The 72,089-nt window shown below is 36.0% G+C and overlaps 1 protein-coding gene and 1 pseudogene across 1 annotated transcript; both read right to left on the reverse strand.

The window, feature by feature from the left end:
* Positions 1-38,880: 38,880 nt before the first annotated feature.
* Positions 38,881-39,816, reverse strand: LOC100511681 (olfactory receptor 2L3-like). The gene has a single exon (XM_003123604.1). The coding sequence runs from the start codon at positions 39,814-39,816 to the stop codon at positions 38,881-38,883; it is 936 nt and encodes a 311-aa protein (XP_003123652.1).
* A 7,316-nt stretch (positions 39,817-47,132) lies between these two features.
* Positions 47,133-48,422, reverse strand: LOC110259576 (olfactory receptor 2T27-like; annotated as a pseudogene).
* Between the last annotated feature and the right edge of the window lie 23,667 nt (positions 48,423-72,089).

Genomic DNA, 72,089 nt, shown 5'->3' on the forward strand with positions numbered 1-72,089 from the left:
TAAGAATAATGAGGAGTTCCCGTCGTGGCGCAGTGGTTGACGAATCCGACTAGGAACCATGAGGTTGCGGGTTTGGTCCCTGCCCTTGCTCGGTGGGTTAACGATCCGGCGTTGCCGTGAGCTGTGGTGTAGGTTGCAGACGTGGCTCGGATCCCGCATTGCTGTGGCTCTGGCGTAGGCTGGTGGCTGCAGCTCCAATTCAACCCCTAGCCTGGGAACCTCCATATGCCGCGGGAGCGGCCCAAGAAATAGCAACAACAACAACAAAAGACAAAAGACAAAAAAAAAAAAAAAAAAAAAAGAATAATGAGAGTTCCCATTGTGGTGCAGTGGAAATGAATCCAACTTGTAACCATGAGGTTGTGGATTTGATCCCTGACCTTGCTCAGTGGATTAATAATCTGGTGTTTCTGTGAGCTGTGGTGTAGTTTTCAGATGCAGTTTGAATCTTGGGTTGCTGTGGCTGAGGCATAGGACAGCAGCTCTAGCTCCAATTCAACCTTTAGCCTGGGAACCTCCATACGCCATGGGTGCAGTGCTAAAAAAAAAAAAAGCAAATAAATAAATAAATAAATAAATAAAAATAATAGGTGCCTACTTCCTAATTTTGCTGCAAGTTAAATGAGCTGATGTACATTAAGAGCCTAGAACAAATATGTGTCTTTTCTTATTAGCAAATAAGGCCTCTTTTCAAAACTAAAAAAAAAATCCATACCCCCAATTTCCTGGGTCTGGCATTTTTGGAACCAGAATAGGTTGATACATATATTAGTATTTGCCTCTATTATTTAGAATCTCTCAACAAATGGTTGAATCTAGAATTCATCTTAGAAGTGAAAAATGGTAATCAGTATAATCTCCTTGTTTATAATTTTGTATCTGATATATATGATCTGGTTATTAGAATCCAGAATAAAACCATTACTTAATAACACCTATTATTAACATATTTATTAAAAGAGTCTCTCAGTTACTGAATTCTTTTTGGCTTGAAATTCTTACATAAAATATTAAATAAGGAGCAGAGATCCAGATAACAGAATAGAAGGACATGGATCTCACTACAAATACATTTTTAAAAAATATACATTCTCAGAAAGTATATATTGAATCCTGATGGAAGACCTCATACAACCAAAGCTGCTGCAAAAAAGATCAACAAGTAGACAGGATCAAAGGGGAAAAAATGAATCAAGATGGATTCATGAGGGATTGGTAAAAAAAGTTACCTCACCCTTAGAAGTCCTTTTACTGGCTAGGAGGTCAGCTTAGACAGATAGGTGGCTTCAGGGGCTCAGAGGAGAATTCAGCAGCTGACTTGCAGCAAGCAGAATAGACAGAGACCAGCACAGAGGGCCCTTGCCACATAATTGTACTTCCAGCTCGAGCTTCAGCAGACAGATCCAGGGAGAGAACTCAGTTTGGATGTGCAGAGACTGCCCCAAAGCTTGTAGGGGGTATGAGCAGGGAGGACCCTGGATCAACCATAGGAGGCCCTTTGTTAACACGCATAAGAAGGGAAGTTCAAGGTCTTGTCATAGAAGTTTCATTCTCAGTGTGTTCCACTGCTATTATCTCTGGGAACACACAAGTGACAGGGGATTGCCCACACACAGAGGTGGGGCTGAAATCTGAGCCCATTACCAGTATCCTCACCCAAAGCCAAGGGCAGTGTCAACAACAGTGTGCTTTGTGAGCACACATACAATTACAAGTGATTTTGCAGAACTTATATCCCAGTGATAACTTCTGGGAAACAATATGAAGTGACTCCTTTCTCAACTGGAGCACTCTAGTCCCACCTTCCTCCCACCATGGCTTAGAACTGGATCTGGTGGCTCATACTCCAAAAGCTGGGGATATTGTCCCTGGCAAGGATGTGATAACCACAGAGTAGAGAGAAGTGTCTGTATAACATCCAGTTCAGGTTCTGGTCAGTGAAACACCAATCACAACCACTATCAAGGAAATAAGTAGGGGCCAGCGCATCCTGAGAAATGAATGGACTCAATGGACACACAAGGACTACACAGGACATTAGCACACAAAAATAGCCCTTCAAGGCCACAGTAATTAACTGTTTCCTCTAAATTCATAGAGTCAGAGGAAAATATGTAAAATGAAAAAGGAGAGGAATCACTCCTAATTGCAAGAGCAAGAGAAACACTCTGAAAGAACAAATAATAAAACAAATCTCTCCAGCCTATCAGAAACCAAGTTCAAAAGGAAATAATAAAAATGCTGAGGAAATTAAGAAAGGATGTCAATAGAAATGTATAACAGTATAACATGGAACCAGGAAGTATAATGAACAGCTGATCAAAATTAGAAAACTCAATTGCCAAGATGAAGACCAATCTTAAGGCAATAAATAGCAAACAATAATTCAGAGAGATAAGTAAGCGATATGGGAGATAGAATAATGGAAATAACCTAATCAGAACAGGAGACAGAAAAACAAAGAAAAAGAAGACAACATAGAAGACATATTGGATAACATTAAGAAGGCCAATATGTGCATAATCGGGATCCTAGAAGGAGAAGACAAAGAAATGAGATTGAAAATGTATATGAAGAGAGAAAGATGGCGGAGTAGAAGAACTCAAACTAATATCATCTCACAAAAAGACCAAAATCACAACTAACTGATGAATAACCATCAACAAAATGGCCTGGAATCTACCAAAAAAAGGCATCCTACTCCAAAAGACAAAGAAGCAGCCACATTGAGATGATAGGAAGGGAACTTTAACCTTATAAGAACACCCATACCCACTATGTAGGCTACCACACACTGGAAAATATGTAACAGTGCCTCCCCCACAAAAATGAGAGTGCCAAACCACCTGTCATGTTCCCAGACTAGGAGTCTGGCAATGAGAGGAGGAGTATTTTGGCATTGAAATTAGGCAGGGCTTGAGTGCAGGAGTGCCATAAGACTGTAGGAAACATAGAATTTTGGATGGTACACACAGGCTTTCATGTGCACTGGGTCCCAAGGGCAAAGCAGATACTCCATAAGAATATGGGTCAGACTTACCCATGGGTCTTAAGGGTCTCCAGAAAAATCAGGGGTTGGCTATGTCTCACTATGGGGACAGAATGTTGGAGGCAGTGATCCTAGGGAAAAATAATCTGCATGAGCTCTCCTGGAGGCCGCTATTTTGCAAAAATCTGGACTGAGAAGCTGCAGGCCAAACAACAAACAAGGTGAGAACACAGCCCCATCCATCAGCAAACAGGCTGCCTAAAGTCCTCCAAGGTACACTGCCATTTCTAATCACACCAAGAGACAAAACCTCACCCACCAGAGGGACAAGATTCAGCTCCAGCTATTAGTGGGCAGGCACTAGTCTCTCCTATCAGGAAGCTGTCCACAAGGCCCTGTATTAAACTTCACCCACAAGGGGCAGGCACTAGAAGCAAAAAAGGCTACAATCTTGTAGCCTGCAAAAAGAAGACCACACAGAAAACTAGACAAAATGAAACAAAAGAGAAATATGAGCCAGATGAAGGAACAGGACAAACAGCTAAGTGAACTGGAGATTAGCAGCATACATGAAAAAGACTTGGGTAATGATAGTAAGGATGATCCAAGATCTCAGAAAAAACCTGAAGGCAAAGGCCAATAAATTACAATAATATTTAAGAAAGAATTAGAAGAGTTAAAGAATAAAAAATCAGGAATGAATAACACAGTAATAGAAATGAAAGTTGTATTAGAAAGAACAAATAGCAGAATACAGGGGACAGAAGAATGAATAAGTGAGGTGGAAGACAGACTGGTGGAAATCACTGACATGGAACAGAATATAGAAAAAAAAGAATGAAAAGAAACAAGGACAATCTAAGAGAACACAAAGAAAGCTTTAAACATACCAGCATTCACATTATGGAGGCTCAAGAAGGAGGAGAGAGAAAAGGTTGAAGAAAATATTTTAAGACAAAATAGCCCAAAACTTCCCTAATATGGGAAAGGAATTACTCCCTTAAGGATGTACAATAGATTCCATACAGAATAAAAGCGGGGCTGGAGGAAGATGGCAGAGTAGTAGGACATGAGGCTCACCTTCTCCCATATATACATTGAGAATGCATCTACACATGGAACTATTCAAACAAAAAATTTGAGGACAAAAGAAAAAAGAAAGAAAGAGAAGATAAAAGAAATGAGATGGGACCTGTACCCCTAGGAGGAAGCTGAAAAGAGGAAAAGCCCTGAAAATATCCCCAGGACATCAGAGAAACTTTAGAGTATTGAAGAACACAATATTTATGATCTTTATGTTATCTGCCTCAACATTTAAGGTCTACTTTGATTACTGGGAATTCTGAGGAACAAAAGTATCACATAAATTTTACTGTATGACATTAATGTTCATAAAATTTAGTCATAATTTATTTTCTAAAATTAGTATCCCACTGTTTTTGTTTTCCCTACTTCTAATAAGGCTTTCAATAATGAATGACAAAGTTTTGGGGTGCAGATGTAATGTTTTCTCTTACATTGTGTCTTTCTTGGAATTTACATTAGACCTAGGCATGTAAAAATTTCTTCACAAAACAGTAATAATCTTAATTACCTTGTGAATTAAGATCCAAAGATATATCATTTCAGTAGATAATTTTAATTTCAGCAGTGTTTATAGGAGTCAAATTTAAAAGAAATTTAAAAATCACCTAGTTTGATATATTAAATAAATATTATTTAGGCACATAGAATAATGCATACACTATTATGTTAAACAAAATATGTAGCTTAGACCACTAATTTCAATGAACAACAATTTGTGTTCAGATATCCTGTGTTAGGGATGACTATTCACTGTTCATTTATTTTTTGTGTGTAGGAACTCATTATTCCTCTGACCCATATGGTTTCCCAGAGTCCTCTTCTTTGGAGGATATTCCCTTTCCAAATCTGTATGGTTCAATATTTGTCATCCAATACAGAGAGTGAGCCTATCAGTTTCCCTGGAATTATTTCAACTGACTAAGAATGGTGGGTCTTTCCTTTTCACCTTTGATCATACATCATGAAGACGTTAGTTCAGAATTTTCAGCAGATATATTCCACCTCAAATGGGAAAGTTCTAACTGTAGTAGAATGTATTAAGATTAGGACACAAATAGAATCCAAGATGAGAGGAAAAATATGTGTGAGCAAAATAAAGATGTTGATGCACAGTTAGAATTAAAGCATTTCTATATCTGGAATTGCTAGGCCCTGTTTTTCCCATGGTTACATTGAACTTGGATTACTGATACAAAGCCAATCAGTTCTCTTCCATAGTAGCTGGTAATTTTCAAGATTGTGTTAACTCCATTTGTCATGGTCCTGTGGTGAAGATGGCTTGGAACACATTTGTTGGCTAATGTGTGATGAACATGTCACACAAGAAAACATAAACCTATTTATGCAGTGCTTTGGATGTTAAAAAATTGATACAACCTCTGTTGGTCACCATCAAGCACTTGGAAGGGAACCTAGGGCCACTTCTAGAGGAAAAGTCACCAATCAAGATGATCTGGGCATGGGTCAGGTAGAGAAGAGCATGTACATCTGGGAACCCACTAATATCACCCCATCTGGCAGCAGACTAGAGAGAGTAAAGACAAATGCTTTAATTCTACCTTCCATGTCCCATGTATATTCTCTGTGGCCATTTCTAAGCTGGACTCATAAGATGAAATTCTGATATCTGTGAAGATGCAAGACCTTGACCTGGGGCTATGGGAACACATTGCCCCAACTCTGTATCCATCGTCACATTTAGAGGAGACCATATTTCCCATGGGTTGCTCTAATACAATGAGGGAGTACAGCCAATTCTAAGACAGACCTGTTCTCAGGACTTTATCCTTGAGAAATAAGACCCACTCTGACATGTGAACTGGTTCCAAGGATTCTCAACTGCCTAGTCTTTCCCAGGACTTTGGCATGAGACTCTACCTTTCTTCTTTTTCTCAGTCACTGGTGTCAAAGATACATCATAGATGGAAGGCTTTCCCTGACACTTTTGGACCGCTCCTTCATTTTCCTTACATGAATTTCCCCTAGTAAATATCTTCTACTGCTAATATCCTCTTGATGTCTTCTTTTCAAAGAACCTGAATTGAAACAAGTGATATTAATAGAAAAATCCCCCCCCCCCCAAATGTGGTAAGCTTTGTGAGTCTGGAGCTGGCTGGGTAGGTGAAGAGCATGCCATGCTGATTGGCATGTGGGGCACAGATGGATCCTGGCACCAAGTAGTGGGAGAACTGCTAATGAATTTTACTGGTGATAACCTGAGAAAATGTCCTAGCAGAAGGAAAACATCATTTTGATGCAATAATTCAGACATTTGAATTATATGAGGAAATCAAAGAGAGACGGCAAAATTAGTTGGTTACTGCCAAGTTGGGTTGATGTTCTGTGAAGAAATAATGAGAGGATGAATATTGCTGATAAACAGTTGATGGGTAAAGGTGAGAGCCATATCTCTGATGGTTTACAAAGTCCTCTGTTTCTATAAGCAAGAAGAGATTAGAATAAATAGGAGACTGATGACATGACATTTAAAGTCATAGAGTTCTAGAAATGTTTAATGATCAGCCGAGGTAGTTCTGTTATTCTAAAGTAAGGACTTCACTGGGAAAAGACCCAAGATTATTTTAACTCCAATTATTTTAACTCTGTGGTCCTTTCAGACTCTCAGAACTTGCAGATGTAGTCCACCCTTTCCTAGTAAGAGCCAGCACATATTCCCTGGGGAGAAATCTCTTGCCTACAAGGCAATAGAAAACCTCCTGAAGTCATGCACTATGTTTTTTTTTTCTTGCTGCTGAGCCACATACTAGGAATGAATCCTAGCATAGCACAACTAGAAGCACACTGGCTTAATAAGAAAGAAAACATGTTTCAAGAATTAGCTTGTGTGTTCCAGAAGCCAGAGGATTATCCCCGGGCTTATAAATAGGTTCTGGATATAAGAGTGGATTAGAGAGAATTCTGATAAGCAGAACAAAGGGCTGATTAATTTCTAAAAGATATGAGATATAGTACCCATGCAAGAAATCTTGGTCAAATTCACTTCTAAGTGAGTCTTTGAAACCTGGGAAAAGGTATGGCCAATTCTCAGTGCAGTGGAAACAACTTGATTTTTCCTGGAAGCTATTAGAAAAAGGATTAAAGATGTTAAGAGAAGTTTGGTTGTAAATATGTAAGATGAGAATTACACTGAATGATTGTCTGGTGGAAGGGCCCAAAGGACACATCATTTCCTATATTCATTAGCAATGCATTACTGATAGAGGCTTCAGCATCACTAGGAAATTCAGAGGTGACCTGCTGCTCAAGAGAGATATTATATATACAGCTAGTATATATAATGTCTGTAAGGATGACAAATGCCAGAGGTAGCAGAGATCAAGTTGCAGAATTTAACTGTATAAGAAAGGAGCCTGTCTCTATCTTAACAGCCAATGAGGTCAAAAGCAGCACCAATGGGACTACCATAGGTAGTTTTGGAGGTTAACAGCATGCAATCTTTGGGGCAATGTAGACAGGAAGCCAACATGAATGCTACTTAATATTATATAAGCTCAAAAATGTACATGGAAGAAGTGGAGATCAGAGTCATTGCCCTGGACAAAAGGCATGACCCTCACTATGTTTCCAGATCTTAAACAACTTTTACATCCAGAATACAATGACAAAATAAGTATTCAGACGCTAGTATTGAGAATCCTGCAACACTACGACAAGTAGATTGTAATGAAATATGCCTTTCCTTAATGGCCCTACACCCCTTTACTAAGGGGACTAAACTCTATAAAATGAAGTACACAGACATTTTGAGAAATAGTGTGTGCAAGGTTTGAGATGACATTAATACCAAGACCCAAAACATTACCAAGTCATACCTTCGGAGTAGAGGTACATAGGTGGGGGGAACAAGTACCTAGATAAATGGAGTCCTGGTTAAAATACAACTTTGTGGGGCCCAGTATGTCCATGAGCCCATTCAATGGTCCTCTTCCAGGTCCCATAGTTTATAGGCATGTATAGTTGCATACACAGAGACACTCCTAATCATCTTTATCTATTCCTCTATTGATAGACATATAGGTTGCTTCTATATATTAGCTAATGTAAATAATGCTGCTATGAACATTAGGGGCATGCATCATTTCAAATTAGTGTTTATGTTTTCTTTGGATATGTATCCAAGAGCAGATCATATGGTACTTAATTTTTTTTGGGGGGTGGGGAACTTCCATACTTGATTCCACAGTGGCCACAACAATTTATATTCCCACCACCTGTGTAATAGGGTTCTCTTTTCTCCACATCCTTGCCAACAGTTGTTATTTGCAGAGTTTTGATGATAACCATTCTGACATGTGTGAGATGATATCTCATTGTCATTCCAATTTGCATTTCATTCATAATTAGTTATGTTGAGTAATTACATATGCCTGTTAACCATCTGGATGTCTTCTTTGGAAGCATGTGTATCCAGGTGTTTCATATGTGCTATTTACATGCATTGTCCATTGACCCATTGTAGATCATATCATTTGCAAACATTTTCACCTATTAAGTAAGTTGTCTTTTCATTTTTTTTTCAATGGTTAAATGATGTTTTAAATCTTTTAATTTTAATTAGGCCCCATTTGTTTATTTTTGCTTTTATTTATTTTGCTGTATGAGACAGATCCAAAAATATGTTGCTAAGATTCATGCCAAAGAATGTTCTGCCTTTTTTCTCTTCTCAGGCTTTTATGATTTTGAGTGTTAAATGTAGGTTTTTAATCAATTTTGAGTTTATTTTTGTGTATAGTGTGTGAAAATGTTCTAATGTAATTATTTTGCATGTATATTTTGCCAGCACCACCTAGAGAATCCAAATTGTACATTCTTGTCTTCCTTGTTGTAGATTAATTGATCATGCGTTTATTTCTGGGCTCTCTATCTGTTCCACTGATCTATGTCTGTTTTTGCAAGTGTCCTTATTTCTATTTATTCTTTTTTTTTCTGTTAAGTTTCACTGATTTTCACTACTTCATCTTCCAGCTTGCAGATACATTATATTGTATCATTTAATCTACTGTTGACTCTTTCTAGTGTTTTTCAGTTTAGCTATTGTATTCTTTGTCTTTGTTTTGTTCTTTGTATTTTTAACACTTTATTCAAAACTTCTTACTTCTCACTCTGTTCACTCATTTTCTTCTGAGTTCTTTGACCATCTTTAAAATCATTAGTTTGAACTCTTCTTGGGTACCTTACCTATCTCATCTTCATTTAGTTTTTTTGGTGTTTTGTCTTGATCCTCCATTTTGAACATATTCTTCTGTCACCTAACTTCCCTAATTTGCTCTTTTTAAATTCTCTGTATCTGGGCAGTTAGTTATGTCTTCTTACCTTGGAGAAGTAGCCAAGTAGATGATGTCCCTTATGTTCTAGCAGCACACTCCCTGCTGGTCACCAAACCTCTATGCTCTAGTTTTACCCTATATGTGGGTTTCCTGAGTACTTCTGTTGTGGCTGATCACTGTAGGTAGTCTGGCCACTGTGACTGACCCCCAGTCCTGCTGGTTTCCAAGCCCTGTCTTGGGTGGTGACTACCAGCCTCTGGTTGGTGAGTCTAGGTTATGAGGTAGTTGACTTTGGAACACAGCAAGGCACTGGGTCTAGTGCTGGCTCACTGGTGGGCACAACTTTATTCTGGCACGGGTAGTTGCAGGGTCAGGATGCCTAGGTCTATTGTTAAGTCTGATGTTGATTTGGTTTACTCCTGACATGGCTTGATGTGGTCCCAAATCTTGTGTTTACCCCCTGGTTAGTGGCACTAGATCCCAGGACAGTTGCCTGAAGAATTTGAAATTAGTATTGTCTTGCTGGTGTATTGGCTGCATCCTGACAAGAGAGATCTGGGGATTTGGTGTTCCTTGGGCTTATGCCTGCCTCCTTATTTTTGGAGTCAGGGCTCAGTGGATTCTCTGGCTGATGCCTGCTCAATGGTAGGTGAAACTGGGTCCTGGGACTAGTGCTTGCCTTACAGTGGCTAGAGCTAGGTCTTGGGGTCTCTGGCTGTAGGGACCTGGGGTCCTGGAGCTGTGTTGGTCTGCTGGTGGTGGGTCCTAGTTCCTGACACAGTTGGCTGCAGGATCCACAGTGTAACACAGCTTGTGCTGATTCATTGGTTGGTGGGACTAGATTCTGGGTCAGCAGGTTGAGGTGCCCAAGGTAACTCAGAGATGAGGTCACACTGTTGGTAGATCAGCTGTGTCCTGCAACAGAAGGCTGCCTGGCTGTGGTGGTCTTTGGGTTGGTATCTGTCCTTGGAAGGTGTGTCCAGGGCCCAGGGTATCCTAGGGCTGGCACTTGTCTACTGGTGTGTAAGGCTGGTCCCAGGGGAGAGGAAGGTCATCTGATCATGGTGCTAAGGCCTATATATTTCCAGGGTTAATGTTGGCTTGCTGGTTGGCAATACTGTATCTATAGGTCTCTGGGCTCTAGGGCCCAGGGTGTCTCAGATTTGTTGTGTCAGGCCACTGGTAGGGGAGGCTAGTCCCAGATCTAGAGTCAACTCACTGGTTGGAGGAGCTAAGGATAATTTGTTCCTGGACTTAATGTTTTCCAGTAGGTTGGTGGGGTTGGGTTCCATGATCTCTGAGGCAGGATAATCAGAATCCAGGGGCTAGGTGCCTATATATCTGGTATGTACAGCTGGGTCCTGGGTCTAGTATGTACACTGTCTGGTGGACAGTGCTAGCTCCATGGGTGGCTGTGGTCTCAGGAAGTCTTAAGACAAACTTCTGCTAGTGTGTGAGGCAGTGTCCCTTCCCTTTTAGTTTCTTGGCCTGAGATGTCTTAGTACTTGAACTAACAGGCTGATGAATGGGGTGGGGTCCCTATGTTAGTAGACAGATGGGGCCACAACCAGTGTTCATGTAGAAGAACAAGCTCCCCCAAACAGCTTCCTCTTGTCCCCCAATTGTTGATTTCTGCTGGACCACAGATATCCAAGACTTGGGAAAAACTAGTGGTCTCTTAACCCAGTGCCCTGCCATGCTACATGCCAGGGGCTTGGTTCTCACCACTCACCTTGTTGATCTGTTTTTAGAAGTGTTTTTGAATTATTAAAAGCTAAGAATCATCATCTTTTTCTATATAAATATTTGTTCAGATAAAGAAAACACAGTCTCAGTAGTTAGCCGTTCTCTACCATCTAGATGGAAAAAAAAAACCTGTTTCTCCAGCCTTGGCTTGTAGGATGGGCTGGTTCTGTTGTGTTTTCAGATCCTCCAATTGTGATAAGACAGATTAATGGAAAACAATTATGAATAGTTTCCTTTTTGTTTTCCTTCTTAGTTTACTATAGTAAAACATCTATTAGTATCTGGCTGAAGATTGCAAAATGATTCTGTATCAATGAAAATAATATTAACTACTTATTTATTACAAAAAATATATATAAACCTAAAAAAAGAAAAAAAATGGTTCTTAACTATCACACCATGGCTCAGTGAAGAGTAAGCAGAAAGAAAATTCCATCTCCCAGTGGTTCTCTGAAAGAGGTACATTTGCTTACTTTAAAAATTGCCACTTGAGGACCCGGATTCCATTCAGGATGAATCCAGGTACCGTCTTCAATCCTCATCTTTGGGACACTGACAGGTCTTGGCACACTCTCAACTACTGGGAGCCACTAAGTATAGAGCAATCTTCTTGGGCAATTAAAAAGGTTTTGAGAAAAAAATCAAGAATGAAAGAAAGGTTAAGTGATAACTTTTAACTCATACATTAGGCCACTATTTCAAGTCTGTAATAGATGCTGTTTCATCTATGCATATAAATCAACACAGAGAGTCAGATAAATTAGAGAAACAGAGTAATGTGTATCAAACAAAAGAACAAAATAAAACCTCAGAAAAACTTAATAAAATGGAGATTTGGGATTTAAGTGATAGGGTTCAAAATAATGGTCAAAGAGAGTCTTCCTGAGCTCAGCAGAACAATTCATGAATAAAGCAAGAATTTCAAAAAAGAGAAAGTATGAAAAAGTATGAAAAAGAAGTCACAGTAGACAAACACAATAATAGAATTGAAAAGCACAATAAAGAGATTAAACAGAAGCCTAGATGAACAGAAAGGATCAGCGAATTTGAAAATCAAGTAGTGGAGCATACCCAGAGTATACAAAACAAAAAAAGGATGAAAAGAGCTGAAGGAACTTATGGAACAACATCAAATGGATGAACTTTTGCCTTTTAGGGCTTTCAGAATTAGAAGAGAGAGGAAGTGGCAGAAGAAATAATGACAGAAAATTTTCATAACTTGGTGTTAATGAAAAATTACTCAGTCAACATAAAAAATAATTGGAAATTTTTATATAAGCCAAATTTGAGGATTATAACCAAGGAAGAGCTTCTCATAAAGCTCTGAGAACTGTTTCACCCATTAGAACTCAAGACAAGGTTTGTATAATTTTTTTTTGAGATAGAGGGCTATACATCAAATAATTTATTACTAACATTTTACATAATCCATATCTAAGCACCATTTTGGTGGGTCATGTGACCCCTTATGAGATTAAAAAAGAATGTTATCTTTTAAGGAGTTGATGCTAGGAGAATGTTGCTCTCTAAGGTTGAGTAGGTATTCCTGCTGATGGCAGAGGTTTGCTTGAAGCATTCTAGTGCAGATTTACAATGCAGTGGTAGAGAGAGGAGGCCAAAGGGCAGAGAATTTTTATGTTTAATTTTTTCTTGTCTTGCCATAAAATATGAATTGTATTTTACAATATCCCCTTTTGATCATTACACTTTTGATAGAAAGAATTAGGTGATCAAATATTTGATCCCTCAAAGATAGGGTGGCTGCTTTCTTACCCTAGTGTCCATCATGTACCACAATGCTTGATCCTAATAGTCTAGTTTTCTCTTTTGGGGAGTTGTGCCAATGGAATGTTCAGCAAGGACTGATGACGTATTTTAAGTTTCCAGTAAGAGACTTAAGCCAATATCCCTGCACATGCATTGCCATATGCCCATTATTTTACAGAGAAGTATAATGATCTATAACTTCAAGTAATTTAAAGATCATTTTCCTAGTTAAAGCAGAGGACACACAGAATGAAAGGTAAGAAACTATCACTTTATATATTCCACAAATTATAATTAAAATTGGCAGTAGGAGCAAGAATGTCCTTAGCGAAGATTTAGGCCAAAATTACTTGAATAAAAACATTTTTCCTAGTATTTTCCCTAAACTGGGAGGATGATTGTCCAGAGCAGAAATCTGAACTTCATGGATCATAAGGTGAGTTAGTAAATATAATTTCCAAATGGTCTTACAATTAGAAATATGATAGAAACCAGCATGCCCACATTACAGGCAGATTGATATACTGGCAGAGAGTATTTCCACTGCTACCTATTAGTGATATGAGCCCAAGGGAAACCAATTGTGCATCTTATCAAACAACCTAGGAAGAGCACAGGTCATAATAATGTTCCATAAATCCACTTGTTCCGTAAATGTGTCCTGTTAAAAGCTAGCCAGTATGCAACACCTAATATAAAGGATGATTCATGGTCAGAATAGACATCATTAACTGGGCAGGTAAAATGAGTCTCAGTTAGTGATATTAGTGGTAACATTATCTTACATTATTCTAGAGTTCTTTCCTTTAAAATAAAATTTCTAATAACCATTCAATTAGGGCTTTGAAGAGGTTAAATACACCAAGGCAACCTGAGTGTACTGGACATAAGTAATTGGCCAGAAACCCAAAAATTGGATTGATTTTTTTTTGTCTTTTCAGGGCCACACCCATGGCATATGGAAGTTCCCAGGCCAGGGGTCCAATTGGAGCTGCAGCTGCCAGCCTACACCACAGCCATAGCAATGCCAGATCTTGGTCATACCTGCAACCTACACCACAGCTCACAGCAACGCTGGATCCCCAACCCACTGAGTGAGTTCAGGAATTGAACCCACTACCTCATGGTTTCTAGTCGGATTTCTTTCTGCTGCACCACAATGGGAACTCAAGGATTTGTTTTTCAAACTTATATATGATCAAGCCCAGGAAATACATTTGGCTTACAAGTAAAAGTGTGGGCTATTGTCAAAATAATCTGTATACAGGCCTGGTCTGGGATCTTGGGGTAGCTGTCTACTTGAGATATTGTATTCTCATTATAGTCAAAGTCAAGTAAATAGGAGTTTCAGTTCATTCAGGAGAGGCCTGATATGGTGTGTTCCAATGTGGCTGACAGTCCTTGATCTGATGTCTTTGCCACTATGAATAAAATCCTGGTTGCTGGTCATGACAAGTCCATTCTTCATTGAAAGTCATATTACTGTAGTAAACTTTAGAAACAAACTTACATTGTCTTTTCAATAACTAAATTTTATAAGAAGCTATCTGAGATGTCTTAGCCAGGAAATACAAACATCAATTATCAAAACTGGAATTTAAGGAATTCCCTCTGTGACACAATGGGTTAAGAATCCAACTGTAGCAGATTGGGTTGCTACAGAAGTTCAAGTTAAATCCTTGGCCTTGTGCATTAAAGGATTTGGCATTGCTGGATTTCCCGTCGTGGCTCAGTGGTTAACAAATCCGACTAGGAATGATGAGGTTCCAGGTTCGATCCCTGGCCTTGCTCAGTGGATTAAGGATCCGGCATTGCCATGAGCTGTGGTGTAGGTTGCAGATGTGGCTCGGATCCCACATTGCTGTGGCTCTGGTGTAGGCCAGCAGCTAGAGCTCCGATTAGACCCCTAGCCTGGGAACCTCCATATGCTGCGGGAGCAGCCCAAGAAATGGCAAAAAGATAAAAAAAAAAAAAAAAGTATCTGGCATTGCTGTAGCTGCAGCCTGGCAACATCCGTATACCATCAGTGTGGCCATTAAAAAATAGAATTTAATATTCACTGAAGCAACACTTTTCTCTCTAAAATTACTATTTCTACTAAATATCTGGTTACTTGACCACATAGGCTCTTTGAAATTGGCTGTTTTTCTTTTTCTTTTCTTTTTTATTTTTTATTGTTAATCGCTGATTGAACTTTAAAAGGACAGAAAAGACAAAGGACATGTAATAGATTTTGATTATCTATACATTTGGGGGAATTCCTCTTTTCAAGGACCCCAAAATACCTTGAGATTTCTCCTCCTGTTAGGAGGTGTCCTGAGAAAACTGCTGGGAACATACGAGTTTTCAAATTCTGGAGGGATAAGGTAGAAAGAAGAGATAAATGTTTCAATTTTACTTACAAGTGTTATTTAAAGGTTTCCTTATATTTAGAAAACACAGATTAAAAACCAGTAATATTTCAGATGAAAACTATAAATATAACCATATTCACCAGTTCAAACAGTAACAAATACATTTGTTACCTTTTTGAAGCCATGGGCCAGTCCCATTACAATTTTTTCTTTTTAATTTCTCATATAGTTCAGCAGTATGATCTGCACGTGTCGAGTCCTTCCTATGAATCTTCTTGAAGATGAAGCTCTTTTGCAAAATATGAGAGTACAACAATCATTGTCTATAAATGACAAGACTTTGGTTTAAAAAGTCAAGGTACTGGATAAGCAATGACATCCTAGTGTACAGCAGAGGGAGCTATATCTAATCTCTTGGGACAGAACATGATGGAAGCTAGCATAAGGAAAATAATGTAATAATGATTGTATTATATATATACATATAATATCACAATTATATATACACAATGTATATATATATATATACACACATACATATACACACACACACAATGTGAATGTGTGTATATATATATAAATACATAATGTCACCGTGCTGTACAGCAGAAATGGACACAGAACTATAAATCAATATTTTAATACAAAAGTAAATATTAAAGACCTCATTAAATGTAACTGAAAAGAAACACAGTCACTACTGTGACTTACAATAATTTAAGAAAATTAGTAAAATTATTACTGATACTTATCTGGATATATCAGAATTTTAGGAGTGCCATATAATTTCTAGAATGTGTGTATTAATTATGTTACCCATATGATACAATCTGAAAAGTTTTATCACCGCTTAATTGACAATGCTTCCCACATAATTTAACATACCAAATAAACCTAATTAGTTTACTCTTCCTCTCTTTAAGATGGAGAGGAAACAATGTGACGTGTTCGAGGAGCCCTTTGGAAAATATCAAAGTTAGCTAGAGGTCAAATTAACTTTATTTAGAATTTGATATTTGGGAAGATTATTGGTCAAATAGAATCACAGGTTCCTGTGAAAAAAATACCTATTCTCTTAACCAGTGATAATAAAAGACCTCACTGGCAAATACAGGTCACTTAAATGCAAAGAAACTCACAATCTATTGCCAAAATCAATTCATTATTTTAAGACAATTTTGTCTTCTTAGAGAGGAAATTCGGTTCAGTTTTTTTAACCACTTTAATATTTAAACTTAATTTTCTTTTGAAATATTTGGCTCTTTCTATTTTTTAAGTTCTATTGTATCATTTCTATTTTTTAAGTTCTATTGTATCATTAGATTGCACATATTAGTAACCTCATGTGATATTTGTCTTTCTCTGTCTGACTTACTTTACTGAGTATGATAATTTCTATGTACATCCGTGTTGCAGCAAATAGTATTATGTCATGCTTTTTTATGGAGAGAGGGAGAAATAATGGGGTTGGGATTAATATATACACACTACTATATATAAAATTGAGGGGAGGAACAAAGATGGTAGAGGAGTAAGATGTGGCACTCACCTTCTACCACAAACACATAAAAAAAAATCTACGTGTAGAACAATTCTCACAGAACATCTACTAAATGCTATCAGAAGACTTTAACCCTCCAGAAAGTGCAAGAGACCCTCCACATAACTGCATAGAACAAAAGGGGGAAAAAAAGAGAGAGAGAGAGAGAAAAGAATCAGGACAGAACTAGAACTCCTGAGAGAGAGAGAGAGCTGTTAAAGAGGAAAGGAGCCCACACTCTGGGAAGACACCGAACTGACTGGGAGATCAGCCAGGACAGAGGGTCATCAAACTCATGGAGAAAATCACAGCAGCTGGACTGAGGAGGGAAAAGCAGAGTGAGGCCACATAGATCATCTATACCACTACCACCAGACACCAAAAAATGAGATGCTTGTCCAGAGAGAGGCTGGGAACTGAGACTCAGGTTCTAGAAGTCAGTTCCAGGGAGAGGATTAAGGTTGGCTGTGTGGAGACAGACTGAGGGGCAAGGGAGTAGTGTGCTACAGGCTGGGGAGCTGAGGGTCACAGCTGAGGAAACCTGGGAGGAATTCTGGACTCAAAGGAGAATCAAGGAGCCATTGCTGAGCAGGGCAAGAGGAGGAGAGGTGAACCACTATAGGAATATCTTTCCCTGTACAGGAGAAGACTCTCAGAGGGCTGGGTGCCTCTGGTGTAGGCTAGGTGGCTAGATGCCTTTGCATGGGCTATGGGTGACAGGGCACTTCTTGTGGAGGCTAAAGTTATCCAGGCACCTCTTGTGTGGGCTAAGGGCAGCAGGGGACTAAGCCTGATGTGGCACCTCCTGTGTGATCTACAGGCAGAGGGGACAAACCATAGCAGTCATATCAGACACTGGAGGTAGACACAGCCTGCTACAACTAGGGGTCTGGGAACTGGCACCTCCTGCACCCCCACCACTTCAGAGGTTGGTAAAGAAGAGGGCACTGCAACCAATTACCACATTGTTGCTCTCACTCGCCTGGGAAGGCACACGTCATGCTGCTACTGCCAAATGCTCTGGGTGCTATCTACACCTGCCTGATAGCTGTCACTTCCCAGGACCCTGCAACTAGGGGCACCTATCCACCTATTAGCCACAAGAGCAGCCTGTGTAACCTTCTCATGGGTCCTTGCCACCATAAAGGGGCCAGGAACGAGGCACTAGCTACTAGCCCTGCCCCTTTCCTCCATCTCCCTGAAAGCAGGCACAGCAAGAAAAAAGTAAGCTCTCACAAAATGCCCCAGGGTGCTCATACATATAAATAGCTCTACAAGACTACAGCAGTTTTTTTTTCTCTAAACTCACAGAAAAAGAAAAATATAAGCAAAATGAAGAAGCTCAGAGACCATTCCCAGTTAAAAGAACAGGACAATTCACTTGGAGGAGAAAACAATGAAACAGACCCCTGCATTCTAACAGACACAGAGTTCTAAAAGGATATAGTAAAAATACTGAAGGAATTAAGAGTGAATATAAAGGAATTAAGAGTGGATATAAAGAGTAATGATGATTAACATAGAAAGGAACTAGAAAATATAAGAAGAAGCCAAGAAAAATTACAAAATTTATTTGCAGAGACACAAGCTGAGTTAAAGGCACTGAAGAGCAGAAGAAATAATGCAGAGGAACAAACTGGTACTTGGAGGATAGAATAATGGAAATCAGCCAATAAGGACAGCAGACAGAAAAAACAAATGAAATAACATGAAATAAATATAAGGGATCTATGGAATAATGCAAAGTGAGCCAATCTATGCATGATAGGAATTCGAGGAGGAGAGGGAAAAAAAAAGAGGGGATTGAAAATATATTTGAATAAATTATGTCCGAAAACTTTCCAAATCTAAAGGAAAAAGATATCAAGACACAGGAAGCACAGAGGGACCCAAACATGCTGAACCCAAACAGGCCCACACCAAAACATATTGTGATAAAAATGGCAAAAGATAAAGATAAAGAGAAGATTCTAAAGGCAGCAAGAAAAAAAAGAGTTAATTTTAAAGGAACCCCCATAAGTCTATCAGCTGATTTCTCTACATAAATATAACAGGCCAGAAGAGACTGGCAACATATGTTCAAAATTCTAAAAGGGAAAAAAATCGCAGCCTAGAATACTCTACCCAGCAAGATTATCATTTAAAATAGAAGAAGAAATAAAGATTTTCTCCAACAAAAACAAAACTAAAAAGAGTACAGCAATACTAAACCCACTCTAAAAGAAATACTGTAAGGATCTTCTAAATAAAAAAGTGAGAAGAAATATGATGGAGGAAATCACAACTGGAAAGAAATCACTTAAGCCAGTAGAGAGATCTAAAAACCAAAAAAAAAAAAAAAAACTATTGTAAAAGTGATGATAAAAAAAAGAACAGCAAAAGAATAAACATAAAGATGTTAAAATGGATTTTGAAATCATAAAATATGAGGGATAAAAGTAAATAAATCTTGACTCTTTTCAAGAATATGTTTGAGACTATATGAATATTAGTCTAAAGCAAGTAGATAATGGAAGGGGTTAACATACTTTAAAAAAAGAGCAACCACAAATCAAAACCAAACACTACATTCACAAAAACTAAAAAGAAGAGAATACAAGCATGAAATAAAAGGAAATCATCCAACCAAATTAAAAAAAAAGAGAGAAAGGAACAAATGGAAACTAAGAATCAATAGAAAAAACAAGCTTTAAATGGAAGTAAATGCATATTTACCAATAATTACCTTAAATGACAATGGATTGAATGCTCTAATCAAAAGGCATAGAGTGGCAGATTGCATAAAAAAACAAGAGCCTACAATGTTCTGCCTACAAGAGATTCACTTTGGGGCAAAGACACATATATAAATTGAAAGTGAGGGGATGGAAAAAGATATTTCATGTTAATGGAAAAGAAAGAAAAGCAAGAGTTGCTATAATCCTCTCAGACAAAATAGACTTTAAGATGAAGCCCATAAAGAAAGACAAAGAAGGACACTATTTAATGATAAAAGGATCCATTCAAGAACAGGATATTACAATCATCAATACATATGCCCTTAATATAGGAGCACCCAGATACGTACAACAAATATTAACAGACATAAAAGGAGAAATTTATGGGAATATAAGAATAGTAGGAGAATTTAACACCAGACTCACATCAATGGACAGATCCTCTAGACAGAAACTCAGTAAAGCAACAGAGATCCTAAATGACACAATATAAAAGTTAGAGTTACTTGATATTTTCAGGACATTACAAACAAAAAAATCAGAATATACATTCTTTTCAAGTGCACACGGAACATTCCAAAGGATTGACCAAATACTGGAGCACAAAGCTAATCTCAACAAATTTAATAATATAGAAATTATTTCAAGTATCTTCTCTGACCACAATGGCATGAAAGTAGAAACCACAGGAGGTACTGGTATCAAAACAGACAGACAGACCAATGGAACAGAATAGAGAACCCAGAAATAAACCCTGACACCTATGGTCAATTAATCTTTGACAAGGGAGGCAAGAACATAAAATGGGAAAAAGAAAGTCTATTCAGCAAGCATTGCTGGGAAACCTGGACAGCTGCATGCAAAGCAATGAAACTAGAACACACCCTCACACCATGCACAAAAATAAACTCAAAATGGATAGACTTAAATATACGACAGGACACCATCAAACTCCTAGAAGAAGACATAGGCAAAACAGTCTCTGGCATCTACATCATGAATATTTTCTCAGGTCAGTCTCCCAAAGCAATAGAAATTAGAGCAAAAATAAACCCATGGGACCTCATCAAACTGAAAAGCTTTTGCACAGCAAAGGAAACCAAAAAGAAAACAAAACGACAACTTTCAGAATGGGAGAAAACCATTTCAAATGATGCAACCGACAAGGGCTTAATCTCTAGACTATATAAACAACTTATACAACCCGACAGCAAAAAAAGCCAATCACCTAATGGAAAAATGGGCAAATGGGCATTTCTCCAAAGAAAGATATACAGATGGCCAGCAAACACATGAAAAAATGCTCAACATCGCTGATTATAAGAGAAATGCAAATCAAAATTACCATGAGATACCACCTCACACCAGTCAGAATGACCATCATTAATAAGTCCATAAATAACAAGTGCTGGAGGAGCTGTGGAGAAAAGGGAACCCTCCTGCATGCTTGGTGGGAATGTAAACTGGTACAGCCACTATGGAGAACAGTTTGGAGATACCTTAGAAATATATACATAGAACTTCCATATGACCCCACAATCCCACTCTTGGGCATATATCCGGACAAAACTCTCCTTAAAAGACACATGCACCCGCATGTTCATTGCAGCACTATTCACAATAGCCAGGACATGGAAACAACCCAAATGTCCATCGACAGATGATTGGATTCAGAAGAAGTGGTATATATACACAATGGAATACTCCTCAGCCATAAAAAAGAATGACATAATGCCATTTGCAGCAACATGGATGGAACTAGAGAATCTCATACTGAGTGAAATGAGTGAGAAAGAGAAAGACAAATACCATATGATATCACTTATAACTGGAGTATAATATCCAGCACAAATGAACATCTCCACAGAAAAGAAAATCATGGACTTGGAAAATAGACTTGTGGCTGCCTGATGGGAGGGGGAGGGAGTGGGAGGGACGGGAGCTTGGGGTTATCAGACACAATTTAGAACAGATTTACAAGGAGATCCTGCTGAGTAGCATTGAGAACTTTGTCTAGATACTCATGTTGCAACAGAAGAAAAGGTGGGGAAAAAATGTAATTGTAATGTATACATGTAAGGATAACTTGGTCCCCTTGCTGTACAGTGGGAAAATAAAAAAAAATTTGAATAAGTTATTTCTGATCTTTGGGAAATTAAAATTACCTAATGAAATTATATCACTAATACACCCCCCCCAAAAAAAGAAAAAAGAAACCAATCACAGGAAAAGAAATGAGATAAAACTGACTCCATAGAGACTAAACAACATGTTACGAAAAAACCATTGGGTCAATGAAGAAACCAAAATGGAAATTAAAAATCACCTCAAGGAGTTCCCATCATGGCTCAGCAGTTAACGAATGTGACTAGCATCCATGAGGACACAGGTTCGATCCCAGGCCTTGCTCTGTGGGTTAAGGATCTGGCATTGCCATGAGCTGTGATATAGGTCACAGATGAGTCTCTGATCATGTGTTGCTCTGGCTGTGGCATAGACCAGCAGCTCCAGATCTGATTGAACACCTAGACTGGAAACCTTCATATGCCATGGGTGAGGACCTAAAAAGCAAAAAAAAAAAAAAAAAAAAAAAATTAAAAATAAAAAAATAAAAAAATAAAATAAAAAAATAAAACAATTTAAAAAATTACCTTTAGACAAATTATAATGAAAACACAACCATTCAAAATCTATTGGATGCCACAAAAGCCTTGTTTAGAAGGAAGTTCATAGCAATACATGTCTTCCTCAAAAAAGAAGAAAAATCTCAAACTGACAACTCAACCCACCACCTAAAATAATGAGAAAAATAAGAACAAAGCCTAAATCAGCATACTTTGCTGTATGCCTAAAATTAACATAACTTTGTAAGTCAACTATATTCCAACAAAAGTTTTTAAAAGGAAGAAATATGAAATAAAAAGTAAATTTCATTTTCTTAATTAAATTCAATCTTTTATAGCCAATTCTGACCATGCACAAAACTCTGTGTTCCTCATCCACAAAATTCCTGCAATTTTGTATATCCATACTAATCTGTCCACTTTCTTTTCTGTTCAGAAATAACCAGCTGTAGGATTAAAACCACATTTTTCTCCTGTTTTAACGAAAGTGTTTTCCCCCCACACCTTTTTTTGCCAAACACACCATTTTGCTTTGCATATTGAAATGTTTCTGTTATCACTAGTAGCTTTAAATCCCTATTGTCTAATGAAAATCAAGAAGCAAGTAGTTATAAACTATTATACTGAAAAATTTCCTGATTGACAAACTTATGCTTAATCTTCCTCTCCTAAGAAGGCAAAGGTAGGTAAACTTAAACCTGCTCAGCAATTGTTGCCCCAATATTTTATTCTATTTGAAATGTCCCAGATACTCAATGAATTATCTTCATTTAACTTAGTTTAGTTTCAAGTTACAAAATTCTGCAGACTATTTTATATAGATATTCCCAAAACATAATTATTCCTAGAGTTTATCTAAAATTCATCCCATTCGTATTTACTTAAAGTTACATCATAAAGTTGTTTTCTACATGTAAGGATAACCTGACCCCCTTGCTGTACAGTGGGAAAATAAAAAAATTATTTAAAAAAAAATAAAGTTGTTTTCTGTTCTGACATATTTACAACAGATATAATAAAGTCCTATTTTCTTTTCAAGAAAACCTAGGCGAAATAAAAGTGTTATACTTAATGTTTATGACTCTAAAGACATGTCTACATTAATCAAACCAACAAACTTAAGCTAATTTTAATTTCAGATATTAATTCAATACTGAATATTTTCCAGATCACGTAAATCCAAAATTAATTCTGGCCAGATTCTTTTATACTTCTTGGTATTTATGTAAGTGCTTAATTTCCTTTCAGCCATTTAGAACTACTTTATAAATTAATTTTGGCAATGCCACACAACTACAACAAATATATAGATATGTGCAAACACACAAATGCAGATTTCATATTTTCCATCCCAACATTTCAGGCATGAATCAGGTACAACAATATAAAACCCATTGGTTACCAAAGAGATTGGATGAAAATTATGTTTCTGACAGATAAGACAAAGTGAGGTCACCTGTCAGATGGCCAAACCCTTTTTACTAATATTTTTGCAAAAGATACTTCTATTTCTCTTTGTCCTTGACAAGTTCCAAATTACCTACCCTTTTCCTGAAATTTTCATCTTAAAAAATGGCAGAGGTAAGGTTGCTTGAGAAGACCAGATAGAACATTTGTATCCCATAAGGCATGAGAAGGGTAATTTCTTCCTAAGATGACTTTTATCCCTTAAGGTCAAAAAGTTTTTTCTTAATAATTAAAAGCCTCTTAAGATAAATAGGGGAGGTTTGGGAAGTGGTTAAAGGATTGGTGGGTTTTTGATTATTTCTGGAGCCATACCTCTGGTTCTGTATAGTCTGTATTTGTAAAAAAAGGAAGTTATTTTTTCCTCAAAGAATTGAGCGGCCACCTCAATGATATCAAAAGACTGATACACCCATTCAACTATGTTAGAATGGTTTACTTTCCTTCATTTATCTTGGGTGAGAAGATCCCCCATTCCCAAATTCCTATAAGGCTCCAAATACCAGCTATAGTTATACTTATGGCCTCTCATTTTGGTATTATTTACAAATAATTTCAAGAATCCTCCCCAGATTTAAAATATTCTCTAACTATGGCCCTCAGTTCCAGCTTTTGACCTGGAGTCTTGCCTATAGCCTACAGCCCCAAGTGATCTAATTTCTAAAGGTAAAAATTTAATATTGCCTTCTAACTGAAGGCAATTAAGATTACTAGAATAAGTACTCAAAAAAAATAGAGGTGGGGCAATAGTTAAAATGTTAGGTATATTTTATATCACTACTTTCATTAGCATTCTACAAAAAATCTTTTAAAGGAGCTGTTTTGGAATTTCTGAAAGCTTTGGGGGGTTTCTGCATACCAATTAAAAGAGTTGAAATAGTTTAAGATGAGAGCTCTCTGAAAGTTTAGCAAGTTTCTCCAATTTAAAAGATCTATGGAACTATCCCTACAAATATTTTTCCTGCTAATATAATTGTAGAAAACTCTTTTTTCCAGTAGACCCTGATGGCACAGACCCTGCTGTTTTTAACTGAATGCTCAAAATTGCTTTAGAGTGTCAAAAGGACCCCAAATTTGTCATTTAAGAGCCTGATTTCCTTTTGTTCCCAATTAAGTACTTGCAAGTATACATAAATCCATCTGGCATTCCAATAAATAGCTGTCTGAATGGCAGCTATTTGACCTTTGAGGCAGAGTTTCCCAGTATTAATTTGTACCCTAATCCAGATGTGAGGTATGATCTAAACAACTTTCTGAGGACAGTGTGGTAGATTACACATGCACTGCTTCTGAGCCTAGCTCCTCAAGGTGTTACTCTTGGGTCAGCTTGACTTCTTTTATGTGGTTTGATTTCACCCAATGACAGCCTAAAGTCATCATGGGTGCTCTGGGTGCTAGCCTCCTTCATGCCCTCCCCCCATGTACTTCTTCATGGTCACAGGGGATTCCCATGTTGGACCACTGCACATTGTGAGAATTGATCCACAGGTACTTTAACAAGATCCTCAGTTACCTGAGAAAAACATATTGCCAGAAAAATCAAATGTCCCTTTATTTTTTGGAGCTGAATAACTATGTCTCTCATTTTACTACTGAAGATTTTTTCAAAGAGTATATAAACTCTTTTTTTTTTTTCAAATTCAACATAAACCAGCCACCTATGTTTGCCAGGGCCTCTTGCTCAGACTCTCTAGGACCTGCCCTGCCTAGGAAATGCACTGGTGCCCCTTAAGATGCCAAATCTTTTTTTTTCTTTTTAGGGCTGCACACATGGCACATAGAAATTCTCAAGCTAGGGCACAAATCAGGGCTGCATCTTCTAGCCTACACCATAGCCACAGCAACACAGGATCCAAAATGTGCCTGCGACCTGCACCACAGCTCATGGCAGCACTGCATTCTTAACTCAATGAGCAAGGCCAGGGATCGAACCATATCCGCATGGATAGTAGTCAGGTTGGTAACATGCTGAGCCACAACAGAAACTCCAAGATGCCAAATCTTAAGTGAAAACTGGCTTTTTAGGATCATCACACAAACAATGAGATCCAAGAACTCACCAAAATACCTGAGGAGTAAGAAGAAGTCAATGGAGTTCAATGAACCCTTGCTTATACAATGCACCAGTTTCAGGTAGACTCCAGGTGTCCTCTGGCAAGTGCCTCTGATATCCTGCCTTGACTATGCCAAGTACATGTCTGTCAACAACAATCTAAGAAAGAAATGGAAATTTTACTTAAGCCAAATCTGAGGGTTATAAACTTGGAAGAACATCTGAAAACGCTCTGAGAATATTTTACATAATACAGATCTAGTGGGTCATTAATCCCTTATGAGATCAAGAAGGGATGTTAATCTTTTAAGTGGTTGTTTTGCTGATGATAGGAGAATGTTACTCTTTATTATTTAGCTGGTATTTCTGATGATAGAAGAGTTTTGGCTGATGGATAATGCAGATACTTAATATACAGTGGGGGGAGAGAGGAAGACAAAGGTCAAAGACAAATTTTTATGTTTAAATTTTTCTTATCTTGATATAAAACATGACTTTTATTTTACACAGACAAATAAAACACCTGATCACAAAATCTCAAATAGTTCCAAGTAAGATGAACAATTGAAAGTTATTTCCTCTAAGATCAGGAAAAATCAAGGATGCACACTCTTGGCCCTTTCATTCAATATAGTTTTGGAAGTCCTAGCCACAGCAATTAGAGAACAAAAAGAAATAAAAGCAATCCAAATTGGAAAGAAGAAGTAAAACTGTCACTGTTTGCAGATAACATGATGCTATACAAATAAAGCACTAAAAAATATAATCGGAAAACTCCTAGAGCTCAAAACTGAATTTGGTAAAGTTGCAGGATACAAAATTAATATCAGTAAATCAGTTCATATCTATATTAACAATAAACTATTAGAATAAAAAGTAAAGAAGCAATCCCATTTTCCATCACACCAAAAATAATAAAATATCTAGTAAAAATCCTACCTAAGGAGGCAAAATACCTGTATTTGGAAAACTAAAAGAGACAGATGAAAGAAATTTAAGACAAAAAAAAAGATGGAAATATACACCATGTTCTTGAATTGGAAAAATGAATATTGTTAAAATGACCATACTACCCAATGCTTTTTTCAGATTTGATGCAGCTCCTATCAAAATATCAAGAGTATTTCTCACAAAAATAGAACAAATAATTTTAAAATTTAAATGGAAACACAAAATAATCAAAATAGCCAAAACAATCTTGAGAAAAAGTAATAGAGCTGGAATATGCATTCCATGACTTGAGACTATACTATAAGCTACAGTAGTCAAAAGAGGATGGTACTGGCACAAAACAACACATAGATCAATGGAAGAGAATAGAAACACATGCACTTATGGTCAACTCATTTCCAGAAATAAAATTAACTATCCTAAAATTTGTGTGTTACTACAAAACACCCCAAATAACCAAAGCACTCTTGAGAAGGAACACAGCTGGAGGCATGACACTCCCTAATTTCAAACAGCATTAAAAAGGTAAGCCAAATCAACAGTATACTACTGTCATAAAAACAGAGACATGGATAAATGGAATGAAATAGAGATCTAGGAAATAAACCCACATGTATATGGTCAATGAATATACTAAATTGCAGCCACAAATACGAAATAGGGAAAGGACAGTGTCTTCAATGACTGGTGTTGGGAACACTGTGCAGCCACAAGCAAAGGAAATAAAGAAGCTGGACAAATATCTTACATAATACACCAAAATTAACTCAAAATAGATTAAAGATTGAACATCAAAATGAGAAAACATAAGAATCCTAGAAGAAAACACAGGCAGTAACACACCAAAGGCAAAGGCAACAAAAGCAAAAATAAACAAGTGAGACTACTTAAAATTTTAAAAACTTTCTGCACAACAAAGAAAACACTAACAAAACACAAAGGCAATCTACTACATGAAAGAAATAATTTGAAAATCATGTATTTGGTAATCAGTTAATATCTCAAATATTTTATTTAAAAAAACTCATATAACTCAATAGCAAAAACACAGACAACTCTATTTAAAATGGACAGAGGACCTGAATAGATATTTTCCAAGAAATACATACAGATAGCAAATAAGTGCATAAAAACATGCTCAACTTCACAATCATCAACCAAAAAATGCAAACCAAAACCACAAGACATCAACTCCTAACTGTTAGAATAACTGAACATTATGGAAAACAGTATGAGAAAAAGAATATATATATACTGTGCTGTACGAAAAAATTGACACAACACTGTAAATCAACTATACTCTAATAAAGAAAAATAAAATTTAGAAAAAAAGAAATAACAGGTATTAGGATATGGGGCAAGTGTGGATAAGGATTAGTGTGGACTGTTGGTGGGGATGTAAATTAATGTATTCACTATGGAAAACAGTATGGAGTTTCCTCAAAAAATTAAAAGTAGAACTACCATATGGCTTCCACTTCCCTTTTGGGGAATTGCTCAAAATATATCTGCACCTTAACTTTCACTGCAGTATTTTGTACCATTGCCAAGACCTAGAAACCACCTAAGTGATATATACACATATAGTGTTATACATTTGTATAACAATATAAATTTATAGATTTATATATCAAATATATATATTCAATGATAAAAAGAAAATAATATATATAAGAATAATATGTATACAGAATATATATATATATTATTGTATATATAATATATATGTATTTATAATATATATCATTCTGTACGATAGCCAGGATTTGGAAACAACCTAAGTGTTTGCTCAAATAAATATATAATATATATATATTTGTTCAAATATATATATTCAATGATAAAAAGAAGAAAATAATATATATCATTCAGTGATAAAAAGAAAACCTTGCCATTTGTAACAACATAGGTGGACAAAGATGGCATTATGGTATGTGAAACAAGACAGAGAAATACAAGGACAGAAGGACAGTATGAACTCACATTTATGTGAGGTCTAAAGAAGAAAAAAAGAAAACTAATACAGAAAACAGATAGTCATTACCAGAGGCAGGAGTCTGGTGTTGAGCAGAATGTGTGAAGGTGGTCAAGAGGTATAAACTTACAGTTATCAAAAAAATTCATAGTGATGTAATATACAGCATAATGAAAAATAGTTAATTATACTGTAACATATACTTGAAAGTTGCTAGGAGACTAAATCTTAAAAGTTATCATAATGAAAAATTTCTGATATGTGTTTAATGAGTGTTAACTAGATATATGGTAGAGATCATTTCATAATATATATGTATATTAAATAATTATCTGTATACTTGGAACTTGCATTATGCTATATGGCAATTACATGTGAATTTAAAATTTTTAAAAACAAAATAAAGAAAATTCCTGACATGTTACTGAGACCTAGTAGAGATGGGACACATGATTATGGAGCACCAAGTTACATTATTTCTGGAAGATTCTATTAAAACCAAGGTTCTGTCAGATTCACCAAGTCAAACAGGTCCAGCAGCAGTCCCTTATATGAAGGAAATTGTCATCTGGGATCAAGCCTAATCAGGACAAAAGAACCCAACTTGCTGACACAGATATGCCAGAAAAAGGAAAATAAAGGTGTTTTCTTTATGTTTATCATGAATCCCATTGTTTTAAAACTTCATCTTATCTTGAGGGAAGTGAGCTTCATGTGAATCTATATGTCTATCTATCATCTATCTATCTATCATCTATCTATCTATCTATCTATCTATCTATCTATCTATCTATCATCTATCTAAAATGTGAGACATAGAGGGCTTCTGGAAAGATGGGGCAGTGGATCTCTCTGAAGTCATAAAAGCTGGTGGCACAAATATCATAAATCATTCATCTATCTGAACTCTTGATAGAGGCAGACATTTTGCTTGGGTAATTAGCACCAAGACTTAGGCTACCCAATGGCCTATAGGCACCAATGCTGGGACACCTCAGACCAAACAACCAATGGGTTGAGAACAAATCCTCCACACAGCATCAGAAAAGCTATCTAAAGCTTTCCTAAATCAACGGCCACCTCTGGACAGACCCCTTGACATGGCTTTGCCCACCAGAGAACCAATACCAGTGAACAGGCAATGGCCCCTCCCAACAAGACACCTGCAAAATCCTCTATACCAGCCTCACCCGCAAAAGTGCAGACACCACAAATAAGAAAACTACTATGCAGTGGCTTGCAGAACTGAATCTGAAAATGCAGATCACAACCTACATTGGGACCAACAAATCTCTGTCCCTAGGGTTACAAGAAAAGGGTGTACTGTCAAACATAAGACATCCCCTGTAGAAGGCCACTTCTCCAAGGTCAAGAAACATAACTAATTTTCCACATGGGAAAAAAATACAAACAGAATTTTAGACAGAATAGGATGGCAGAGGAATATTTTCCAGATGAATGAACAAGATAAAACCCCCAGAGTTCCCATTGCAGCTCAGTGGAAATGAATCTAATAACCATAAGGACACAGGTTTAATCCTTGGCCTTGCTCAGTGATTAAGGATCAAGCTTTTCCATGAACTGTGGTGAAGGTCACAGATGTGGCTCAGATCTAGCATTGCTGTGGCTGTGGTTTAGGCTGGCATCTTGAGCTCCAATTCAACCCCCAGCCTAGGAATCTCCATATGCCATCAGTGCAGTCATAAGAAGACAAAAAATATATATGTATATATAAAAAACCCCAGAAGAACAACTAAGTGACATGGAGATAGGAACTAGCCCCAAAGAAGTGTTCAGCATAATATTGTAAAGGTAATTCAAGAACTCATGAAAAATATGAAAGCCCAGAGAAAGAAATTAAAAGAAGTTTTTAAAAACGGTTAGAATATATAAAGAAACAACCAGAGCTAAAGAACAAATAACTGAAATGGATAATACACTAGAAGGAATCAATCGCAGAATAAAAGAGACAGAAGAACAGAGAAGTGGGCTGGAAGTCAAAGCGGTGAAAATCACTTCCATGGAAATCAATAAATAAAAAAGAATGAAAAAAATGAGAACATTTTAAAAGACTTCTGAGACAAAGTCAAAAGCAACAACAGTAGCATTATAGGTCCAAGAAGAAGAAGAAGACAGAGAAAGGGCCTGAGAAGATATTTGAAGAGATAAGAGCTGAACATTTCCCTAACATGGGGAAATGAAACAGTCTCCCATGTCCAGGAATTACAATGAGTCCCATACAGGGTTAGCCAAAGAAGGAACATGGTGAGACACACACTAATCAAGCTGACAAAAAATTAAAGATAAAAATACAATATTAAAATCAACAAAAAAGCAACAAATACCATACAAGGGAACAGCCATAAGGTTATTATCTGATTTTTCAGCAGAAACTCTACTAACCAGAAGAGAGTGGTACCGTATATTTAAAGCAATGAAAGGGAAAAACCTACAACCCAAAATATTCCACCCAGAAAAGCTCTCATTCAGATTTGAGGGAAAAATCAAAAGCTCTAACGATGCTTCAGCAAAGAGAATTCAGTACTACCAAACTACCAAAAGAACTTCTCTGTGTGGAAAAGAAAAGGCCACACCTAGAATAAAGAAAATTATGAAATGGAAAGTTTCACTGGTAAAGGTAAACATGCAGCAATGATAGGAAACCATTGAAACACAAATATGATATCTAAACCAGCAATCATGAGAGGAAGAGATTATAAATACAGGATATCTGAAATAGATTTGAAATTAAGAGATCAGCAACTTAAAACAGTTATGTATACAAATAAAATGCTATATCAAAAGCTCATGATAACCAGACACCATAAATCTATAATAGCTATAAACAAAATAAGAAAAAGCAGTCCAAACACAATTGGACTAAACATCATCAAATCACCAGAAGAAAAGAGGAAGTGAAGAAAAAAGACCAATAAAATCAAATCCAAAACAATTAAGAATATGGCAATAAAAACATACATATTGATAATTATAATAAATGAAAATGGATTAAATGTTCAAAAAAAGACACAGACATGCTGAATGGACATAAAACAAGGCCAATATATTTGATGTAAAGAAGAGACCCACATCAGATCCAGGGTCATGGGTAGACTGAAAGTGAGGAAATGGAAGAAGATACTCCATGCAAACAGAAATCAAAAGAGCTAAATTAGCCATACATGTAGAAGACAAAATAGACTTTAAAATAAAGACAGGTATAAGAGTTAAAGAAGGACATTGCATGATGATCAAAGGATCAATCCAAGATGATATAACAAATGTAAATATCTTTGTACCCAATATAGGAGCAACTAAATATATAACGCAACTGTTAACAGCCATAAAAGGAGAAATCAACAGTAACACAAAAATGGTGTGGGACTTTAACACAACTTACATCAATGGAAAGGTCATCCAGATGGAAAATAAATGAGAAAACAATGGCCTTAAATAACACATTAGATCTAATGGATTTAGTTGATATTTATAGAACATTCCATCCAAAGCAGCCAAATACAATTTTTTTCAGTGCACATGGAACATTCTACAAGATAGATCCCAGACTAGGCTACAAAGCAAGCCTTGGTAAATTTAAGAAAACTGAGGTAATATCAAACATCTTTTCATACCACAGTATTCTGAAAATTAAAACCTACTACAAGAAAAAAAAACTGCAGAAAACACATGTGGAAGTTAAACAATATGCTACTCAACAACCAGTGGATCACTGAAGAAATTAAAGAGGAAATTTTAAAAAAACCTAGAAAAAATAAAAACCTGTTGATCAAAAATTTATGAGTTATAGCAACAGGAGTTCAAAGATAGAAGTCTATAAAGAAAAATATGACCTCAGGAAACAAGAAAAATATCAAATAAATGACCTAAACTTACAACTAATTAAGCTGGAGAAATAAGAACAAGCAAAACCCAAAGTGGGTAGAAGAAAGGAAAACATAAAGATCAGAGCAGAAAAAATTAGATAGAGATGAGGAAAACAATAGAAAATATCACTGAAATTAAAATCTTGTTATTTAAAAATAGCAAAATTGATAAATCTTTAGCCAAACTCATAAAAAAAAGGAGTGGGATGAAATCATTAAAATCAGAAATGAAAAAGAAGTTGCAACGGACTCCACAGAAATACGAAGGATTGTATGCCACTATTTATGTAACTATATGCCAATAAAATGGACAAACTGGAAGAAATGGACAAGTTCTTAGAAAGGTACAATATCCCAAGATTGAGCCAGGTTTATATAGAAAGTATGAATAATATGGAGAGACAAGACATCAGAGAAGGACCTCCTCTCATAAAAACACTTCCTCTCATAAAAACACAAAAATTACAACTAATTGCCTAACAACCATCAATAAAATAGACTGGAAGCTGCCACCACCACCAAAAAAAGATATCCTACACCAAAAGACAAAGAAGAAGCCATATCAAGACGGCAGGAGGGATACATTCACAATAAAAGCAATCCTATACACACTGTGTCAGTGACTTACAGACTGGAAAATAACTATATTGCAGAGGCTCTTCCACAGAAGTGAGAGTTCTGAAACCCTTGTCATGTTCCCTAGCCTTTGAGTCTAGCATTTGGCATCGAAGGCCAGTGGGACTTATATGCAAGAGCTCTACAGGACTGGAGGAAACAGAGACTATACTCTTGGAGGGCACACACAGGTTTTCAAGTTCACTGGGAACCAGGAACTTCATAAGAATCTAGGTAAGACCTACCAGTGGATCTTGTAGGAGTTCCTGGGAAAATGAGGGTCATCTGTGGCTCACTGTGGGGGAAGACATTGGAGGTGGAGGTTCCAGAGAATAATAATTGGTATGAGCTCCCTGGTGTCTGCCATTTTGGAAAAATTTGGCCCCACACATCAGGGCTGAGAAACTCCAGGCCAAACAACACACAAGTTGGAACACAGCCCCATCTATCAGCAAACAGGCTGCTTAAAGTCCTACCAAGCACACAGCTGCCTCTAATCAAATCCTGAGACAAATTCCCACCCACCAGAGGGACAAGACTCAGCTCTAACTACCAGTGGGCTGGCACCAGTCCATCCCACCAGGAAGCCTGCTACAAGCCCCTGTATAAATTTCACTCACAAGGCAGCAGAAACAAGAAGCAAGAAAGGTTACAACTCTGTACCTGCAAAAAGGAGACCACACAGAAAGCTGGGCAAAATGAAACAGCGGAGAAATATGAGCCAGATTAAGGAATAAGACAAAACCCCAGAAAAACAGATAAGTGAAGTGTAAAAAAGAAATTATCACAACGTTGTAAATCAAGTATATTTCAATAAAACTTTTTAAAATTAAAGACTTTTAACTCCAAACAAAAGTAGAGGGCCAGGTGGCTTCACAGGTGAATTCTATCAAACATTTAGAGTAGAGATAAAATTATCCTTATGAAAGTGTTTCAAAAAATTGCCAAACTCATTTTATGAGGACACAATCACTCGAAAACCAAAACTGGAAAAAGATACCACACAAAAACATTACAGGTCAATATCATTGATGAACATAGACAGAAAAATTCTCAACAAAATACTAGCAAACCGAATCCAACTGTACTTTAAAAGGGATCATACACCATGATCAAGTGGGATTTATTCCAGAAATGCAATATTTCTTCAATATCCATAAATAAATCTCTATAATACACCAGATTAACAAACTGAAGAATAAAAACCAGATGCTCATCCCAATAGAGCAGAAAAAGCTTCTGACAAATTTCAACACCCTTTTTATTTTTGCCACTTCCACAGCACGTGGAAATCCCTGGGGCATGAATTGAATGAAGATCACAGCAGTAACTTGAGCCACAGCTTACAATGTCAGAACCTTAACCCTCTTAGCCACATGGGAAGTCCTCAACACTCATTTTTTTAAATAAAAACTCCCAGACAGTGTGCATAGTGGAAATCCGTCTCTGCATAATAGAGGCCATAAATGACAAACCCACAGCTAACTTTTTTCTCAACTGTGAAAAGCTGAAAGCATTTCTGCTAAGATCAGGAACAAGACAAGAATGTTCACTCTTGCCATTTTTACTTAACATAATTTTGGAATCCCTAGCCATGGTGATCAGAGAAGAAAAGAAATAAAAGAAATCCAAGTTGGAAAACAGAAGTAAAATTGTCATTGTTTATAGATGACATGTTACTATACACAGAAAATCCTAAAGATGCTACTATAAAAAAACCCTAAATTATCAATCAATTTGGTAGGATTGCAGGATATAAAATTAATAAACAGAAATCTCTTGAATTTCTATACGATAAAAATGAAAGTTCAGAAAGTAAAATTAAGAAAACAATCCCATTCACCCTTACATCAAAAAGAATAAAATCCTAGCAACAAACATACCTAAAGAGGCAAAAGATCTGTACTCAGCAAACTATAAGACATTGATGAAAGAAATCATAGATGACACAAACAGATGGAAGATACACCGTGTTCTTGGGTTGGAAGACTCAATAATGTCAAAATGTCTATACTACCCAAGACAACTTACAGATTCAAGCAATCCATATCAAATTACCAATGGCATTTTTCACAAAACAAGGACAAAAAAAATTAAATTTGTGTGGAAACACAAAGGACCCAAATAGCCAAAACAACCTAGAGAAAGAAAAATATAGCTGGAAGAATCAGGCTCATTAGCTTCAGACTATAGTGCAAAGCTACATTAACCAAAACAGTACTCTACTGATAGAAAAACAGAAATATAGATCAATGCACCAGGATAGAAATCCCAGAAATAAACCCATACACCAATGATTAATTAATCTATGAAAAAGAAGGCAAGGCTATACAATGGAGAAACAGTCTCTTCAATAAGTGGTGGTGGGGAGTTCCATCATGGCACAGTGGAAATGAATCCTACCAGGAACCATGAGGTTGCAGGTTCGATCCCTGGCCTTGCTCAGTGGGTTAAGGATATGACTTTGCTGGGAGCTCTGGTGTAGGTCACAGACACAGCTCGGATCCAGCATTGCTGTGGCTGTGGTGTAGGCTAAAAGCTGTAGCTCCAATTAGACCCCTAGCCTGGGAACCTCTATATGCCATGGGTGTGGCCCTAAAAATAAGCAAATGAAAAAAGTGGTAGTGGGAAAACTGGACAACCACATCTAAAGGAATGAAATTAAAATATTCTCTAACATTATACACAAAAAAACCCAAAATGGATTAAAGAACTAAATCTAAAGCCAGATAGTATTGAACTCTTAGAGGAAAACATACAGAACACTCTTTTACATAAATTTCTGCAATATCTTTTTGATCTGTCTCCTAGAATAATGGAAATAAAAACAAAAATAAAGAAATGGGATCTAATTAATCTTAAAAGATTTTGTACAGCAAAGGAAATCATAAACAAAACCAAAAGGCAATTCATAGAATGAGAAAAGTATTTGCAAATGATGCTACCAACAAGGGATTAATCTCCAAAATATACACACAGTTCATATAGCTCAATATCAAATAAACAACCCAATGAAAAGAATAGGCAGAAGATCTCAATAGAAAATTCATTTCTCCAAACATACAAATAGCCAAAAGGCACAGGGGAATATAAATCAAAATTTGCATTTTGAGCAATGCAAATCAAAACTAAAATGAATTTTCACATCGCATTTGTTAAAACGGCCATCATTGAAGTCTACAAACCATAAATGCTCGAGACACTGTGGAAGAAAAGAAACCCTCCTGCACTATTGATAAGAATGTAAATTGGTACATGGTCACTATGGAGAAAAGTATGGAGGTTCCTAAAAACTAAATATAGAACTACCATATGATCCAGAAATCCCACTTCTGGGCATATATCCAGAAAAGCTGTAATTTGAAAAGATCCATGCACCCCAATGTTCATAGCAGTACTATTTACAACAGCCAAGACGTGGGAGCAAACTAAATGTCCACCAACACAGGAATGGATAAAGATGTGGGATTAATATACAATGGAATATTACTCAGCTATCAAAAGAACAGAATAATGCCAACTTCAGCAACATGAATAGACCTAGGGATTTTCATACTAGGAGAAGTAAGACAGACATAGAAAGACAAGTATCATATATTACTAATATGTTAAATAAAAATGATGCTAATGAATCAAATGAATACAAAACAGAAATAGAGCCACACTTACAGAAAACAAAATTATGGTTACCAAAGGGAAGGGTAATTAAGAATCTGGAATTAACATATACATACTAACATATATACAGCTGATAACCAACAAGAACCTACTGTATGTGTTGTAGAATTATAATCAATATTTTGTAATAACCTATAATGGAAAAGAACCTGAAAAATAATATACATGTATATGTAAATTGAATCACTCTGTTGTACATCTGAAACTAACACATATAAAAATTATCTATGCTTAAATAATAAAATAAATTTTTTAAAAATCATAAGGAAAGAACCATTGTTTAAAAAGTAAGAGGCAAGACAGTTTACTACAGTAGTTAAAATGAGACTATTCTTGTAGCTTAAAATGAACAAGGAATTTTCACTCTCTGAGGGGGAAAAATTTTTCTGTGGAGACTTCCTGAGATTTCATCCAGGGCCAAGAGGAAAATGCAGTGGGAGATAATAGATGGAAGAAGAGTATCATTTAGTTTCCTGATTGAATCCACCAAAATCCAGTTGTTGAGAATACTAGTGATATCTGTCTTATTCTTACCATTTAAGTTAGAGTATGATATTTGTATATGTTTAGTTGCAGTAATTGTAATAACTAATTACGGGAGTCATACACAATAATATATTTGCACAGTAGATTGTGAGCCTATAATATCTAATATATATTTATTCATGTTTACCTCATTTGGTAGTTTAACATGCCCATTTCCTTAACATCATTTTTGTTTTGTTTTAAGTTTTATTGGAGTAGTTGACTTACAATGTTGTATTAGTTTCAGATGTACAGCAAAGTGACATTGCTGTGCATTGTTTACATATACATACATATAGTTTAGTCTGTAATAGCCTCTATGGGAAAAAAAGAATGGATATATAACCTATATATAACTGTATAACTGATATAACCTCTCTCTATATAGGTTACAAATAACACATACACACATGCGTATGTTTATACATATACATACATATAGTTTATACATACACATATAACACACACATGTGTATGTTTATATGGATATATAACCTATACATAACTATATAACTGATATAACCTCTCTCTATATAGGTTACATATAACTGTTTCCTCTCTCTATATAGGTTACATATAACTGTTTCCTCTCTATATATAGGTTACATATAACACACACACACACACAAACACACATATAAAGTGTTATAACCTATTGTGTTATAGGTTAAATATTATAGGTTATATAACTATATAGGAGATATGTATATGTGTGTGTGTATAATATATATAGCTCCATTCTTTTTCCCATATAGGTTATTACAAATTATTGAGTAGATATCCCTGAACTGTAGAGAAGGTTCTTGTTAATCATCTATTTTATACAGTAATGTGTGTGTAATCCCATCCTCCCAATTCCATCCTATTCCTCACTCCCCACCACTGTTTCCTCTATGTTAAAGTTGCTTTTGATATCTGTGACTTGTTTCTGTCTTATAAATAAGTTATTTTCTACAGTTTTCACTAGATCCCACATTTAAGTGAAATCATAGGCCTTTGACTTATTTACCCAGTATGATCTTATTTTGCATTACAAAAGACATGAGTTTATTTTAACATTAGACTTCAGAATTCATCTAACCCTCATTCATTGAAACAATTTTTATTTATGAATTTCATCTTATCTCGGTACTTTTTTTTGGCCACTCTTGCCACATATGGGAGTTCCCTGGCTAGGGATCAAATCTATGCCACAGCAATGATCTAAGCTACTGCAGTGACAACACCAGACCCTTAACCCACTGAGACAAGAGAATTCTTCATCTTGCTACTTTTAATACCAAGGTGACACAAGGAACCTGAGTTCATTGGATCCAGACAAGAATTTCAATTTTATTTATGGTAAATTTCTAATTAAACACAGAGATTTCAGGCTAAATTTAATTAAAAATATAAAATAATTTTCTTAATTTTTTTCGTAAGTTATGACGCCTCAGTAGGAAGTAAAGGAACCTCTACTGGAGGCCTGGAAAATCATATGTGAAAAGTTTAATTTACATAGAATCATAATCACCTTGGTGTCCTGAAACTGCAAAAGACCATCTTTGTATTTAAACTTTGACCTGTAGTTTTGCCCATGGTCACAAGCATGTTCTTTTAATGCCTGAAAAGTATTGTTCATCTGCTAAGACACCCCACATCTCCCCTTCAGCTTCACAAGTGCTGCCACCACCTCCTTGTTCCTCAGGCTATAGATAAGGGGGTTCAGTAAAGGGGTGAGGATGTTGCTGAAAACAGAGAGAGCCTGGTCCTGCTCTGGACTATGGGAGGAAGTGAAAGTCATGTAAATGAATATATTTGGGCCAAAAAAGAGACTCACCACAGTTAGATGGGAAGAACAGGTGGCCAGGGTTTTTTTTCTGCCCTTAACAGAGTTCATATGGAGGACAGCAAGGAAGATGAGTGTATAGGAAACTATGATGAGACAGAATGGCAAAACAAGAAGTACAATGCTTGTAACCACCACCACTGACTGATACACAGATGTGTCTTCACAGGAAAGCTTAATGAGGACTGGAACCTCACAGAAAAAGTGGTGGATTTCCCTTGACCCACAGATGGGAAAGTGCATAGGGTAGACAGTATGGATAAATGAACCTATGGAGCCTCCAATCCAACATACAGCAATCATATGCAGACAAAACTTGGGGTTCATGATGATAGGATAATGCAGTGGGTTGCAGACAGCCACATAGCGGTCATAAGCCATGAGGGTCAGGATGAGACACTCTGACATTCCCAGCATCAGGAAAAAGAAACTCTGTGTTCCACAGCCAATCCATGATATGGTCTTTTTCCCTGTGAAAAAGTTAGAGGCCATCTTTGGGACAATGGTAGAAGTTAATGTCAAGTCAATGAGGGAGAGTTGACTGAGGAGAATGTACATGGGTGTATGGAGTCTAGAGTCACCCCAAATCAGGACAATCAGAAGTATGTTCCCCATGAAAGCTAGGATGTAGATCAAGATGATTATGGAGTTGAGCACAATGGAATGCTTAAACTCAGGAAAAAGTCCTGCAAGGATGAAATCAGTTGTCGCTGACTCATTTCCACCCCCCATGCTTCTAAAAGAAATGTAACAAGGCTGGAAAAAAAATCAAATGGATTAGAACAGTTGATGTTCAGCATCATATTGAAATGTAGTTCTAAAATTTTATATATTTTACTCCAAATTTGGACTCTCATAATATTTGTTATCAACTCATCAGAGGTACTTTGATACATATTGTTGAACAATTACCTCAGTGTGTGTTATTTAAACTGTATTTATAGTTTTAAAAAAATGATCACCCTCAGTGCCTCTTAGCCTGTATTGAGATCATCTCGCATTCCCTTTCCCCTTCTTCCCATCCTTCCTTCTTTCTTTCCTTTCTTCCTTTTTCTTATTTCTCCCTTCCTTCTTCTCTTTTTTCTTCCTTCCTTTTCTTTCTTTTTCTTTATTTTATTTTTATTTAGAGAATCATGTAACAATGATGGATATAATTTCTGCAGATATGAACCTCAAAATGTATGTATACATACTTATATTATGTACAGACATTTTAGGAAAACAGCATGCCCTATTGTTAGCATAATTTATTGCATAAAAGGCAGACAGAAATAAAATCATAATTCAATCACTAAACAGCTTTTCTAAAAACAGCAGGATAAATTCAAGAGACTATCTTGTTTACTGAGTTTAGGCACATCCTTGGATATAAAAGCTTTGAGTCTAAAAGTATAGTAATTTTCATTCTCAAATATTTTACTTAATATCATAATTGGCACTTACTCCATATGATTCTGGGTCTGATCAGACACATTATTTATATGATTTGTGAAGATAGTCTAATAGGAAGATAATTCTAATAACACTCCCCTAGACCTGAATCCTGGGAGGCCAACAGAATACAGATCTAAGGCTTTCAGATTTTTATTTTCCTTTTACAATGACAGTCACCAAAGTCTGACATTTGTGAGATTTAGCAATAACCATACTGATTCTCCACAGAATTTCCATTACCAGGAAATGTTCAAGATTCTTTTTTACAAGTATGGTATCTACCTTAAATTCTATTTATATCCAGTTACCTCTACCTCATGAAATTGCTGATAACTCCCAGACTTTCTGTGATCAGGCACACCTTCTCACTATGCAGCATTAGGTCTTTTTTTTTTGCATAGAAAATAAGTGCTATTGGCTCAATGTTGATGGAGAGTCATATATTTTAGAAATGAGCCCAGTGGCTATAATTCTATAATACTAGTTATAGTAATCTGGTTGGTATATCAGCTAAGATCTAACTTGATAGGTTGCTTAGTAATTTGCCATTGAGGGTCTAGAGACTTCTGTAGTGAATGACCTAGGGGAACACAATCCCCAGACTTTAATTAACTTTGATAGCCAACCAAAGTGAAATTTAGAAATTAATTGGTAAAAATTAAATACTTACTGTGGAAAAGATGTAGATATTTTTGCAAATGTTTTCAGATAATAAGCCACAGCGTAAATGACAAAGTTCCATCAGGGACATGCAATCTGCCCTATACTAGACTTCAAAAAATAGAAAGATGTTAAATATGCAATATCATCACTTTTAACTCCCCATCAAAAATTTTATTTAATTTGTGTATGATTCTATTCTGCCAATATGTCTTATAAAGAATTTTATAGCACCTTCCTCATAAATATAGCTTTATTTTAAATAAATATAGCTTTATTTTTAACATACTGACGTAATTAAATTTGAGGTCAGATAGATCTAAATTAAGCTCATCTCTCCAACTTTTTGACTGTAAGTTTCATTGAAATCACTCAGATTTCTGAGTTTTAATTATGTTGTCTGTAAATATAGGCATGGTAATTCTGTCTTACTGGGTTGTGCTTTATATAATACATTTGAATTAAAAATTTTTGAAGTCCTTTGTAATGTTCCTCAGTGAGTCAATATGATATACTCTCTTGGTTAGTCATTACCTGGTTCTGAGGGAAGGTTTCCTTTGTATACTTTTAGACCAAGAGATAGCTCAGGAGAACAAATGCTCCCTTTATCTAAAAGCAGTCTGATGGACCATGACTGAATATTTTGTATGCCAAAAACTATTTGTAAAATAATCATGAAAACCCAGTTGTTTTTAAATAAATCTATTCAGTCAATCCCTTAAAAATTAACAGAGAATTGTCAAAGTAAATTTTAAAAAATCAGGCAATTATATTGCAGAAAAAAATTCAGAGAGGCATTCTCATCATGGCTCAGAGGAACAAACCCATAAGGATGACAGTTCCATCCCTGGCTTCAGTAGTGTAAAGGATCTGACATTGCTGTGTGTTGTGGTGTGGGTTGCAGACATGATTCAGATCCCGCTTTGTTGTGGCTGTGGCTATGGCATGCAGCTGCAGCATTAATTTGATCCCTAACCTAGGAACTTCCATATGTCCCAGGTTAAGCCCTAAAAAGACAAAAAAAAAAAGAAAGAAAAAGAAAAAAATCAGAAATAGTGATGTACCTTAGTAAAAAGAAGTACCTTTGTTCTAAATATTTTCAGCTCCTTCATCACACACACAATTATCAAAAGAGTTGGAAATAATTTATCATTTTATTTTTTATTAATGAAAATGCAATAACAAAGCAAATTTTTGGAAAATCAACTATTTGTATATAAATGTATAAATTAATAAGTGTTTGATTTGTATATGCTGTGTGAACAGACATACCATAAACTGCTCATTGGATTTTCGAGCAAGATTTCTGCCTTGTTATATTGTATTACTTCCCTGTGTACATGCTTATACTTTCATGTCATAATGCAGCTTTTTGAACAAAGATAACATTGATTCATTTTTATATCATCTACATTTACAATCAAAAAACTACCAGCAAATATGGCCTGCTGGCTATGTTTGTGTGGCCCATGAGCTAAGAAAATTATGTGAAATTCAAATTTCAGTGTCCATAGCTAGGTTTTATTAGAAAACATTTTTTATTAATTTACAGCTATAGCTGGTTCTATACCTGCAGAGTTGACTAGTTTTTAGTTTGCAATTAGATTCATTTTATAATTAGATATAGTTATATAACTAGCACTGCAGTTAATATATAGAACATTCCCCTCATCTGACAATCATTGCCTTGTGTCCAGTTAATCATCATCCCTCATAAGTAACCACTCTTCTGATTTCTATCACTTCAACTTTATAGGGATAATATAGTGTCTGATGTCTGGCTTTTGGTTTTCAACATTTTTTTTTGGATTCAGTCATTTGTATGTATCAATACTTTGTTCCTTTTTATTACTGAGTAGTATCCCATAGTATAAATGTAATATACTTGTGGATGGTCATTTTGATCATTTCTTACCTTCAGCTGTTTTCATTAAAGCTATTAACATTTTCTGCAAGTCTTTTGGTGGACATATTTTCCTTTTTCTTGAGTATATAGCTGGGAGTGGATTTGGATAGAAAATAATACCTTATAAAGCTAAGTATACATCTATCCAGAGTCAATTAGTTTCTTCATACTGGTATATTTTCTTTTCTTTTCTTTTTTTTAATTATTAAAGCATAGTTGATTTACAAACTTCTTTCAATTTCTGCTGTAGGCAAAGTGACCCAGCCACCCATACACATATGTTCCTTTTTTTTCATTTTCCATAATGTTCTAACACAAGAGACCAGACAGTTTCCTGTGCTGTACACCATAACCCCCATCACTCATCCATTCTAAGTGTAAAAGTCTGTATCTACAAACCCCAAACTCCCTGTCTGTCCCCCTCAGAGACCATATGGTCCACAAAGCCTAAAATACTAAATACCTGCCCCCCCAAAATTTGATCTATTTCTGGTCTTTGCTATTTTATACTTTACAAGTTTTAAATAATGGTTTTATGGATATGAAACATGATAGAATATTATATTTAATTTTATTCTTTCAAAGTTAAAAGGATAAGTAGGCTAGCGGTATTTCCTGGAACACTCTCATTCTGAGTGTGATATCTTTTTATGGATGAAATAACAAGCTAGTATTTGCATGTAGCATTAATCTTGCAAAAGTGTTCTTTTTTTATTACCCCAATACATTATTTTTTTTCTACTGTACAGCATGGTAACCCAGTTACACACATATGCATATATTCTTTTTTCTCACATTATCATGCTCCATCATAAGTGACTAGACATAGTTCTCAGTGATCACATCTTCCTAATTTCCTGCTGTGTACCACTAGGAACTATGTCTAGTCACTTAGGACAGAGCATGATAATGTGTAGAAAAAGAATGTATACATATATGTGTAACTGGGCCATCATGCTGTACAGTAGAAAGATATCACTCATATCTGGTATCTAATATACAGCACAAATGGACCTTTCCACAGAAAAGAAAACCATGGACTTGGAGAATAGACAGGGAGAGGGGGAGGGAGTGGGAGGAATTGGGAACTTGGGGTCAATGGAGGCAAACTATTGCTCATGAAATGGATTTACAATGAGATCCTGCTGTGTAGCACTGAAAACTATGTCTAGATACTTACAACACAGCACAACAATGAGAGAAAAAATTACATATACATGTATGTGTAACTGGGTCCCCATGCTGTACAGTAAGAAAAAAGTGTATTGGGGGAAATAACAATAAAAAATAAATTTTAAAAAGAGGAAGATGTGGTACATATACATGATGGATTATTACACAGCCATTAAAAGGAAGGAAATACTGGCATTTTTAGCAACATGGATGGACCTAGAAATTATCATGCTAAGTGAAGTCAGTCAGACAATGAGACACCAACATCAAATGCTTTCACTGACATGTGGAATCTGAAAAAGGACACAATGAACTTTTTTGCAGAACAGATACTGACTCACAGACTTTTAAAAACTTATGGTTTCCAAAGGAGACAGGTTGGGGGGTGGGGGGAAGCACTGAGGTTGTGTGATGGAAATCCTATAAAATTGGATTGTGATGATCATTGTACAACTATAAATGTAATAAATTCATTGAGTAATAAAAAAAGAAAATAAAAAAGAGATATTCTAACATCTCAAAAAAAAGATGTGGTGTATGTACACAGTGGAATACTACTCAGCCCTAAAAATTAACAAAATAATGCCATTTGCAGCAACATGGATGGAACTAGAGACTCATACTGAGTGAAGAAAGTCAGAAAAAGAAAGACAAATACCATATGATATCACTTATATGTGTAATCTAATATACAGCACAGAAGTGTTATTTTTAATCCCTATCAATAAGGAAGGTCAAAAACTGTTCAATTACTATGTGGGCAGTATGGAGAAGCACATGTTAATTTTTAATAGTTCATAGGGTAATGTTATAACTCACCAGTTGTTGCTACACGTGAGAGATGAATATACGAAAGGATTAATAGCGAGACTACATGTCAAAATAGAACTGTTACAAACTTCTATAGCTAGCCTAGAAAGCCTACCTACTCCATATAGTTACCAGTTTAAGAGATCAAATGATAATCCAATAGCAATTGGCCAAAACCAGCCAAGAGCTGATAAAGAATTTATCAGTATCAGTTTTTGTGCTCATTTAAAGAAAATCATGGACTTGGAGAATAGACTTGTGGTTGCCAAGGGGGAGGGGGAGGGAATGGGATGGGTGGGGTGCTTGGGGTTAATATTGTCTTTGGAATGGATTAGCAATGAGATCCTGCTATGTAGCACTGGGAACTATGTCTAGTCACTTATGATGGAGCATGACAATGTGAGAGAAAATAATGTATACATGTATGTGTAACTGGGTCACCATGCTGTACAGTAGGAAAAAAAATAAACTATTGGGGAAATAAATTTAAAACAGACAAAAAAAATTGAAAGAGGCCAAATATCCTCTCCTAATCAATGACACAGGACACCATGTGTCCTGTCTCCTTGAAACTTCTTTTTTCAAAAATATATTGGCTACATTTATCCTATGCCTGAGGATTCCTATTATGTTTTGGCCAATTTATACCTCCATTATTCCATGCTCTATCAATGTGAGGAGGGTAGTGGAAGCAGTCTACCCAGCAAGAATACGCTTTGCTTCTTGTTAGTTTGGAAACTGTCACATGATTTCTTACTGCCTGGGACACTCATAAATATGCACTGAAGGAAAAAAATCACCCTTTTAAAGTCAAGTTCTAGTATATCTGGAAGCTGATGAATCTATAATAGGTATTCCTTAATTCATTTAATAGATATTTATACAGTGCTTACTATGTTCTATGTATCAGATTCTTTTGGGGATACAGAAGTGAACAAAAAAGAAAAATCCCTGCCCTGATGGGGCTTACTTTGTGGTGATATACATGATTAATAAAAAAAACAATGCTGTATCAGATGGTAATAATTAGCAAGAAGGAAAAATTGATGGGAAAGAGAGATGTAAAATAATGGAAAAGGACTAAAATTTTTTTAATGTCATACTGCATTTATTTATTTATTTATTTTGTAATGATCATAACAATCTTATTTCACAGGATTTCCATCCCACAGCCCAAGCACATCCCATCCCCCAAACTGTCTCCTTTGGAGACCATAACTTTTTCAAAGTCTGTGAGTCAGTATCTGTTCTGCAAAGAAGTTCAGTCTGTCCTTTTTTCAGATTCCACATGTCAGTGAAAGCATTTGATGTTGGTGTCTCATTGTATGGCTGACTTCGCTTAGCATGATAATTTCTAGGTCCATCCATGTTTCTAAAAATGCTGGTATTTCATTCCTTTTAATGGCTAATAGTCCATTGTGTATATGTGCCAGGACTAAAATTTTTAAAATGGTGATCTTTTGAATAAATACATAGCATAAGAGTAAGTGATGGGAAGAGCATTCTAGCCTAAGGAAACAAGGAAGGAAGCAGTAGGTTGGTGTTATATGTTTAATTAGTTTTGTGTTCGCTGTAGCTGAAGTGGAGCAAAGGAGAGAGGAATAATAGGAGATGACATTAGAGGACTAACAAGATGTGGATTGGATGCTAATAAATCAAAAAAATTCAGTTGAGTAAAAATATGAAATAAAATCAATATATAATTATTACTTAGCAGTGTCAGAAATAAATGTGTCTTTGACTCAACAAAAAAAACATCATTAACATGGAGAAAACAGTTCTTCCGGGAGAAAATGTATGCCCACTCCTTTGTTTTATTCTCAGAACAAGCATACTCTGTCCAAAATTACAATAAGCAGTCATAGCTTTCTCTGACTATATGATGATAAAAAAGAGTCACTTTTATGAGTGGATTAGGAAAAAGAGTGTATACACTTCCATCTATTTACTACAAAAGCCCTTCTCTCCAAAGGCTTCTATGAAATAAATTCTTTACTAAACTCAATTATTTTGTTTTAAACACAATAAGGTGACTAGAGATTCAATGACTCATTCCTAAAAAAATCTATGTTCCTGAACAGAAATTATGTGTAGATGAAGAAAGATGCAAGCTAGGAACTTTGATTTCCACACTGAAACTAGATTTATGGCAGTTATATTTTTTAAACTTTGATATGAGCTTCTTCCTCAGGACCTTTCTCAGAACCCCAACCACCTCTTTGTTCCTCAGGCTATATATAAGGGGGTTCAGCATGGGAGTAAGTATAGTGTAGAACACGGAAATACTTTGATCCAATGCTGGGGTGTGGAAGGAAACAGGTGCCATGTACACTACTATACCTGGCCCCAGGTAGAGACTCACCACAGTCAGGTGAGAAGAGCATGTTGCAAGTGCTTTGTTCCTCGCCACAGGAGAGTGCATTTTGAGAACGTTGAAGAAGATTTGAATGTAGGAGGCCATTATGAGGCTAAAGGGGATGAGAATAAATGCAAACATTACCATCTCATAATCTGAAGTGTCTTCATAGGATAGCTTCAGAATGGCTGGAATCTCACAGAAGTGATTTATCTCTTTCAGACCACAGACAGGGAAACTCATGGTGTAGATGGTTTGAATGAGTGAATTTAGAGCACCCCCAGTCCATTATGCCACTGCCATCAGCCAGTAAACCTTAGAATTCATGATGATTGTGTAGAGTAGGGGATTACAAACAGCTACAAATCAGTCATAAGACCTAAGGGTTAGAAGGATACACTCAGCACCACCTAGATTCAGGCAGAAGAACATTTGGATTCCACAGCCAGTGGAAGAGATTCTATGCTTCCCTAAAGAATGGTTGATGAGGAGTTCCCGTCGTGGCACAGTGGTTAATGAATCCGACTAGGAACCATGAGGTGGTGAGTTCCATCCCTGCCCTTGCTCAGTGGGTTAAGGATCTGGCATTGCCGTGAGCTGTGATGTAGGTTGCAGGTGGCTTGGATCCTGCATTGCTGTGGCTCTGGCGTAGGCCGGAAGCTACAGCTCTGATTCAACTCCTGGCCTGGGAACCTCCATATGCCACAGGAAGCAGCCCTAGAAAAGACAAAAATAATAATAATAATGGTTGATGACCATGTTAGGAACTGAGCTGGAGATGTAGAACAAGTAGATAAGGGAGAGCTGGCTGAGTAAGAAATACATGGGGGTATGGATGTGGACATCCACCCAGATCAGGGAAATAAGAGTGGAGTTCCCTGTGAGGGCAATGAGGTAGATCAGAAGGATGAGGTAGACTAGGAGGCTGGCATATTGAAACTCAGGGAAGAGGCCCAAGAGGATGAAATGTGTAGTAGATATGTTATTTCTCTTTGCCATATCTCAGCCTCTTCTGTGGCAGCTGATGTGTGATGAGAGAAAAACATAAGCCATCTGTTAAGTCCTATGGACAGTTTTGAGCCTTTATTTTAGACTAGCTTTTTTCCACATCCATTCTTTCTATATCGTAGCAAAACAAAATGGTATTTAAAACATCTTGGGGAGCTTATAAGTTGGTGAACATGTGGAGAAATGGGGAGAGTGGTGCACTCAGGGCATGGAACCTCCATGCCTCACCTAATATACCATGCCCTACACATTTCTTCCATATGGATATTCATTTGTATCTTTTATTATATCATTTTATGATAACCCTGTAATCTAGTGAAAAAGATACAAAGTCTTAAACTTGTTGTTTTATAAATACTAAATGCTGATAATTTTACTCCATTATTTAAAAACTTCTTCATATCTAAATGGTTATAGACTTAAAAACCCATTATTTGAAATTTCCTGAGAAAATGAGTCTCCATATTCGGGTCCCCTTTGTTTTTGACTTATCAATGGGGTCATTTCCCCAAGTATCTCAAGGAGATCCTCTCTTCTGTCTATATCATTTCCTTTGTCAATCTTTTACATTCCCTGCAGAACCAAATACATGTTATACACGGCAAAATTAAAATGTGGTGCCCTTTATTCAAAATTATTAAAAATTTCAAGATAGCAATATCAGAGCATTAAATCATACATGGGATACTCCTAAGTCTAGGACACTGTATGGGGGCATGAATTAATAAAATGGTCCTGATTCCGTGGGTTCAAACTCTCAGGACAACATATTAACCTGTCTCTTCTAAGCTCATTTCTGTATTTCTAACAGATTCTTAAACACCTTCACCACATGTCCTGACAACTCTTCCAATGCATCAGACCAAAATTGAACTCAACTCCCATCTCTTACTAACTGATTATTCCTGCCTTCATCTTGCCTTTAACACAAACATTCAGGCTTATAACCTTGAGACAAACTTTGATTGTTACCTTATATAGTTAATTAGGTACTTAGCCCAGCCATATTAAACTATCAGTATTTCTCAGCCTCCGCCTTTACAAATCTATTATTTCATTCAATTCTAAGTTTTCAGTGTCCCTTCTCCCGACTCTCTGGTCTCTTTCCCCTTAAAATTAAAATCATCCTAAAGCATAGATCTCATTAAGTCACTCTCCAGGGCAAATTTTGAAATTCTTTTTATAAATTAGTGAGTCAAGCTCAATACCACTTATAGTAGTGTTTAAATATTCAACAAATTACTCACTAATTTACCTGGTTAATTGTTTTTATATTTCAATTAATGTCTTTCCTCATAATAATTTAAACCATAGTCTTATGATAAGTCATGTCTGTCTTTCCATTTCCATGAATTTACTTGTATAATTTTCCTTTTATTTAGACCAAGCTCCCTCTGGTACAATCTGTATCAAACACTTCCCATCATTCTATTAGTGATCACATGTCAGCCCCTTTCCAAAGTTTTCTCAGAACTCTCTTCATCCCCTACCAGATCAAAAAGTGATCTCTTCTTCATCCAAATTTTGCCAGCACATATTACTCTGTTCTACCAGGATACATAACAGATTTACCTCTCTTTTAAATATGTCATTTCCTTTGAATTGGAACACTTGTAATAGAGAAGTAACTTTGATATATGTATTTAATTATCCCCTAAATAGTGCTCCTTCAGTACAATTTTATAGAATGGATCATAAAATGAATGAGTGTACTAAAAAGTGTTGGAATGTGGACATTATATCCCTGCTATTATTCACTTTTGCAAACACATAAAAATGAAAGATTACTTTGACAAATTCAATGGTCAAGTGTTATATCTGCCTACTGTTGAAGATTATCCAAATCTAGAGTTAAAATAATTCATGAAAAAAAGAGTTGAATAAGGATTGGGAGAAGAAAAGTAGGAGATGCAAATGAATGTAAAAGAAATAAAACAAGAGGAAGAGGAGGAGGAAAAAATAATAGAGAAAGTAAAGGAGAAAGAAGAGAAAAAAGTCAACTAAAATGTCCAATTGTATTCTTTTGAGATTATCAGCACTTACTGTAGAGATTAGTATTATGAAAACCCTGTGAACTACATCAAAGACCTCTAAGGACCTGGGTCTTTCTAATCACTCACCAGTAATAATTTATTTGAATCAATAAACATTTTTTTTTATTTTAACCATCTGTCCTTATGTGTCTTTGTCATAATCAAAGTGTAGTTTGTGAGAAATGTGTTTATTCTAATATATATTATAGCAAATTAGTTTTCAGGAATCTAAGATTTTTCTCTGGGAGTTCCTGTTATGGCTCAGATAGTAATGAACCTGACTAGGATCCATGAGGATGTGGGTTCAATTCCTGGCCTCATTCAGTGGGCTAAGGATCCGGTATTGCCATGAGTTGTGGTGGTCGCAGATGCAGTTCAGATCTGGCATTGCTGGGGCTATGGTGTAGGCCAGCATCTAAAGCTCCAATTTGACCGTAACCTGGGAACTTCTATGTGCCATGGGCATGGTCCAAAAAAGCAAAAAAAAAAATCACTTATCAAACATTAAGTAGAACCTACTAAATATGCCACAAATATTCATACAAGAAATAGCTTCAGATAAACAACAAGCTTCTACTGTATAGAACAGGAAGCTATATTCAGTATCCTATGGTAAACCATAATGGAAAAGAATATTTTTAAAAGAATATATATACTGAGACAGTATATATGTATATCTGAATCAATTTGGTGTGTGGCAGAAATTAACACAACATTGTAAATCAAATATACTTTAATAATTTTAAAATAAAGAGATATGATCATAATATTAATACTATTTCCATTTTTGCTAAAGTAAAACAAGTTTCCATACAGCTATCAAGGAGCAGAGTCAAGTTTCAAAGCAGGACCCTGGGCAGCTTTACAGCCAGGATCTACTGCATCTCAAATACCCCAGAGCTCAGGGATGTTTTCCTTCTTATTAATTGATTTCACAAGGGCATGCAATGAGTAGGGACACCTGAGTGCTGCAAACAAGAGGATAAGAAATTGAGGTGCTGGAAAGGTGAAGTGTGCTACAGATTGGTTAGAAATAGCATAGATATCAATAGTCTTGTTGGCAGAGCAGAAAGAATGGTGCCAATGGACCCAACAGGAAAATATTGGAGAGGCTGCAGAAATGTTGATAAGGGGCCTTGATAGATGGTTGAAAAAAGGAGTGATTGCATCTGATAATGTAAGGAATCATTAGTTACATAATATTCATAAGGAAATTAACACCATTTAAGCAGTCCTTCTTGATATATTATTATTCTCACCTTTTAAAAATTTAATTTCTATTTATGTATCTGTCTCCACCACTAGACCATGAGTTCCTTGAGTGCTGCTACAATGTTTCATTTATCTTGATACTTAGTATTACTCCTGGAGCATATAATGTGCTATCAAATGACTGAAGAATGAATAAACCACAACTCTATAAAGAAAATAACATTATTATCTCTACTTTTCAGACAAGGAAACTGATGTTGAAAGATTCAGAGATTTGTCCAAGTTTTCAACAAGAATGTGACATACACTGAGTCCCTAGTCTGTTATGTTTCATCTGTATGTCCAGAACATTGAACAGGTAATGAGAACACCAGGAGTGTGGCCCAAAGTTTGTTTGTGCTGGCAAGATCTCACATAACTCATTTGTTGCTCTGCTACAAAAAGAGACAAAGTAAATGATCATCTTTTAGAGATTTAATTATTTTTAAATTTTCTTTATTACTCAATGAATTTATCATATCTGTAGTTGTATAACGATCATAACAATCCAGTTTCATAGGATTTCCATCCCGCAACCCAAGCACATCTCCCCATCCCCCAAACTGTCTCCTCCAGAGACCATAAGTTTTCAATGTCTGTGAGTCAGCATCTGTTCCGCAAAGAAGTTTCGTCTGTCCTTTTTGCAGATTCCACATGTCAGTGAAAGCATTTGATGTTGGTGTCTTATTATGATAATTTCTAGGTCCATACATGTTGCTAAAAATGCTGGTATTTCATTCCTTTTAACGGCTGAGTAATATTCCATTGTGTATATGTACCACACCTTCTTGATCCACTCCTCTGTCGACGGATGTTTAGGTTGTTTATATGTCTTGGCTATTGAAAAGAGTGCTGCAATGAACATCAGAGTACATGTGTCTTTGCGAGTCATGGTTTTCTCTGGATAGGTGCCCAGGAGTGGGATGGCTGGATCAAATGGTAGTTCTATGTTTAGTTTTCTGAGGAATCTCCAGACTGTTTTCCACAGTGGTTGCACCAATTTACAATCCCACCAACAGTGTACTAGTGTTCCTTTTTCTCCACACCCTCTCCAGCACAAGTTGTTTGTAGACTTTTTTGATGCTGGCCATTCTGGCTAGTGTAAGGGGGTACCTCATAGTGGTTTTGATTTGCATTTCTCTAATAATGAGTGATGTTGAACATCTTTTCATGTGTTTTTTGGCCATCTGTATGTCTTCTTTGGGGAATTGTCTGTTTAGATCTTCTGCCCATTTTTTATGGGGTGGTTTGTATTTTTGGTATGGAGCTACAGAAAGTGTTTATAAATTTTGGAGATTAATCCCTTGTCAGTTGATTAACTTGCAAATATTTTCTCGCACTCTGTGGGTTATCTTTTCATTTTATTTAGGGTTTCCTTTGCTGTGCAGAAACTTTTAAGTTTGATTAGGTCCCATTTGTTTATTTTCGTTTTTATTGTCAATACTCTAAGAAGTGGATCTGAGAAGAAGTTGCTGTCCTTTATGTCAGAGAGTGTTTGGTCTATGTTTTCCTCTAAGAGTTTTATAGTGTCTGTTCTTATATCTAGGTTTTTAATCCATTTTGAGTTTGATTTCATTCTTTTCCATGTGGCTGTCCAGTTTTCCCAGCACCACTTATTGAACAAGCTGTCCTTTCTCTATTGTATATTCTTGCCTCCTTCGCCATAGATTAGTTGGATGTAGGTGTTTGGCTTTAATTCTGGGCTTTCTATCCTGTTCCACTGATCTATATATATGTCTATTGTGCCAATACCATATGGTATTGATGACTATAGGAAGGCGATAACATACCTGAAAAACATGGCAACCACATATCAAATTGAAACAACACATTCACAAAAACTAAAAAAAAAAAGAGATATAAGCATGAAATAAAGGGAAATCATCCAACCAAAAATGAAAAAAACAAAAGAGGAACATAGAATCACCTGGAAAACAAGGTTCAAAAAAGGCAATAAAAACATATTTATCAATAGTTACCTTAAATTTAAGTCAATGGACTGAATCCTCCAATCAAAAGATATAGAGTGGCAGACTGGATTACAAAAATGGACCCTACAATATATTGAAAAGTGAGGGGATGGAAAGAGATATTTCATGTGAATAGAAAGACAGGAATGCAGGAGTTGCAGTACTCATATCAGGCAAAATAGATTTTCAAATGAAGGCCATAAAGTAAGACAAAAATGACACTATTTAATGATAAAATTATCCATTTGAGATGAGTATATTACATTCATAAATATAAATGCCCCTAATATAGGAGCACCCAAATACTTACAACAAATACCAACAGATATAAAAGGAGAAATTAATCATAATACAACAATATTAGAAGATTTAATACCCAACTCATATCAATGGACAGATCCTCTAAACAGAACATCAATAAGTTAACAGATATACTAAATGACCTAATAGAAAAGTTATACTTCATTGACATTTTCAAGACATTACATACAAAAAAAAATCAGAATATACATTCTTTTCAAAGGCCATTGGAATATTCTCAACAATAAACCACATACTCGGGCACAAAACTAGCCTCAAAAAATTTAAGAGTATAGAAATTATTTCAAGTATCCTCTCTGACAATGGTAGCATGAAACTAGAAATCAACCACAGGGAAAGAAATGAGGAAAAAAACTGACAAAACAACATGTACTAAAAAAACACCAATCGGTCAATGAGGAAATCAAAAGATAAATTAAAAAATAACCTGAGAAAAATGACAATGAAAATACAACCATTCAAAAATCTATGGAATTCCACAAAAGCAGTGCTTAGTGGGAAATTCATAGTGACACAGGCCTTCCTCAAAAAAAAAAAGAAAGAAAAAAAATCTCCAATTGACAATTTAACTGACCACTTAAAAGAATAAGAAGAACAAATGAAATCTAAAGTCAGCAGAAGGAAGAAAATCATAAAGATCAGAGAGGAAACCAATGAAATAGCAAGTCAAAAAAGTAAAAAAAAATTAAAAAACAAGAGCTGGTTATTAGAAAGGGGAAAAAAATTGAAAAACCTCTGGCCAGATTCAACAGGAAGAGGAGAGAAAGAACACATATAAACAAAAAAAGAAATTAAAGGCAAAATCTTAATGGATACTTCAGAAATACAAAAGAGAGAGAGAGAGAGAGAGAGAGAGAGAGAGAAAATACTATGAGCAGTTATATGCCAACAAATTTGACAACCTAGAAGAAATTGGCCAATTTCTAGAGACATACAGTCTTCCAAAACTGAATCAAAAAGAAATAGATCAATTGAACAGACTGATCCCTGAAAATTAAACTGAATATATAATTAAAATACTCCCTACAAACAAAAGTCCTGGACCAGATAGCTTCACAGGTGAATTCTACCAAACATACAAAGAAGAATTTATATTCATCCTTCTTAAATTTTGCAAAAGGTTGGAGAATCAGGAAAAATCCCAGAGACAGTCTATGAAGCCACCATCACCCTAATACCAAAACCAAACAAAGACACTACCAAAAAGGAAAATTATATACCAATATCCATTATGAATATAGACACAAAAATTCTCAACCAAATTTTAGCCAACCAAATCCAACAACATATAAAAAATTGATACACCATAACCAAGTGGGATTCATCCCATGTTCACAAGGGTTGTTCAACATATGCAAATAAATCAACATCATACAGCACATTAACAAAAGAAAGGTCAAAAACCACATGATCACCTCAATGGATGCAGAAAAATCATTTGACAAAATCCAACATCCATTCGTGATTTTAAGAAAACTCTTACCAAAGTGGGTAAAGAGGGAACATAACATAATAAAAGCCATTTATGACAAACCCACAGCCAATAAAATACTCAATAGAGAAAAGATGAAAAATTTCTCACTAAAATCTGCAACAAGACAAAGATCCCCACACTCACCACATTTATTCAAAACAGCATTGGAACTCCTAGCCACAGCAACCAGATGAACCAAATATATAAAATATATTCAAATTGGAATAAAAGAGGTAAAATTGTCACTTTACACAGATATGATACTATGTCTAGAAAACCCTAAGTCTCCACACAAAAATTACTCAAACTGATGAATGAATTCAGCAAAGTAGCAGGATACAAGATTATAATTCAGAAATTGGTTGCATTTCTGTATACTAATAATGCAATATTAGAAAAGGAATATAAAAGTACAAAACATTTTAAAATCATACCCCCAAAACTAAATACCTAGGAATAAATCTGACCAAGGAGGTGAAAACTTATATACTGAGAACTGTAAAACATTAATCAAGGAAATTAAAGAGGATTCAAAAAAATGGAAAGATATCCATGCTCCTAGATTGGAAGAATTAATATTTTTAAATGTCCATATTACACAAGAAATCTACAGAGTCAATGTGATGTCTATCAAATCACTCATGATTTTTTAATGATTTTTTTCATCATAGCTGGTTTACAGTGTTCTGTCAATTTTCTACTGTACAGAATGGTGACCCAGGTACACATTACATGTATGCATTCTTTTTTCTTACATGACATTTTTCACACAACTAGAACAAACAGTCCAAAAATTTATATGGAACCATAAATGACCCAGAATTGCCAAAGAAATCCTGAGGAACTCAAAATGGTTTAAAGATTGAACATAAGACAAGACACCATAAAACTCCTAGAAGAAAATACAGGCAAAACATTTTCCAACTTCCACTGTACAAATGTTTTTTTAGGTCAATCTTCCAAAGAAATAGAAATAAAATCAAAAGTAAAAGAATGGGACCTAATCAAACTTACAAGATTTTTCACAGAAAAGGAAACCATTAAAAAAAAAGACAACCTATAGAATGGGAGGAAACAGTTCAAATGACACAACTAATAAGGGCTTAATCTCCAAAATACACAAATGTCTCATACAACTCATCAGAAACAAAACCAACCAATCAATTGAAAAAAATGGGCCAAAGTCCTAAATAGACATTTCTCCAAAGAAGGCATATTGATGGCCAACAAGCGCCTGAAAAATGCTCCAATTTCTAATTATCTGAGAAATGCAATTCAAAACCAAAATGCGGTACCACCTCACATCACTCCACAATGGCCATCATTAATAAGTTTATAAATAACAAGTGCTGGAGAGGGTGTGAAGAAAAGGGAACCCTCCTACAATTTACATTTGGTACAACCACTATGGAGAACAGTATGGAGGTAGCCCAGAAAACTAAATATAGAACTACCATATGATTCAGCAATCCCACTTCTGGGCATATATCCAGACAAAACTTTCATTCAAAAAAGATACATGCACCCCTATGTTCATTGAAGCCCTATTCACAATATCCAAGACATGAAAACAACCTAATTGTTCAATGACAGATGAGTGGATTAAGAAGATGTGGTACATATACACTATGGAATACTACTCAGCCGTAAGAGAGAATAAAATAATGCCATTTGCAGCAACATGGAGGGAACTAGTGAATTCAGTAAGGAAGAGAAAGACAAATACTTTATGATATTGTTTATATCAGGAAATAAAACATGGCATAAATTAACTTATCTACAGAAAAAAAAAAACAAATTCATGGGCATGGAGGACAGATTTGTTGTTGCCGGGGTGGAGGGGGAGGGAGTGGGATGGACAGGGATTTTGTGGTTAGTATATTCAAACTGTTGTATTTGGAATGGATAAGAAATGAAGTCCTGCTGTATAGCATAGGGAACTATTTCTAATTACTTGTGATGGAACATGATGGAGGATATTATGAAAAAAGAATGTATATTAATATGTATGATTGGATCACTTTACTGTACAGCAGAAATTGACAGAACATTGTAAATCAACTGTAATAAAACAATTTTAAAAAAGAATATGAACATATAAACCACTCCCAAAAGTTCCATCCTCTTCCATCATCATCACTTCCTCCCTCTGCTTTCTGTCTACCTGTTCAGCAAATGCTAATTCATTTCTGTAATTAAAAATTATTTTCTTTTTCAAAAAAATTTAAATAAATGGAATAATAAAATATGTACTCTTTTTGTTTGATTTTTTTCACTTAGCATAGTTATTTTTAGATTTGTCTTTGTTTTTGAATATGTCTAATTAATTCCTTTATTGCTGAGATAGGATTCTATGGTAAAATATACCAACTTGACATTTTTATTACCAGTGTTTTGAAAACATTTGGTATTTATTTTTTGTTGGAATTTTAAATTATTTTTTATTTTTTTTATTACAGCTGGTTTACAGTGTTCTGTCAATTTTCTACTGTACAGCAAGGCGACCTAGTCACACATTCTTTTTTCTCACAATATCATGCTCCATAAGTGGCTAGTTGTAGTTCCCAGTGCTATACAGATCTCATTGCTTATCCATTCTAAAGGCAGTAGTTTCCATCTATTAACCCCAAATTCTTTCCATCCCATTCCCTTCTCCTCTTTTTTTTATTATTTTTTCAGGGGTTTGCTTTTTCTTTTCCATATGCAAGTAGTTCCTCTGCCTTTTCTTTTTGCTTTACTTTTCATTGGCTCTATGAAGTTAGGTGAAACTGTTCCCTATTGTGGTCTCAAAAGAGTGTTCCTATATGAGCATCCTTATACAGGCTCTGTGTATTCAATGCCTTTGGTGGGAGGGTTCATTTTGATGCATACCTAATCATGTCTTTGGGCATGCTTGTACCTATCACCTTGGTAATGGGTGTGACTGGATATGGGAGAGGTTAGAGTCAGTGAAGCATGTGAAGCAGGACATCTCTCTGCTCAGGGGCCATCATCAAATCACACAATCAAATAGGAAAGTGCACACATAACAAAGAAAGTAAAGGAGATGCTGTGTCAGGGGAGGGAGGGTCTAATCCTAAATTGCTGGAGCAGAAACCCTGGGGTTAGGGCTTAAGCTGGTTCTGTTTTCTTTATGTATGTTTTTGACTCTCCCCACATTGGGGCATTTGCTCCAATGGAAGGGTATGTTAAAGTAAGTGGGGTCCATGTGCATACAGAAGTACAACACTTTGCCTGTAGGAGCATCTGCAGCTTCGCTTACACCCAGAGCATGGTTGAATGTTTTCCCCAGTGGCCATTCAGATCCAGTGGCACAACTTGGTATGGATTGATCAGGGCTGGAACATTCACTGGGCTTGAGCTGGTGGTGAGGAAAAGTCTAGTTTAGTTTTCAGATATTGTAAATATAAGTATAAATGCTGATCTGGCTGTTCATCATTTCTTTCTTTCTTTGTGTTTAATATGAAACTTACTAACAAGAGCCATAAAGAGCACAGTGAAGAAAGGCTTATTTTTGATTTAAGATGTTGCAAACATAACCAATAATGCTGAGATGCCCTGCTGTGTTCAAGACCACGTTAAGCTGCATAAATAGCCATTTTTTCCAAAACCTCCAGAGCTTTTAATTTTATTTCACAATCCAACTGCAACTCAGTACTTTCCTCAGTACACCCACCACCTCTTTGTTCCTCGGGCTATATAAAGGTGTTCAGCATGGGGGTGAGAATTGTATAGGACATGGAGAGACCTTGATCCAATGCTGGGGTGTGGAAGGAGTCAGGTGTCATATACACCACTATGCCTGGATCCAGGTAGAGACTCACCACAATCAGATGAGAAGAACATGTGACTATGGCTTTGTTCCTCCCCTTCAGAGAGTTTATTCTCATAATGGTGAGGAAAATGCTAAGGTAGTAAGCTATAATGAGAGTGGTAGAAGAATAGTAAATACAGTGCTGATCACCATCACCACTAGATAGCTTGAGCTGTCCTCATAAGAGAGAATAAGACAGCTGGCATCTCACAGAAAAAGTGATTGATTTCCCTTTTCTCACAGATGGGGAATTTAGCACACCTGCAATTCAGGACCCAACAGTTATCTGTGAAAATATAATCATAGCTTCTTTTCATCTGCTAACATGAGGTCATATCGTTAAAACAGGAAAAAAAATTCTGGAGATCTTCTTGTTTTGCCTGTTGTTTTCCAGATAAATGCAATTTCAAATAATATGTGGCCAAGCTAAATCCCACATTTAGATATTTGATATCAGTATCAAATTAATCAGTTTCTGGTCTACTGATAACACTTATGTTGCTAGTACACAAAGGGCTTAAACTGAAATTACTATAGTTACTAAACAATTGAACATGAGAAAAAAACTATAGCCCTCCATTTTTGATTGTCCATGAGTTCATAGATTTACACATTTTCTTACCCTCTTGCCCAGCCATTTTGAGTGTAACAGTTTATGTTTAGCAATGGAATGGATCCAGACATTCATCATGGATATTATACTATAATATAAGGTGTAAATATTTAGCTCTCTGTCTTCTCATTGATTGTTGTCACTTTGTCAATATATAATCAATTTAGTTTACTGTAGCTGCAATGGTAGACATAACTGATTTTACTCATCTGAAGGCATTTGTCCGACTTATGAAGTTTCTGGTTGATGTGAACTAAACGTATTTCTGTTATACGTAATAGAAAGGCATAACGGAATCAGACAATTCTGATTATTTTGCCTTCATTAAGCATAGGAACAAATTGGGTTTTGCCACATGATAGTTATAGCTATCTTCTCAAGCTGATTCTTTCTCAGACGAATTCTCTCTTACTATCTAACTTTGTCCCTTTTCTAGGGACACTTTTCTCTACTCTTTCCATTTTTCTTCTGGATACTTCCCACCCATTCTTCAGAGATCCATGCTTCATGAAGCATTCCTCTGCCTTGCAGTGACTGAGTGCCATATCTGAGTCATGTCTATGTAGTAAACCATAGCTCATGGCAACGTTGGATCTACCTACTGAGAAGGGCCAGGTAATTGAATTCATGTCCTCATGGATACTAGTTACTGCTGAACCACAATTAGAACTCACTTTTGACCATTTTGGATAGAATATTTTTGTTGTTGAGTTGTATGCATTGTTTGTATATTTTGCAGATTTTGGCCTTGTCAATTGCATCATTTGCAAATATTTTCTCCCATTCAGTTTGTTGTATTTTCGTTTTTTGAATGGTTTCCTTTGCTATGCAAAGTTTTGAGGTTTATAATGTCCCATTGGTTTATTATGTCTTTTTTTTTTTTTTTTTTTTTTTTTTGCTTTTTGGGGCAGCACCCATGGGGTATGGCATATGGAGGTTCCCAGGCTAGGGTCAAATTGGAACTATAGCTGCCGGCCTACACCACAGCCACAGCAATGCAAGATCCAAGCCATGTCTGAGATCTACACCACAGATCACAGCAATGCCAGATCCTTAACCCACTGAAGGAGACCAGGGATCAAACCCACAACCTGATGGTTCCTAGTCAGATCTGTTTCTGCCACACCACAATGGAACTTTGGTTATTATGTCTTAATTGTCAGTGTTCTAGGAGGTGGATCAAACAAGATGTTGCTGTGATGTATTTCAAAGAGCATTCTATGTTTTCCTCTAGGAGTTTTATCCCACCTAAGTATTTGGACTTACCTTTAGGTATTTAATCAATTTTGTATTTATTTTTGTTTATGGTGTTAGGAGAACGTTCCAATTTCATTCTTTTACATGTAGCTGTCCAGTTTTCCCCGTATCATATATTGAAGAGACTATCTATCCTCCACTGTATGTTCTTGCTTCCTTTGTCACAGATTAGTTGACCATAGGTGTTTGGGTTTATTTCTGGATTTCTATCTTGTTCCATTGATCTATATTTCTCTTTTTATGCCAGTACCTTAATGTTTTGAAGACTGTAGCTTTGTAGTTGAGTCTGAAGTCAGGGATCCTGATTCCTCCAGCTGCATTTTTTTAACATTGCTTTGGCCGTTCATGTTCTTCTGTGCTTCCATTCAAATTTTAAAATATTTTTCCTAGTTCTGTGAAAAATGTCTTTGGTAATTTAATAGATATTGCATTAAATATGTTGATTGCTGTGGATAATATAGCCATTTTGACAATATTTATTCATCCAATCCAAGAGCATGCTATATGTTTCTGTTTCATTTGATTTCTTTCATCAACATCTTACAGTTTCAGAGTACAGATATTATGTCTGTTTATGTAGATATATTCCTAAGTATTTTATTATTTTGATGTGGTGGTAAATGGGATGGTCTCTCTTTCATTGTTAGTATATAGAAATGCTATGAATTTCTGTGTATTAATTTTTTTATCTTGCAACTTTACCAAATTCTTGATGAGCTCTAACAATTTTCTAGGATTGTCTTTAGGATACTCTAATAGTATTATGTCATCTGAAACAGTGATGGTTTTATTTCTTTTCCAATTTGAATTCCATTTATTTCTTTTTATTCTCTGATTTCTGTGGCTAGGACTTCCAAATCTATGTTGAATAACAGTGGTGAAAGTGGACATCCTTGTCTTATTACTGATCTTAGTGGAAATGCTTTTGGTTTTTTACCATTGAGAATGATGTTAGCTGTGGGTTTGTCATATATGACATTTATTATGTTGAGGTAGGTCCACTCTGTGCCTACCATCCAGTGAATTTTAATCAAAAATGGGTATTGAATTTTGTCAAAAGCTTTTTCTGCATCTATTTAGATAATCATATTGCTTTTAATTTTCAGTTTTTCATGTGGTTTATCACACTGTTTCATTTGCGAATATTGAAGAATCCTTGCATCCCTTGGAAAAATTGCACTTGGTCATGATGTGTGATCCTTTTAATATATAGTTGGATTTAGCTTGCTAGTATTTCATTGAGATTTTTTGCATCTATGTTCATCAATGATATTGGCCTATAATTTACTTTTCTGTGGTATCTTTGTCTGGTTTTGGTATCAGGGTAATGGTGACCTCATAGAATGAGTTTGGGAATATTCCTTCTTCTTTTTTGGAAGGGTTTCAGAAGAGTAAGTGTTAATTCTTCTATGAATGTTTAATGGAATTCACCTGTGGAGCCATCAGGTCCTGGACTTTTGTTTATAGAAGTTATTAAATGACACTTTCAATTTCAGTACTTGTGTCTATTCATATTTTGTATTTCTTCCTGGTTCAGCCTTGGTAGGGTGTACCTTTGTAACCATCTGTCCTCTGTTTTTCATTTTATTGGCATACAGTTGTTCTTAATAGTCACTTATGATCCTTTTTATTTATTTATTTATTTTGGTGTCAGTTGTAACATCTCCTGTATCATTTCTTCTTTTTTAATTTATTTTTTATTGTTATTTCCCCCAACACACTATTTTTTCCCACCGTACAGCATGGGAACCCAGTTACACATACATGTATACATAATTTTTTTCTTCCATTGTAAGTATCTAGACATAGTTCTCAGTGATACACAGCAGGATCTCATTGTTAATCCATTCCAAAAGCAATAGTTTGCATCTGTTAACCCAAAGCTCCCAGTCCCTCCCACTCCCTCCCCATTCCCCCACGCAACCACAAGTCTATTCTCCAAGTCCATGATTTTCTTTTCTGTGGAAAGATTTACTTGTGCTGTATATTAGATACCAAATATGTGTGATAATCATATGGTATTTTTTCTTTATCATTTCTAATTTTATTGATTTGAACCCTCTCCCTTTTTTCTTGGTGAGTCTGGCTAAATATTTATCAATATCGTTGTTCTTTTCAAAGAAATAAATTTGGTGTCATTGATCTCTATTGTTTTCTTTGTCTCTATGTCATTAATTTCTTCCCTAACCTTTATGATTTCTTTCCTTTTACTGATGTTGGCCTTTGTCTCTTCTTTCTTCTCTAGATGTCTAGGTGTTAAGATTAGGTTGCTTATTTGAGCTTTGTCTTCTTTCCTGAGATAGGATTGTATTGCTATAAACTTCCCTTTCACACTGCTTTTGCTGTGTCTCATAGGTTCTACATTGTCATATATTCATTGTTATTTGTCTTTAAGTATCTTTTAAATTTCCCCTTTGATTTCTTCACAGATCCGTTGGTTGTTTAATAGCATATTGTTTAGCTTCCAGGAGAGGTTTTGTTGTTGTTGTTGTTTGCAGGTTTCGTTTTGGTTTTTGGTTTTTTTGGTCATTGATTTCTAGCCTCAGAGCATTGTGGTTAGAGAAAATGCTTGAGGAGATCCCGTCATGGCTCAGCAAGAAATGAATCTGATTAGTATCCCTGAGGGTGCAGGTTCGATTCCTGGTCTCACTCAGTGGATTAAGGATCTTGCATTGCTGTGATCTATAGTGTAGGTCACAGACACGCCTTGGATCTGGCATTGCTGAGGTATAGGCAAGCAGCTGTAGGTCAATTCAACTCTGGATCTGGGAATCTCCATATACCAAGGATGTGGCCATTAAAAAAGAAAAGAAAAAAGAGAGAAAATGCTTGAAATAACATCATTTAAAAAAAATTACCAAGGCTTAATCTGTGGCCCAAGATGTGATCTATCTTGAGAATGTTCCATGTGCACTTTGAATAATGTATATTATGCTGCTTTGGGATAGATCATTCTATAAATATCAGTTCAGTCTCTCTGGTCCAGGATGTTACTTTAGGCCTAGGGTTCCATGTTGATTTTCTTTCTGCATGACCCATCCATTGATTTAAGTGGGGTGTTAAAATACCCCACAATTATTGTGTTGCTCTTGATTTCTCCTTTTATGGATGTTAACAGTTGCCTTATATATTTTGGCACTCCTAATTTGGGTGCATCTATGTTTACAGTTTTTATCTCTTCTTGTATTGATCCTTTGATCTATATGAAGACTCCTTGTTTACATCTTATTACCTTCTTTATTTTAAATTTTATTTTGTCTGATAAGAATATTGCTACCACTTTTCTATGGTTTCCAATTGCACTCAATACCTTCTTCCATACCCTCAATTTAAGTCTGTATGTGTCCTTATATCTGAAGTGTGTCTTTTGTAGACAGTATATATATAGATCTTGTTTTTGTATACATTCAGCCAGTCTGTGTCTTTTAGTTAGAGCATTTAATCTATTATATCCAATGTAATTATGGGTAAGAATATATTCATTGCCATTTTCTTAAATTTCAGGATTTTTTAAATTACTGAATGAATTTTATTACATTCAGAGTTGTACAACAATCATCACAACCAAATTTTATAATATTTCAATCCCAAAACCTCAGTGCATCCCTGCACATCCCAACCTATCTCATTTGGAAACCATCAGTTTGTCAGTCTGTGAGTCAGTATCTGTTTTGCAAAGAAGTTCATTCTGTTCTTTTTTCAGATTCCACATGTCAGTGATAGCATTTGATGTTGGTGTCTCATTGACTGACTGACTTCACTTAGCATGATAATTTCTGTAGTTACATCCATGTTGCTGCAAATATTGTTATTTCTTTCCTTTTAATGTCTGAGTAATATTCCATTGTGTGTATGAACCACACCTTGATCCATCCTCTGTCAGTGGACATTTAGGTTGTTTCCATGGCTTGGCTATTGTATAGAGTGCTTGGCTATTGTATAGGGTACATGTGTCTTTTTGAGTCATCATTTTCTCTGGATAGATACCCAGGAGTGGGATTGCTGGATCAAATGGTAGTTCTACGTTTAGTTTTCTGAGGAATCTCTATACTATTTTCCACAGTAGTTGCACCAATTTACATTCCCACCAACAGTGTAATAGGGTTCCTTTTTCTCCATACCCTCTCCAGCATATATTCGTTGTAGACTATTTGATGATGGCCATTCTGGCTGGTGTAAGGTGGTACCTCATAGTGGTTTTGATTTACATTTCTAAAACAATTTGTGATATTGAACAATTTTCATGTGTTTTTTGGTCTTCATTGGAAGACCAAAACAGACAATTCTCTTTGTTTAGATCCTCTGCCCATTTTTTTGTAGGGTTGTTTGTGTTTTTGGTATTGAGCTGTAGAAGGTGTATATAAATTTTGGAGATTAATCCTTTGTCAGCTGATTCATTTGCAAATATTTTCTCCCACTCTGTGGGTTGTCTTTCCTTTTGTTTAGGGTTTTCTTTGCTGTGCAGAAACTTTTAAGTGTAATTAAGTCCAATTTGTTTATTTCTGTTCTTATTGTCATTACTCTAAGTGGTCCGAGAAGATGTTGCTGTCGTTTATGTCAGAAAAAGTTTGGCCTGTGTTTTCCTCTAAGAGTTTTACAGTATCTGATCTTATATCTAGGTCTTTAATCCATTTTGAGTTTATTTTTGTGTATGCTGTTTGGAAGTGCTCTGATTTCATTCTTTTACATGTTGCTGTCCAGTTTTCCCAGCACCAATTATTGAAGGGGCTTTCTTTTCTCCATTGTATATTCTTGCCTCCTTTGCCATAGATTAGTTGGCTGTAGGTGTGTGGGTTTAATTCTGGGCTTTCTATCCTGTTCCACTGATCTATATTTCTGTCGTTGTGCCAGAACCATATGGTCTTGATGATTGTAGCTTTGTGGTATAGTCTGAAGTCTGGGAACCTGATTCCTCCAGATCCGTTTTTTTTTCAGGATGTCTCTGGCTATTCTGGGTCTTTTGTGCTTCCAAACAAACTTTAATATATTATGTTATAGTTCTTTGAAAAATGTCCTTGGTATTTTGATAGGGATTTGGTTGAATCTCTAGATTCCCTTGAGTAATATAGTCATTTTGATAATATTGACTCTTCCAATCCAAGAGCATAGTATGTCTTTCCATCTGTTTGTGTCATCTTTGATTGCTTTCATCACTGTCTTATAATTTTCAAAGTGCAGGTCTTTTGTCTCCTTAGATAGGTTTATTCCTAAGTATTTTATTTTTTTGATGCAACAGTAAATGGGATTGCTTCCCTAATTTCTCTTTCTGATATTTTATAGATAGTATATAGAAATGCAGTCAATTTCTGTGTATCCTACGACTTTGCCAAATTCATTGATGAGAGCTAACTGTTTTCTGGTAGAGTCTTTAGGATTCTCTAGGTATAGTATCATGCCACCTTCAAATAGTGATAGTTTTACTTCTTCCTTTCCAATTTGAATTCCTTTTATTTCTTTTACTTCTCATTTCTGTGGCTAGGACTTCAAAATTATGATGTCGAGAGTGGACATCCTTGTCTTGTTCATGATCTCAGCAGGAATTCTTTCAACTTTTCACCATTGAGAATGATGTTAGCTGTGGGTTTGTCATATATGGCCTTTATTATGTTGAGGTAGATTCCTGTTATGCCCACTTTCTGGAGGGTTTTTATCAGAAATGGGTGTTGGATTTTGTCAAAGTCTTTTTATGCATCTATTGAGAGGATCATATTGTTACTATTCTTCAGTTTGTTAATGTGGTGTATCACACTGATTGATTTCTGGATATTGATGAATCCTTGCATCCCTGGGATAAATCCAACTTGATCATGTTGTACAATCCTTTTAATATATTGTTGGATTTGGTTTGCTATTATTTTGTTGAAGATTTTTGCATCTATGTTCATCAGTGAAATTGGCCTGTAGTTTTCTTTTTTTTGTGGTATCTTTGGTTTGGTATCAGATTGATGGTGGCCTCATAGAATGAGTTTGGGAGTGTTCCTTCCTCTGCAATTTTTTTGGAATAGTTTCAGAAGGATAGGTGTTAGCTCTTCTCTAAATGTTTGATAGAACTTGCCTGTGAAGCCATCTGGTCCTGGACTTTTGTTTGTTGGAAATTTTTAAATCACAGTTTCAATTTCAGTACTTTTTATTGATGCATTCATCTTTTCTCTTTCATCTTGGTTTAGTCTTGGAAGATTGCACTACTCTAAGATTTGTCCATTTCTTCTAAGTTTTCCTTTTTTTTGGCTTATAGTTGAATATAGTAGTCTCTTATGATCCTTTATATTACTGTGATGTACATTGTTACTTCTCCATTTTCTTTTCTAATTTTATTGATTTGAGTCCTCTCTCTTTTTTCCTTAAGAAGTATGACTAAGGGTTTATCAATTTTGTTGATCTTTTCAAAGAACCAGCTTTTACTTTCATTGAACTTTTCTATGGTTTTCTTTGTTACTATTTCATTGATTTCTGCTCTAATCTTCATGATTTTTTTCACTTCTGTGAACTTTAGGTCTTGTCTGTTCTCTCTCAAGCTGCTTTAGATATAAATTGAAGTTGCTCACCTGAGCTTTTTGTTTTTTTTTTGTTTCCTGAGGTAGGCTTGTATTGCTATAAGTTTCCCTCTTAGAACTGCTTTTGCTTCATCCCATAGGTTTTGGTGTGTCATATCATTATTGTCATTTGCTTCTAGGTTTTTTTTTGTCTTTTTCTCTTTCTTTTCTTTAGGACAACACCTGTGGCATATGGAGGTTCACAGGCTGGGGGTCCAGTTGGAGCTGCAGCCACTGGCCTATGCCATAGCCACAGCAACGCAGGATCCAAGCTTCCTCTGTGACCTACATCACAGCTCATGGCAATGCCAGATCCTTAACCCACCAGGCTAGGCCAAGGATCAAACCCACATTCTCATGGATGCTAGTCTGGTTCATTAACCACAGAACCACAACAGGTACTCCACTTTTAGGTATTTTTTAATTTCCTCTCTGATTTCTTCACTGATCCATTGGTTGTTTAGTAGCATGTTGTGTAGTCTCCAAGTGTTTTTGTTTTTTGAAGTTTTTTCTTTTTGTTGATTTCCAGTCATATATCATTGTGATCAGAAAAGATGCTTGATATGATTTCAATTTTCTTCACGTTATCAAGGCTTTATTTGTAGCCCAGGATGTGATCCATCTTACAGAATGTTCCATGTGTACTTGAGAAGCATGTGTATTCTGTTTATTTTGGATGGAATGTCCTATAAATATCTATTAAGACCATCTGGTTTAATGCTTCATTCAAGGCCTGTGTTTCCTTATTGACTTTCTGTCTGGATGATCTGTCCATTGCTGTAAGTGGGGTGTTAAAGTCCCCCAATATTATTGTGTTGTTGTCAATTTCTCCTTTTAAGGATGTTAGCAATTGCCTTATATTTTCCGATGAACCTATGTCAGATGTGTAAATGTTTAAAATTGTTATATCTTCTTCTTGGATTGATCCTTTGATTTTTATGTAGCGACCTTCCTTGTCCCTTAAAATATTCTTCATTTTGAAGTCTATTTTGTCTGATATGAGTATTGCTACTCCAGCTTTCTTTTGATTCCCATCTGCATGGACTATTTTCTTCTATCCTCTCACTTTCAATTTGTATGTGTCCCTAGAATTGAAGTGGGTCTCTTGAAGACAGCATATATATGAGTCTTGTTTTTGTATCCATTCAGTCAGTCAAAGTCTTTTGGTTGGGGTGTTTATTCATTAACATTTAAGGTAATTATTGATATGTATGTTCTTATTGCCATTTTATTAATTGCTTTGGATTTGTTTCTGTTGCTCTTTTTTCTTCCCTTCTTCTCTTGTTCTCTCCTCTTGTGGTTTGATGACTATCTTTAGCGTTGTATTTGAGTTGATTTTTCTTGTTTGTTTTTGTATCAATTGTAGATTTTTCAATTGCAGTTACCCTGAAGTTTTGATATAGATACACACACACACGCACACACACACACACACACACACACACACACATATAAGTGCAACTCCAGTGTCATGCATATGTACCCTCCTCATGATTTCTGATTATGGTAGCATAATTGTGTATGGATGATTTCATATATTTACTGTATATATGTCTTTACTGGTGAGCCTTTTCATTTGAGGTATTTTTGTTTCTGGTTGTGGCCTTTTCTTTTCTGCCTGAAGAAGTTCCTTTAGTATTTATTTTAAAGCTGGTGTACTGTTACTGAATTCTCTTAGCTTTTGCTTATCTGTAAAGCTTTTGATTTCTCCTTCAAATCTGAATGAGATCCTTGCTGGGTAAAATAATCTTAGTTGGAGGTTTTTTCCTTCCATCACATTAAGTATATCATGCCACTCCCTTCTGGCCTGCAGAGTTTCTGCTGAAAAATCTTCCAATAACCTTAATAGGGCTCCCGTGTATGTTATTTGTTTCTTTTCTCTAGCTCTTTCCAATGTTTTTTCTTTGTCTTTAATTTTGGTCAGTTTGATTCATATGTGCTCATGGTGTTCCTCCGTGGGTTTATTTTATATGGTACTCATGGTTCCTGGATTTGAGTGAGTGGTTCCTTTCCCATGTTAGGAAAGTTTTTGGCTATTATCTCTATTTCTAATGTCTTGCATCATTTTCAGTATCAATGGTCTATTGTCTTTTTCCTGGAGGCTGATAATCTCTAGATCACTTAGTTGTTTTTGTGAGGTTTTTTTCCTTCTCCATTATCTGAGTTATAGTTCTCTGCCTTTTCATTTTTATAGGTTTTTGGTGTGGTGTCCTTTTTGCAGACAGTAGTCTTGTAGCCTCTCTTACTTCTGGTATCTGCCTCCCTTGTGACTGAAGTTGGTACAGGGGCTTGCTGTAGGCTTTCTTATGGGAGGGACTGGTGCCCGCCCACAGGTAGGTGGAGCTGATTCCTATCCCTCTGGTGAGTGGGGCTTTGTCTCTGGGTGAGATCAAAGGTGGCTGTGTGCCTGGGGGTCTTTAGGCAGTCTGTTTACTGATGGGTGGGGCTGCGATCCCACCTGAATTATTGTTTGGCCTGGGGCTTCTCATAACTCATGGGTGGGGCCAGATTTTCTCAAAATGGCCACCTCCAGAGAAATACACATTGATGATTATTCCTGAGAGTTTGCCCAAAGTCCTTCCCCCACATGAGCCACAGTCACCCCCTGTTTTCCCTGTAGATCCTCCAAGAACTGAAATAAGGTCTGACCCAAATTCCTATGGAGACTTTGCTTTGCTCTGAGACCAAGTGCACATGAAAATCAGTGAGCACCTTTCAAGAATGAGGTCTTGTTTCCCTCAGTCCCATGGAGCTTCTGCACACAAGCCCCAGTGGCCTTCAATGCCAGATGCTCTGGGGGCTATTTCTTTCAATGCCAGATCTCCTGGCATGGGCATTTGACATGGGGCTCAGAAATCTCTCTCCTGTAGATGAGTCTCTGTGATACTCTCTAGTCTGTGGGCTGCCCATCTGGGAGGTATGGGGTTGCTTATTTTGCATAATCACCCCTCCTACCTCTTGATGTGGCCTCTTCTTTGTCCTCTGTATTAGGATATCTTTTTGAAAGTTTCCAGTCCATTTGGTTGAAGTTTGTTCAGCATTTGGTTGTATTTTTTTTTTGGTTTTGTTTTTATGAGAGAAGTTGAGCTCCAGTCCTTCTATTCTGCCATCTTAATCCTGTCTTATTTTGGGGGGATTGTTAATCTGGGTATTTTTTCTTCCCTTCCTCTTTTGTTTTCTTCTCTATATTTAGTATTGTGTCTGGATTTCCTATTCTTTTTTGAGTGGATTCCATTATAGTTTTTTTTCCTGTGGTTCCCATAAGATTTCAATATAACCATCTATGTGTGTACAGAATTCCTTCTGGTTGCTGGTCTCTTAATTTCAAATGCATTTTCAGTGTTCATTTGTCCTCTCCTCTTCTCATGATTGCTAGTATTGATATATTTTTGAAATGGTGATTTCCTATTTTTATATTATCTTTGCCTTTACCAGTGAGATTTCTCATTTGTAATTTTCTTGTCTCCGGTGTGACTTTTCTTCACATCATCTCCATATTTGTTGCCTCTGGTCTTTTTTTTTTCACATCAATATATAAGAAATATCCTTTTATTATCTTTACTTTTTTAACTTTTCAAAGATTTTATTATAGTTACTTACAATGTTGTGTTAGTTTTAGTACAGCAAAGTGAACCAGTTTTACATATACATATATCCATTTTTTTCAGATTCTTTTCCCATATACATTATTAGAATATTTATTTCCCCTGTATTATATTAGGTACTTGTTACTTATCTATTTTTATATATAGTAGTGAGTATATATTAATATATAGACCTGCCTCTGGAGTCACAAATAGTCAGGCCTCCTACTGGGCTCCTGGGCATGCGGAAGTTCCCAGGCCATGGGTTAAATTGGAGGTACAGCCACTGGCCTACATCACAGCTACAGCAACATGGGATCAAGTAACATCTGCAAACTACACCACAACTCAAGGCAATACCACATCCTTAACCCACTAAGCAAGGTCAGGGATCAAACCCACATCCTCATGGATCGTAGTCAGGTTCATTAACTACTGAACCTCAAAGGGAATTCCCCACTCTATGTCTTTTTGGGGGCAATTTTAATTTATTTGTATTTAAAGTCATTACCGATAGGCAAGAACTTTTAACATTTCATTAATCTTTTCCGACAGTTTTATAGTTCCTTCTTGTCTCTCTGTTTTCCTTTGTGACCTATTTATTTTTTGTAATTAATTTTTAAATTTTATTTCTTTTAAAGTTTTAGTGAGGTATAGTTGGTTTATAACAAAGTGATTCAGTTATGCATGTACACATATCCATTCTTTTTTATATTCTTTTCCAATATAGATCATCAGAGAATATTGATAATGCCCTATACTATATTGCAGGTCCCTCATGGCAAACCATTTTATATACCACAGTGTG

This window comes from Sus scrofa, chromosome 2, assembly GCF_054392235.1.
Source record: "Sus scrofa isolate SSC_HxYL_T2T_F1_AM1 chromosome 2, Sscrofa_HxYL_maternal_Yorkshire_Landrace_v2.0, whole genome shotgun sequence".
Taxonomy (NCBI): domain Eukaryota; kingdom Metazoa; phylum Chordata; class Mammalia; order Artiodactyla; family Suidae; genus Sus; species Sus scrofa.

What these genes read in the sequence shown, in the direction of transcription:
- LOC100511681 (XM_003123604.1), bottom strand. Translation starts at nt 39,816, where the DNA reads ATGGGGGGTGGAAATGAGTCAGCGACAACTGATTTCATCCTTGCAGGA.